The 72,089-nt window shown below is 35.2% G+C and overlaps 1 protein-coding gene across 1 annotated transcript; it reads right to left on the reverse strand.

The window, feature by feature from the left end:
• Positions 1-1,949: 1,949 nt before the first annotated feature.
• CUNH1orf185 (chromosome unknown C1orf185 homolog) lies at positions 1,950-34,161 on the reverse strand. Its single transcript, XM_027110680.1, has 5 exons — positions 34,146-34,161; positions 25,173-25,278; positions 14,126-14,255; positions 3,631-3,667; positions 1,950-2,425 (listed from the first exon to the last, which is right to left on the reverse strand). The coding sequence occupies exons 1-5, from the start codon at positions 34,159-34,161 to the stop codon at positions 2,031-2,033; spliced, it is 684 nt and encodes a 227-aa protein (XP_026966481.1). The 3' UTR covers positions 1,950-2,030.
• Positions 34,162-72,089: the final 37,928 nt, after the last annotated feature.

The following is a 72,089-nucleotide window of genomic DNA, read 5'->3' on the forward strand; positions in this document are numbered from 1 at the left end:
ACTTTGGCTATTGCTATTGCTATTGCTATGACTGTCCTTTGTCACTGACCTAAGAGACATGAAACTGTTGCAGGTTAACTTGTCAGCTGGTATGGATGGTGAAATCTCAGATCCTTCACAGTTCTTGAAAATAAGATTATTTTAGACTGGTGTAATTTCATATGAACTGCTCATTAGGCTTTTCAAATAGAACAATGTATATACCTATGATACAAAGTAACATTTTAATAAACAAGTAAATGTATTAGGTTTTGAAGAAATAAACTCAGTTTATTCTATCACTACAGTGTGACAATTACTTTAAGTGCATAGATCTCTTTATTTCTCATTTGTAATGACAAGAATTTGGTTAGGATGCTTTGGTTATAGTAACAGAAACAAAATTCTACTTTATGCAAAAAAGGTAATTTATTTAAAAATTACAAGGGTACCTTACCAAAGCTAAGAAAAACAGTTAAAAACAGGGCTCAGGGATGGCGGCTAGTAACAGAAATCAAATCTTGTTAGCTTAAGCAAAAAGGGGAATTTATAATTAGGATACAAGGTTGCCTTACTGAGCCAAGGGCGGGAAACACGAAGGGCTGGAACAAGGGAATGGAGCACCGTTAGAAAGCCAGGAATCACATTCTCCTCATCTCTCATTTCTATTCTTCACTTTGCAAATATTTCACTGCTCTCTCACTGCAGATTTCCTGTTTTTTTTCTTTCTAAACCACAGGGTGGGACATGGCAACTCATAGCTACCTAATTTATGTTTCCTCTATTCCAGAGATTAGTCAGACTAAGGCTAGAATCTCTTCTCTTCAACCCCAAATTCCTAGGGAAGCTTTAGAATCTTACCAGATTTAGAGATGACTTTCTTCTCTCAGACAGTAAGATAGAAGTTGGTAGAACACCAAGAGACAGAGACCAATTCAAAATACTTTTTACCACTCCTTACAAACCTTGAGCTAAAATAGCTTATTTTGATTTAGGGATGGATATAGAGAGATGTTCTCACAACCCATGAGATTTTCTCACAACTAAAACCAGTAGAAATGACCAGGTGCTTCAACAGAGAGAGGTGTTCTAATACTTTTTAATATTCCCCCTAGGAGGGAAGTGATCAGCCTGGATAATGCTACTACCATATTTGAGACAAGTTTCTTTTCATTTATTGTAATAGGCATGATTTATCTCTTGGGAAGATATGCACAGGTCCTGGTATGAGTATTTTAAGCACAAAAGGTAATATTATATTTTGTTAATTGTTTTTCCCAAGAGAAAGAAAAACAGAGACTAATTACATGAAGGGTATTTGTGAGAAAGAGATTAAAAGAGATCAATTACAGGGTGGGTGTCAGAAATCCCTCAGCGCCATAAATAGAAATTTGACCAAGGGTCTCTCAAATTAGAGAGGAATTCTGGTTCATCTAGCTTGAGTCACATGTCTATGAACATAGTTGCTCACATCTTCATCATAGTGGGGTAAGGGCTGGAGGGCTATTCTGAGAAACAGACATAGGAAAGGGCAAAGAAAATTATTTTCTGTATTCTTCACAGTGTTCCAGGCTCCTCTAGAGGAGCAAAGTTATATTGCTTACGAAAGTCATGGCTTAATAAGATTTAAATGGTAGGTGATTTATGTATTTAAAATTCAGAATAGCTGACGGAAGTATTCTGCCCAGCCTTACCCACATTGAAATAAAACTGAAAATGTCAAAGTATAAAGAAATGCTGCAAATGTTTTATTAAAAATGTATTTGTGCTGAAGATTTCTTAAAGTATTTCTCCTATGTGTTGAAATACATTCCTATTATTTATTATGCCCTTTGATGAGATACAAGGAGTTAAACTTAATGTTTATGATATTGCTCTAGTTCTTCCTGTAATTTTGTTTCTAGAAATAATTGGCAAGGGAAGTAGGACCACTCTATGGTAAAGATCAAGAAAAGCAATATTAGCATGGACATGTTAAGAGACTCAGAAGCTGGTAATTCAGTTTTAACTTTACATGATTTCAGTGTACACAAAGTTTCAAAAGAAAAAAGTCATTCAATATTATGTTGAAGGTTTTGTATTTCAACCTCTGTATTTCTTCGTGTAAATATTCCCTTAATGTTGTCATCTTTTTGACCATCATAAAGTGTCATATTTAGTACATTTCCAGTACATTCTTCTAATGGAATGGTTGACAAGTATGAAAATACTTTCTCCATTACAGGCTCCCTGAGAAAAGGCATTGGAGGGCTCTTTTTCACTAGGGAATCATCAGAAAACCAGTCATCAGTTACTTCTATACTTTGGCTGTAATAAGAATCAGATGGTAACGTTGATAAGCTTAAGGCAACACTGCCGGGATTTGTTGCCGAGCTAGTCTCTGAGGAGTCACAAATGACCATTTTTGTTGCAAGGCAGAATTCATCTTTAGAATAATCTTTAATTGCTGTAAAAAAAATTAGATTTACTATGAATATTACATATTTATGAGCCAAATCTTAATTATAAGGATAATGTTACTTTCTAAAATTCAAACTCTTCTTAGGGTTTTAATGAACAGGATGATGCAACAGTGAAAATGCTAAGTTGCTATCATCATCCATACAATGTTAAGTATGTAATGGGGAATCAGCAATATTTTCATGATAATCAAGAGTACAAAAATCTATTCTAAATAAAATCAACCTGTTTTAACAGGAGAAGATTCTAAACAGGCTAGAAAGCTCAGTTCTGGAATGTTCCTTAAAATTAGAGATGGCAGACAGTTTCTTAACTATTTATAGCTAAATATTGTCTTATTTAAAAAATAAATTTTAAAATGCCTCCTTAAGCAGGTAGATTACAAAATGTTTGATCCACAGTGGGAAGGGCCTATGAGTTGGCTTTATACCAAGTAAAGTAACAACTAACATTCATATAGTGCCTTACAATTTACAAAGCAGTTCAATATACTTCCAGATCTCATTTATCCTCTCAGTTATTCTTCAAGGTAGTTATTAGCCCTACTTCACAAAAGATATGACTGAGACTGAGACTTAAAGGAATGTCACCAAAATCAGATACAAAATGGACTTCAATCTAGATTTGTGTTACTCTAAGTCCCGTGCTTCTCCCACTACATTATTTATGCTGCACAGTTGTAAATGAAAAATGTTAAGTTTTAGAAAAGATCACATTTACACAATATCCTAAAATATCTTTTATAATATTTTACATGTTAATTTTTGATATGAATATATAACATTGTTAATGCTGTTTAAATACCTTATTACATTTTATATTCAGCATTTCTAAAATTATGTAGGAGGGTAATGATTTGAGGTACTAAGTCAATATCTAAAGGGTTACAAAACACTCATGTCTTTTAACTCTCCATCATTACTATATGGCATTGACTGTGATACCTTTGGATTTAAAGAAGGGACAAAAATTAAAATTTCACATTTTAATTTAAGACAAGACATTATAAATCTTGTTTTCTAAAAAATATATGCCCATTCATATACTAATAAAAGTTTCCCTTGAGTTTTTATGATTTAAAAAAATATTTAGATACTTAGGATATATTTAGGATAGCCTCTTGATTCTTTAAAATGTGAATTGCTGGAAGTTGATTACAATTTATTCTAATAAATTGTTGAGAGAAAGTACCTTTTTTATGTGCTCTTTCCTTTTTTCTTTGCTCCTCCTACATAAAAAAATGTTATTTGTGTTTTAAAAATTAATAGTTTTTAAACAATTTGATATATATTTATATAAGAATAATATATTTTAACATCATAATAAATTTTTGACAGAATCATATTTTCCACGATATGAATTTATTTTACCAAACTATATTGACAGGAAAGAAAAAGTGTTGAGGTATCATCTGAAAAGAATGTGAATTGGTTGAAGAAGGCAGTCTCCAGGATAGGGAATGAAGGGTGAAATAGAGTTCAACAGGATTATTTCTCTCCATTCTCACTAACTTAGAGTCACTTGGTTAAAACTAGAGAGGGCTAAAAAAGTAATTACAATTCCTAGACTTGCTCATTCTATTAACTAATAACAACAAGAAAGTGAATTCTGGCAGAAGGCTTTTATAAAAATGTGACTATTCTTTTGAAGCAAGTAAAACATTTGATCAAACAATACATTCCAGATGTGTTCTGGGAAGTGTGGTGGTGTAGTAGTTCTCAAACAGGGCATCAGAATCACCTGGTGTGTTTATTAAAATGCTGATTCTTGGACATAATATCAGACCCTACTAAAACAGATTTTCTGGCAGTAGGGTTTAGGAGTATGCAGTGTAACACACTCCTCAAGAAGTTCTGATTCAGTTTTTCCTTATATCACTAGATAAACAATGAGTTAGCGCATAGGGTGTTTGGTATGCAGTGGGTGAAGACAGAGAGATAATATTGTCTCGTGTTACAGGGGAAGAGTGTGGGTATTCTATGCTGATTTTCATTGTCTTGTTCACCGAAAAAGGCTTGTTTAGGATATACATATATATAGGGTATACATATATATAGGATAACACATAAGTACTTTTTTTTTTTACAACTTACTTTACTTTTTGGTCATATATATAGGATAACACATAAGTACTTTTTTTTTTTTACAACTTACTTTGTATATAGGATATATATATGTATATAGGATATATAGGATAACACATAAGTACTTTTTTTTTTACAACTTACTTTACTTTTTGGTCATTTTCAACTTTTATTAATATAAATGCCAGTATAGGCTCCTGACTTACCTTGCCTGGATTTAGGACCAATTCAATTTGTGACTCCTGTACAAATTATATTAGAACATTGCTTCTCACACTTTCACGTGCCTATGTATCACCTGGGGGAGCTTGTTAAAATGCATATTCTAACTCAATAGGTTTGGGATAGGGTCTGAGATTTTGCATTTCTAACAGGCTCCCAGGTAATGCTGATATTGTTGGTCTGGAAACCACAGAGTAAGGTCCTAGACTGATTAAAATTCTACCCCAACTAAGGGAATGACAAAATGGGCATTCTTATATATTGTTATATATAAATAGGTATAATTTTTCTGGAGGGCAATTTAACAAATCCATTTCTAGAAATTTATTATGCCAGGTAAATAATTTTGGATTTGTATAAATATTCAGTTACCAGAATGTTCATCACAACACTGTTTAGCATTTTTAAAACCTACAATTTAAAATTCTAAAAGTAAGGAAATCTTTAAATATGTTAGGATATGTGGATATTAATACAATGAGTATTCTTTCAAAATGATACTATAGTATCAGAAGTAAGTAAAGACTCAAAAAAATGATGGGGACGTATAAAAAAGAGGAATAATCTTAAACAAGTGGCTCACTGGTTAAATTTAGGAAAATTTGAGCATCAAAATAGTGATAGTAATGGATTATAATCTGCTGAATAAAATAGAAATCCATGAGTCTATATTAATAATAAATAAAATAAGGAAGAGGGTAGGGCTTCTTTCTCACAGTAGAAAGCCAAATGACAAATATGGATGGGAGTGGCAGAATTAGAAAATCATCATATTGTTACAGTTTTGTAAAGATTAGCTCAAGTAATAATAATTTATATAGCTAGTAAGTAGAGTTTGATGAAGAGGAGGATATTTACATGTTTTCAAAGTGTCACCACACAGCTTGTTTATTAACTGTAAGGGTAAAAACAGAAATAATTCAGTGAGGAAAGAACAGACATCATCTTGATTATGTGATCAACTAAAATCACCAGTGAAGAGCAGATGTACACTGTACGCCTTCAGATGTGATAAACTGCAAGGAAAAGTCACACTGAGGAACAGTCTATGATCTATAAAATAACTGGCTTGTATTCTTCAAAAATGTCAATATCATTGAAAGACAAAGAATGGAAATTTTAAAATATTTTGAACTAAATAATTATGAAAACAAAACATAAAATTTGTGAGATGCAACAAAAGAAGGCCTTAGAGGAAAATTTAAATATTAAATGTTTATATTATAAAAGAACAAAAGTCTAAGAATAATAAAGCATAAAACTCCAGGCAAGACTGATTTAGGAAAAGAGAAATATCAGGAATAAGAAGAGTACCATCACTAAAGATTCTATAGATTTTAGAAGCATAATAAGAAGAAACTACTAAAAACTTTCTGCCAATAAACTTAACAACTTAGGTACAATGGACAAATTTACTGAAAAAAATTTCTAAAACATACAAAATAGAAATATTTTATATGTTCCACATCTGTTAAAGGAGCTAAATTCATAGCCAAAAATTTTCTCGGACTTCCCTGGTAGTGCAGTGGTTGAGAGTCCACCTGCCGATGCAGGGGACATGGGTTCGTGCCCCAGTCCGGGGAGATCCCACATGCCACGGAGTGGCTGGGCCCGTGAGCCATGGCCGCTGAGCCTGTGCATCTGGAGCCTGTGCTCCGCAACGGGAGAGGCCACAACAGTGAGAGGCCCGTGTACCACCAAAAAAAAAATTTCTCTTGAAGAAAATTCCCGACCTTGATGACTTCATTGGTGAATTCTAGAAAAAAGTTTGAGAAGGCAATATAGCCAATTCTACACAAAAATTTTTCAGAAAGTAGAGGAGGAGGAACCATTTCCCTATTGTTTTGTGACGAGAATAAAACTGTGATACCGAAATCTAACCAGATATTACAAGATAAGAAAATTATAAAATAATATCCCTCGTTAACATAGATGCAAAAATTATTTAAAATATATTGGTAAATCAAATCCAGTGGGGTTTATTCCAGGAATACAGGGTTGATTTAACATCTGAAATTCAATGTAATTCACATTAACAAAATAAAAGAGAAAACTCATGTGAACAATTTTAAAAGGTGCAGGAAAAGCATTTGGCAATATCAGCAACCCTTCATGGCAAAACAAACAGACAAACCTCTCAGGAAAAAAGGAATAGAAGGGAATTTCCTCAATCTGACTATATGCATCTACAAAAAATCTATAGCTAATTTCCTATTTAATGATGAAAAGCTGAATGTATTCTAAGATCAGAATATAAAAAGGATATCTGTTCTCAGTACTTCTGTTCATCATTATACTGGAGGTCCCATCCAATGCAATAAGATGCGAAAATAAAATAAAAGCATAAACATTGGAAAAGAAATAAAACTGATGTTTTTTACAGATCTCATGCTTGTACATGAAGAAAACCTTTTGTGGTCCTCAAAAAAACTACTAGAAGTAATAAATAAATTTATTTATAAAGGTCATAGAACACAGGTCAACTGTAGTAAAGATGGCAATTCATTACAAACTAATGTATAAACTAAATGTAACTCTTGGGACTTCCCTGGCATTCCAGTGGTTAAGACTCCACACTTCCACTACAGGGGCCATGGGTTCGATCCTTGGTCGGGAAACTAAGACCCCCATGTGATGTGGGGTATGCTGCGTGGTGCAGCCAAGAAAGAAAAAAAAAAAAGGTAATTTTCATCATGACCTCAACAAGATTTTTTTCTAGCTAAAGTTCACCTTAAAATGTATATGGACATGCAAAAGAATAAGAAAACCTAAAACAATGTTGAAAAAGAAGAATGAAATTGGAGAAATCGTACTGCTCAATTTTATAATTTACTATACAGCTAGAGTGTCATATTGGTAGAGATAGACACACAGGTCAATAAACCAGATAGAGAATGCAGAAACAGACTAACACATATATGCCCAACAGATTTTTCACAAAATTTGCACAAACAATTCAATGGAAGAGGATAGCCTTTTCAAAAATTAGTGCTGGAATAATATGACATTAATAGCCCCCCAAAATGAACTTTGATTTAAACCTCACACTTTATACAAAAATTAACTAAAAATGGATCAGAGATAGAAATATAAAATGTAAAATGGTAATAGCCAAAACAATCTTGAAAAAGAAGAACAAAGTTGGAGAACTTACTAATATCAAAACTTACTACAAAGCTATAGCAATGAAGACAGTGTGGTATTGGTATAAGGACAGATATATAGATCAATGGAATAGAACTGAGATTCCAGAAATAAATGCTCATATTTACAATCAGTTGATTTTTGACACGAGTGCTAAGACAATTTCATAGGAAAATAATACTCTTTTCAACAAATGGTGTTGGGACAACTAGGTTTATACATGCAAATAAGTGAAGTTGGATCAATACCTCATACTATATACAAAAAACTAACTCAAAATGGATCAAACACTTAAATATAATAGCTAAAACTATTAAATTCTTAGAAGAAAACAGAGGTATAAATCTTTATGACCTCAATTAAGGAATGATTATAGATATGACACCAAAGACACAAGCAACAAAAGAAAAAATTAGGTAAACTGGACTCAAGAAAATTAAAAACATTGGTTCTTCAAACAACACCATAAGAAGAAAAGACAACCCATGAAATGGGAGAAAATTTTTACAAATCATATATCTGATATAGGATATGTATCTAGAATATATAAAGAATACTTAAAACTCAACAACAAAAAGACAAATAGCCCAAATTTTAAAAATGGACAAAGCTTTGAATAGATATTTCTCTAAAGAAGATATACAAATATCCAATAAGCACATGAAAGTATTTTCAACGTCATTAGGCTTTAAGGAAATGCATATCAAAACCATGACAAGATACCACTTGATGCCCACTAGGATAACTATAATAAAAAGACAGGTTAAAAACAAGGGTTAACAAGGGTGCCACAAAATATAATCTTCATATACTACCTGTGGGGATATAAAACGGTGCAGTCACTTTGGAAAAAAGTCTGGCAATTCTTCAAAAATTAAACATAGAGTTACCATATGACACAGCATTTCCATTCCTTGGTATATACCCAAGAGAAATGAAAACATATACCTGCACAAAAACTTGTATACGAATATACATAGTGACATTATTCATAATAGTCATGAAGTGGAAACAACTCAAATGTCCTTCAACTGATAAATGGATAAACAAAATGTGATATATCCACACACAATGGAATATTATTCAGCCACGAAAAAGAATAAAATATTGATATATGCAATAACACAGAGGGACCTTGAAAACATTATGCTAAATGAAAAGGCAGATACAAGAGACCTTATATTGTATGTATCTATTTATAAGAAATTCCAGAATAGGCAAATCTATAGGTACAGAAAGTATAGATTAGTGGTTGTCTAGGCCTAGGAGGATTGGAGGAAAATGGAGGGGCAGTGATTGCTAAAGGTACAGGGTTTCTTTTTGAGGTGATAAAGGTGTCCTAAACTGCTTGTGAAGATGGTTCTATAACTCTGTGAATATCTATCTAAAAACTACTGAATTAGACACTTTAAAAAGGCAAATTGTATGGTATGTGAACTATACCTCAATAAAGCTATTAAATATAAAACAAAGCAACCTAAAACTAAGAAACTTTTAGAAGAGAACTTAGAAACAAATCCTTGTGACCTAGGGTTAGACTAAGAGTTATTGGACATGACACTTAAAGTATGATTCAAAAAGGAAAAATATACAACTCAACAACAAGGAAGCAAACAACCCAATGAAAAATGGGCAGAAGGCCTAAACAGACATTTCTCCAAAGAAGAAATACAGATGGCTAATAGGAACATGAAAGATGCTCAACAGTGCTAATATTAGAGAAATGCAAATCAATTACATTGAGGTACCACCTCTCACCAGTCAGAATGGCCATCATTTAAAAGTCTACAAATAACAAATGCTGGAGAGCGTATGGAGAAAAGGGAACCTTCCTACACTGTTGGTGGGAATGTAAGTCGGTACAGCCACTATGGAGAACAGTATGGAGGTTCCTCAGAAAACTAAAAATAGAATTACCATATGATCCAGCAATCCCACTCCTGGGCATGTATCTGGGCAAAACTATGATTCAAAAAAATACATGCACCCCTATGTTCATAGCAGTACTATTCACAATAGCCAAGACATGGAAACAACCTAAATGTCCATTGACAGATGAATAGATAAAGAAAATGTGATATATATATATATATATATATATATATATATATATATATACACACAATGGAATACTACTCAGCCATAAAAAAGAACAAAATATAAAGCCATTTACAGCAACACGGATGCAACTATAGGTTATCATACTAAGTGAAGTAGTCAGAAAGAGAAAGACAAATACCATATGATATCACTTATATGTGGAATCTAAAATATGACACAAATGAACCTATCTATGAAACAGAAACAGAATCACAGACATAGAGAACAGACTAGTGGTTACCAAGGGGGAGGGGGTTGGGGGAGGGGGGAGTGAGAGGTTGAGGTTAGCAGATGTAAGCTTTCATATGCAGAATGGATTAACAACAAGGTCCTACTGTACAGCACAGAGAACTATATTCAATATGCTATGGTAAACTGTAACGGAAAAGAATATTAAAAAAATGTCTATATATGTATAAATGAATCAGTTTGCTGTACAGCAGATTAATACAACATTGTAACTCAACCATCTTCAATAAAAACAAAACAAAACAAAAAGGTAAAATGGATAAATTGGACTTCACCAAATTAAAACTTATGCTGTTTTTCATTTTGAGAGGATGAAAACACAAGTCATCAAATGGGAGAAAATAGTAGTAAATCACATATCTGACAAAAAGACTTGTATCCAGAATATACTCTCTAACTTAAACAGAAAGATAATCCAGTTAGAAAATGCACAAGAGACTTGAAGAGACTCTTCATCAAAGAAGATATATGGATGGCAGAAAATTAAAAATATGAAAAGCTGTTCAACATCACTACCCGTTAAAGAAATGTAAATTAAAATCACTAAACACATTTAAATGGCTAAACTTTAAAATGCTGCTAAGTACCAAATGATAAAGAGGATGCAAAAACATGATTATCTTATACGTTACTGGTGGATATGTAATATGGTACAATCTGGAAATCAATCTGGAAATTTCTTGAAAAATTAAACATATTTACCACATGATCCAGGAACTGCATTTCTGGGCATTTATTTTAGAGAAACTAAAACTAATGTTTTCCAAAAAGCCTATACACAAACGATCATGGCATCCTTATTTTGTAATAGCTCCTAAATGGAAACAACCCAAATACTCCTCAATGGATAAATGGTTAAACAAACTGTGATATCTCCACACAATGTTACACTACTAGCAATAAAAAAGGAAAAAACTATTGATAACATGCGATGATATGGAGGGATCTTACGGGCATTATGCTAAGTGAAAAAAGGCCAAGCTCAAAAGGCCATATGCTATAAGATTCCATTTATATAACATTCTAGAAATGAAGAAATTACAGTGATGGAGAAAAGATCAGTGGTTGCCAGAGGTTAGGGAAAGGGAGTGGGGGAGTGACTATAAAGGGTAGTATGAGGGAGTTCCTTTATGGTGATGGAACAATTCTTCTGTATGTTGATTGTCATGGTGGTTATACAAACCTATACATATGATAAAATGTCATAGAATTATATATAAAAACAACAAAAAGTGAGTACATGCATAAACTGGTAATCTTTGAGTTAGGTCTGTAGCCTAAATTTCCTGGTTCTGATAATGTATACTTATAATAAAGTATACTTTTCATAAAGTATACTTATATAAGATGTCATTGGGGGAAGTGGGTGATGGGTATACAGGACATCTTTGTAATTTTTCTGCAACTTTTTGGTCTGTAATTCAGAATAAGATAAGATAAATATATTGTATTTATATTTACTAACAACAAACAGTTGGGAAATAAAATTTTTAAATCAATACTATTTACCATAGCATAAAAATAACTATAAATAAAACTAAAACAAATGTGAAGGACTTCTACACTGAAAACCACGAACTAAAATAAAAGAACACCTCAACAAATTAAATTAATACATTTAAATTAAAGAAGTCAATAAAAGTAGAGTGGGACTTTCCTGGGGCACAGTGGTTAAGAATCTGCCTGCCAATGCAGGGGACACGGGTTTGATCCCTTGTCCGGGAAGATCCCACATGCTGTGGAGCAACTAAGCCTGTGTGCCACAACTACTGAGCCTGCGCTCTACAGCCTGCGAGCTGCAACTACTGAGTCCACGTGCCACAACTACTGAAGCCCGTGTGCTCTAGAGGCCACATGCCACAACTACTGAGCCCACACGCCTAGAGCCCGTGTTCCACAACAAGAGAAGCCCATGCACTGCAATGAAGCATAGTCCCCACTCGCTACAACTAGAGAAAGCCCGTGCGCAGCAATGAAGACCCAATGCAGCCAAAAAAAACTTTGACAGTTCGGCAACAGAATTAAACACCTCTTACCATTTGATCCAGCAATCATGCTGTTGGTAGTTACCCAAATGAGTTGAAAATATATGTCCACACAAAAACCTGCCCATGAATGTTTATAGCAGCTTTACTCATAATTGCCAAAACTTGAAAGCAACCAAGATGTCCTTCAGTAACTGAGTGGATAAATAAATTGAAGTAGATCCATACAATGGAATATTATTCAGCATCAAAAAGAAATGTGCTATCAAGCCATAAAAAGACAGAGAGAGCTTTAAATGCATATTAATAAGAGAAAGAAATCCAAAAAGGCTACATACTGTATGATTCCAACTATATGACATTCTGGAAAAGGCAAAACTATGGAAACAGCTGAACAATCACTGGCTGGAGGGAAGGATGAACAGGGATGGAACAAGAAGATTTTTAGGGTAGTAAAACTATTGTGTCTGATACTATGATGGTACATACATCTCTGTTTCTCTGTCTTTCTGTTTCTTTGTTCCTGTTTATCTCTGTGTGCATGTGTGTGTGTGCCTGTCTGTCTGTCTGTCTCTCTCTCTCTCTATATATATAGATATGTCAAAACCCATAGAATGTAGGATTCAAGAGTGAATACTAATGTAAACAATGGACTTTAGGTGATGTTGTGTCAGTGTAGGTTCATTAGTTGTAACAAATGTACCACTCTGGTGCACGATGTTGATAGTGGAGGAGGCTGCACTTGTATGGGGGCAAGGAGTATATGAGAACTCTATTTTTTTCTCAATTTTGTTGTGAACCTAAAACTTCTTGAAAAAATTAAGTCTATTAAGAAAAAACTACAGTGAGATACTATTACACATCCATCAGATTGTTAAAAATTTAGGAGCTTAAAAACATCAGTATTTGTTGATATGGAGCAATCCTAGCAATTATGCATGCCTGAGGGGAATGTATATTGACAAAACTACTTTGGAAAATAATTTGAAGTTATCTAATAATATTAAACATGCACAAACCCCATGAGTCAGTGATTCTACTGTTAGGTACATTCCCTGTGGAAATTTCCTTTAAAAAAACCAACTGAAAACAACTCAAATGTCCATAACATAAAATTTGATATATTAATACAATGGAATATGATATAACAATAAAAAATGACGAATGATGGGTATATGCACCAACCTGGATGAGTCTCAGAAATGTAATAGAAAAAGGGAAGACTATATTAGATGTGGAGTCCAAAATATATAAAATTTAATAATGCATTGATTAGCTATATCATAGTTTTAAATTTCTACTGGTGTCTCCCTTGTTTTACATTGTCCATACAACTATTTTGATGCCATATAACAGAAAGTTAATTATGTGTCTGCCTTTCCCACTTGTACTACACTAGCACTTTTAAGGTAGGGTTTGTATCTTACTATCCTCAATAGGTAGGGCCCAGAGCTCAGAATGTAATGAAGCCTTAATAAAGCCTTATTAATTTCAATTAGCATTTTGTATTTAATTTCAATTAGTTGGTTTGGTTAGGTTATTTGGTTATCTGAGTATCCTCTTATCTCCAAATCTCTTTCTTCTGATAGGCTTGGCAATTTTTGCTTTGTTTTTTTATGCCATTTATCTTCATCCCTGTAACAATTCCAATATGGGGAATACAGGTTCTCAGGCTAGAGATACAGAGAAGCAACTGTAGAAGGAGACATTTTCATTTAATCTTTCAGTTTCCTGTAATATAAACTCTAACTAGTTTGGGTAATTTAAATTTAGCTCCTTGTTATTGTACCTCAAATTTTAAAATAATAGTGGATAATTTAAATAATTTAAAGACAACAACGCTAATGACATGGTGTCAAAAGAAATTATTTGAAAACATTGCTATAAAATATTACACACTACCTGTAATTGGAAATTTCCAGTATGAAAATTTTGAGAAATAAAAACACACTGAGATTTAATCTTTGCCTTTGATGGTCTTTGTCTGCATCTCTCATCAATTGTTTTAAACTTGCAATCTTGAAATATTTCTCTGAAAAATATTTTATAGAGAATATTATTAAACATGAATTATAAAACAAAATTATTCTGTTTCCAACAGTTCTACATAAACGTTTTAAAATCAGAATATATTATATATTTATTTTTAAAAGCACAAATCAACTTATATATTCCCTTTTCATATGTTACTGATTTCATTACACCTATTTTGTCCATAGAACATAAATTAAGCTACTTCTTCGCAGGGTTAATATTTCCAGTTTGAAGATTAACCATCAGTTTTTGATAACCTTCTCTCTGGTTGTGAGATAATTAATCGATTTAATGTCAATTAGTCTTTTCATAGATTTGCCTTTAATGGCAAAGGAAATTAAATGAAATGGAACTCAGTGGCCAATTTTATATTTAATAATGTCTCTGGCAAAAGTAAGTAGAAGGAAACTGAATTGAAACTAATGACTTACAAGGGAAGAGTACCTGTGATCTTTATGCATGCAGTCACAAGAAATTTTGAGAGAAGGTTAGAAATAATGAAGCAGCAAGTAAACTGATCAAAGCGGATCAAAGATAGTTAAGTATAAAGGAATGTAGTTTCTAATAGTAATTCTAAACTTAACAATTTAAAAAATAATGCTGATTGCCTTTTCTTCTTTCCGAGGTACTAGAAATTTTCCAAATTAATTCAAGAGATCATATTATGTTACTTATTGCAGTATTAACAATTAAAATTCATTCATTTATTGAATTCAATTGACTTAACAAATATTTACCGAGTACTTACTATGCGCCATGCATTAAACTGGATGTTGTATATACAGTGGCAGGGGAAAAAAAGCACAGCCACTATACTCATGGAACTGTCATTGCTCTCATGGAGCTTAAACACTAGCAAGGAAGACAGGTATTAATAAAACAATCACAAGAAAATGAAAAATTACAACTGTGGAAAGTGTTATCAAGGAAAGCTACCTGCTACTCTATGAGTATATAAGAAAGGGAATTAACTTGGTTAGAGAGGTCAGGGAAGGCTTTTCTGAGGATGAGATGATTGAATTAGGCATCTGAAGAAATGGGAGTAGTTATTAGATAGAGTGTAGTGGAGGAGGGGAGTTGTAGGAGTAAGAATATTCTAGTCAGAGAGGATATCAAGTGCAAAGACCTAGTGGCCAGATTAGGACAGTGTAGCAGAAGCACAGAAAGCAAGAGGGAAAGGTGGAGATGAAACTGGAGAGTATGCATGGGCAGACATGCAGGGCCTTAAAAGTCATGTGACTTTGTCTTCATCCTAAAAGCAATAGCAAGTCCTTTATAATGTAGTGGGAATGGGGTGGAAGGGTGAGGTGACTTGATCAGATCTGCATTTGGAAAATATCTGGCTGAAGTGTGAAGAAGAGATTAAATGAGGAGTATAGTGAAGGTAAAGGGTCAGTTATAACTCTGTAGGACTATGTGGGGGATAATGATAAGTTGGATAAGGTAGTGTCAACGATAATGGAGAGAAATGGATAGATTTGGGCAATTAATGAAGTAAAATAAATAGAACTCGGTGATGGTTCGAATTTAGTAGGGGTGGGAAAGACAGAGGGAGATATCAAGCATGTCTACCATCTTTCAAGGGAAAAAAACCAAAACAAAACAATCCTTCCTTGACCTCACAGTTTCTTCCAGTTTCTGCCCCTTTCAGCAACTCCCCAACATCAAAAAAAAAAAAAAAAAAAAAAAGCTTCTTAAAAGGATGTATATACTTGTCTGAATTTTCTCTTGTACTTTACACAAAAGTCAGCTTCTGAACACATCACTCCACCAAAACTGTTCAAGGCTACCAATAACTTCCATGTCGCTATTCCAAAACTTATTTCTCTATCCTCATCTTTTTCAACCTTTTTTTTTTTTTTTTTGCGGTACGCGAGCCTCTCACCGTTGTGGACTCTCCCATTGCGGAGCACAGGCTCCGGACGCGCAGGCTCAGCGGCCATGGCTCACGGGCCCAGCCGCTCCACGGCACGTGGGATCTTTCCGGACCGGGGCACGAACCCGTGTCCCCTGCATCGGCAGGCGGACTCTCAACCACTGCGCCACCAGGGAAGCCCAAACATTTTCTAATTTTGACTTGCTTGACACCACACATCTTTCTGCTTTTCCTTTTCAGATGTTGTAGATTCTTCCTACTCTTTTTCTATATGTCTAATATTGGTGAGCTGAAGACCAGTCCTATGTTCTTCTCTTTAAACAATCACTCCCTGGTTAGTCTCATCCAGTTGTATGACTTTTTTTTTAATTGGAGTATAACTGCCTTACAATGTTGTGTTAGTTTCTGCTGTACAATGAAGTGAATCAGCTATATGTATACATATATCCCTTCCCTCTTGGACCTCCCTCCCACCACCATCCTACCCATCTAGGTCATCACAGAACACCGAGCTGAGCTTCCTGTGCTTTACAGCAGGTTCCCATTAGCTATCTATTTTACACATGGTAGTGTATATATGTCAATCCTTATCTGCCAGTTCATCCCACACTCCCCTTCCCCCCATGTCCACCCATCGGTTCTTGTGTCTGCATCTCTATTCTTGACCACAAATAGGTTCATCTGTACCATTTTTCTAGATTCTACATATATTAGTTAATATACAATGTTTGTTTTTCTCTTTCTGACCCACTTCACTCTGTGACAGACTCTAGGTCCATCCACACCTCTACAAATGACCCAATTTCGTTCCTTTTTATGTATGACTGAGTAATATTACATTGTATATATGTACCACGTCTTCTTTATCTATTCATCTGTCGATGGACATTTAGGTTGTTTCCATCTCCTGGCTATTGTAAATAGTGCTCCAATGAACATGTGTCCTTTTGAATTATGGTTTACTCAGGGTATGTCCCAGCAGTGGGATTGCTGGGTCATATGGTAGTTCTATTTTTAGTTTTTAAAGGAACCATCATACTGTTCTCCACAGTGGCTGTATCAATTTACATTCCCAACAACAGTACAAGAGGGTTCCCTTTTCCCCACACCCTCTCCAGCATTTATTGTTTGTAGATTTTTTGATGATGGTTATTCTGACCAGTGTGAGGTGATACCTCATTGTAGTTTTGACTTGCATTTCTCTAATAATTAGTGATGTTGAGCATCTTTTCATGTGCCTCTTGGCCATCTGTATGTCTTCTTTGGAGAGATGTCTATTTAGGTCTTCTGCCCATTTTTGATTGGGTTGTTTGTTTTTTTGATATTGAGCTGCATGAGCTGTTTGTATATTTTGGAGATTAATCCTTTGCCCATTGCTTCATTTACAAATATTTTCTCCCACTCTGAGGGTTGTCTTTTCGTCTCGTTTATGGTTTCCTTTGCTTTTAAGTTTAATTAAGTCACATTTGTTTATTTTTGTTTTTATTTTCATTACTCTAGGAGGTGGGTCAAAAAAGATCTTGCTGTGATTTTTGTCAAAGAGTGTTTTTCTTATGTTTCCCTCTAATAGTTTTAAAGTGTCCAATCTTACATTTAGGTGTTTAATCAATTTTGAGTTTATTTTTGTGTATGGTGTTAGGGAGTGTTATAATTTCATTCTTTTACATGTGGCTGTCCAGTTTTCCCAGCACCATTTATTGAAGAGACTGTCTTTTCTCCATTGTATACTCTTATCTCTTTTGTCATAGATTAGGTGACCACAGGTGCGTGGGTTATTCTCTGGGCTTCCTATCCTGTACATTTGATCTCTATTTCTGTTTTTGTGCCAGTACCGTACTGTTTTGATTACTGTAGCTCTGTAGTATAATTTGAAGTCAGGTAGCCTGATTCCTCCAGCTCCACTTTTCTTTCTCAAGATTTCTTTGCCTATTTGGGGTCTTTTGTGTTTCCATACAAACTGTAATTTTTTTGTTCTAATTCTGTGAAGAATGCCATTGGTAATTTGATAGGGATTGCATTGAATCTGTAGATTCCTTTGGGTAGTATAGTCATTTTCAAAATATTGATTCTTCCAATCCAAGAACATGGTATATTTCTCCATCTGTTTATATCATCTTTGATTTCTTTTATCAGTGTTTTATAGTTTTCTGTGTACAGGTCTTTTGCCTCCTTAGGTAGGTTTATCCCTAGGTATTTTATTGTTTTTATTGTGATGGTAAATGGGATTGTTTCCTTAAATTCTCTTTGTGATATTTTGTTGTTAGTGTAGAGGAACGGAAGAGATTCCTGTGCATTAATTTTGTATGCTGCTACTTTACCAAATTCATTGATTAGCTCTAGCAGCTTTCTGGTGGCATCTTTAGGATATTCTATGTATGGTATCATGTCATTTGCAAACAATGACAGTTTAACTTCTTTTTTTCCAATTTGTAGTCCTTTTATTTCTTTTCTGATTGCCATGTCTAAGACTTCCAAAACTATGTTGAATAAGAGTGGCGAGAGTGGACATCCTTGTCTTGTTCCTGATCTTCGAGGAAATGCTTTCAGTTTTTCACCATTGAGAATGATGTTTGCTGTGGGTTTGTCATATACAGCCTTTATTACTTTGAGATAGGTTCCCTCTATGTCAACTTTCTGGAGAGTTTTTATCATAAATCGGTGTTGAATTTTGTCAAAAGCTTTTTCTACATCTATTGAGATGATCATACGGTTTTTATTCTTTAATTTGTTAATATGGTGTATCATATTGGTTGATTTGCATATATTGAAGAATCCTTGCATCCCTGGGATAAATCCCACTTGAGAATGGTGTATGATCCTTTGAATGTGTTGTTGGATTCTGTTTGCTAATATTTTGTTGAGGAATTTTGCATCTATATTCATCAGTGATATTGGCCTGTAATTTTCTTTCTTTGTGATATTTTTAGTTTTGGTATTAGGGTGATGGTGGCCTCGTAGAATGAACTTGGGAGTGCTCCTCGTTCTGCAATTTTTTGGAAGAGTTTGAGAAGGATAGGTGTTAGCTCTTCTCTAAATGTTTGATAGAATTCACCTGTGAAGCCATCTGGTCCTGCACTTTTGTTTGTTGGAAGATCTTTAATTACAGTTTCAATTTCATTACTTGTGATTGGTCTGTTTATATTTTCTAATTCTTCCTGATTCAGTCTTGGAAAGTTGTACCTTTCCAAGAATTTGTCCATTTCTTTCAGGTTGTCCATTTTATTGGCATACAGTTGCTTGCAGTACTCTCTTATGATCCTTTGTATTTCTGTGGTGTCAGTTGTAATTTCTCCTTTTTCATTTGTAATTTTATTGAGTCCTCTCCCTTTTTTTTTTGATGAGTCTGGCTAAAGATTTATCAATTTTGTTTATCTTCTCAAAGAACCAGCTTTTAGTTTTGTTGATCTTTGCTACTGTTTTCTTTGTTAGTATGTCATTTATTTCTGCTCTGATCTTTATGATTTCTTTCCTTCTACTGACTTTGGTTTTGTTTGTCTGTTTGTTTGTTCTTTTTTCTCTAGTTGCTATAGGTGTAAGGTTAGATTATTTATTTGAGATTTTTCTTGTTTCTTGAGGTGAGATTGAATTGCTATAGACTTCCTCTTAGAACTGCTTTTTGTCATTGTCATCTGTTTCTATGTATTTTTTTATTTCCTCTTTGATTTCTTCAGTGATCTCTTGCTTATTTAGCAGTTCACTGATTAGCCTCCATGTATTTGTGTTTTTACAGTATTTTTCCCTGTAATTGATTTCTAATCTCATAGCATTGTGGTCAGAAAAGATGCTTGATATGATTTCAATTTTGTTAAATTTACTGAGGCTTGATTTGTGACCTTGGAAAATGTGATCTATCTGGAGAATGTTCCATGTGCACTTGAGACAAAAGTGTATTCTGCCACTTTCGTGTGGAATGTCCTATAAATTTCAATTAAATCTATCTGGTCTATTGTGTCATTTAAAACTTGTATTTCCTTATTTTCCATCTGGATGATCTGTCTTTTGGTTTAAGTGGGGTGTTAAAGTCCCACACTATTGTTGTGTTACTGTCAGTTTCCCCTTTTATGGCTGTTAGCATTTGCCTTATGTATTGAGGTGCTCCTATGTTGGGTGCATAAATATTTATAATTGTTATATCTTCTTCTTGGATTGATCCCTTTATCATTATGTAGTGTCCTTCCTTATTGCTTGTAACAGTCTTTATTTTAAAGTCTATTTTATCTTATATGAATATTGCTACTCCAGCTTTCTTGTGATTTCCTTTTGCATGGAATATCTTTTTCCATCCCGTCACTTTCAGTCTGTATGTGTCCCTAGGTGTGAAGTGAGTCTCTTGTAGACAGCATATAAATGGGTCTTGTTTTTGTATCCATGCAGCCAGTCTGTGTCTTTTGGTTGTATCATTTAATCCATTCACATTTAAGGTAATTATTGATATGTATGTTCCTATGACCATTTTCTTAATTGTTTTGGGTTTGTTTTTGTAGTTCCTTTTCTTCTCTTGTGTTTCCCACTTAGAGAAGTTCCTTTAGCATTTGTTATAAAGCTGGTTTGGTGGTGCTGAGCTCTCTTAGCTTTTGCTTGTCTAAAAAGGTTTTAATTTCTCCATCGAATCTGAATGAGATCCTTGTTGGGTAGAGTAATCTTGGTTGTAGGTTATTCCCTTTCATCACTTTAAATATATCGTGCCACTCCCTTCTGGCTTGTAGAGTTTCTGCTGAGAAATCAGCTGTTAACCTTTTGGGAGTTCCCTTGTATGTTATTTGTCATTTTTCCCTTGTTGCTTTTAATAATTTTTCTTTGTCTTTAATATTTGTTAATTTGATTACTATGTGTCTTGGCATGTTTCTCCTTGGGTATATCCTGCCTGGGACTCTCTGCACTTCCTGGGCTTGAGTGGCTAATTCCTTTTCCATGTTAGGGAAGTTTTTGAGTATAGTCTCTTCAAATGTTTTCTCAGACCTTTCTCTTTCTATTCTTCTTCTGGGACCCCTATAATTCGAATGTTGGTGCATTTAGTGTTGTCCCAGTGGTCTCTAAGATTGTCTTCAATTCTTTTCATTCTTTTTTCTTTATTCACTCCTTGGCAGTTATTTCCACCATTCTATTTTCCAGCTCACTTATTCGTTCTTCTGCCTCGGTTATTCAGCTATTGGTTCCTACTAGTGTATTTTTCATTTTAGTTATTGTGTCGTTCATCACTGTTTGTTCTTTAGTTCTTCTAGGTTTTTGTTAAACATTTCTTGTATTTTCTTGATCTTTGCCTCCATTCTATTTCCAACATTTTGGATCATGTTTATTATCATTACTCTGAATTCTTTTTCAGGTAGGTGCCTATTTCCTCTTCATTTGTTTGGCCTTTTAGGTTTTTACCTTGCTCCTCCATATGTAATATTTTTTTTTGTCTTATCATTTTTTTTTGATGTGTGGGACTGTGCTCCTGTCTTACTGGTTGTTTGGTCTGACACTTCCAACATTGGAGTTTGCAGACAGTTGGGTAGAGCTGGGTCTTGGCGGTGAGATGAGGACCCCTGGGAGACCTCACTCTGATTAATATTCCCTGGGGTCTGAGGTTCTCTGTTAGTCCAGTGGTTCAGACTTGGTGCTCCCACCACAGGAGCTCAGACCCGACCCCCCCAGCCCATGAACCAAGATCCTGGAAGCCACATGGTATGGCAAAAAAAAAAAAAAAAAAGAGAGAGAAGAACAATAAGAAGGAATAAAAATTAAATAAATTTAGAACACTAACAGATATATTAGAAAAAATAAAAATATAAATGAAACAACAACTGAAAGGTAAAACGGAACCACAATAGTAGGGAAAAAAAAAAAAGGGCCAGAAAAGACCTTGGCTGTGTGCGGCGAGGCTTAAGCAGGGGCAGGGTTTAGGCAGTGGGTGGTGTCTGGGCTCAGTACGCACATGGCTGGAAAAGGCCCTGGTGGGAATGGGGGGCGGGGCTCAGCATGGCTGGAGGGGGCTCAGATTGCCTCTGACCTCAGAGTGTGGAGGATCATGCCCGGGACCCCAGCAGGCTTGCAGGGTCCCGAGTGGTGGCAGGGAACACTAGTCCCATTCCCCCGATCTTCACATCCCCTAGGGTCCCTCCCTGTTCACCTCTACTCTTCCCCCTTCTCTTGTTCCCACGTCCCCAGGACCCATGTGGATGGAGGGTCCTCAGAAGGTGGAGGACCAGACCTGAGGCCCCAGCATGCTCCCCGGGGCCTGAGTGGGCAGGGGAAACGCTGGCCGCATTCCCCTCTGATCCTCCAAACCCCTGAGGGTCTCTCCCTGTCCCTGTTAATCTCCTTGTGGTGAATGGGTCTCTCCAGGCATGGGAACCCCTTCCCTCTCCCAGTCACCCCTCAGGGGTGCCAGTACCATCTCACCTCCACTTCTCTTCCTCCCTTGCTCCTTCCAACGTCCTACCTAGTCACTTGGGGGTTCCTCCCATCCCCTTGGGTGTCAAGGCCACCCACCAGCATCTGGCAGCTGCCCTAGTTGTGAGGAGATGCAAACTCCATGTCCTCCTACTCCACCATCTTGACTCCATGCCCCCCAGTTGTATGATTTTATATACCCTCTATACATTGATAACCTAAATCTTCAGCCCTGATTTCTCCCCTGAAATTCACACATGTATATCTGACTGTCTAACATTTTTACTTGGATGTTTCATAGGCTTTCAAACTTACATCCAAAATACAACTCCTAGTTTACCACCACTCCCTCAACTTGTTTCCCTCCCAATCACCTCCTCATCTCAGTAAATGGCATGATTAACTACTCAGTTGCTCATGATAAAAATGTAGGTATTAGCATTAACTCTGCCATTTCATTTATCTTTCCTTACCTCATCCAATCCATCAATAAGACCTGCTAACTTTACCTGCAAAACTACCCCAAGTCCAGCCCCTTCTCTTCATCTCCTCTACTTCCATATTAGTCTAAGACACAATCATCCTTAACATGGACTGTGCAGTAGCATCCTAACTTGCCTCTCCGCTTTTACTCTTGTTCCATTAACATACAGGATTCATAGACACATAAGAAAAATCTTTTAAAAATATGAATCAGGGCTTCCCTGGTGGAGCAGTGGTTGAGAGTCCGCCTGCCAATGCAGGGTACGTGGGTTCGTGCCCCGGTCCGGGAAGATCCCACATGCCGCGGAGCGGCTGGGCCCGTGAGCCATGGCTGCTGAGCCTGCGCGTCCGGAGCCTGTGCTCCGCAACGGGAGAGGCCACAACAGGGAGAGGCCCGTGTACCGCAAAAAAAAAAAAAAAAAAAAAAAAATGAATCAGAACTCTCCTACATTGCTGACGGGAACGTACATCCATCTTGGAAAACTGTTTAGCAGTTTCTTTTAAAGCTAATCATACTATCCACCAATTCTACTCTTACCCAAGGGGAGTGAAAGCACATGTACAAAAAGATTAGAATGTTCACAGCAGCCTTATTTCCTAAGGGCTAGATGTTGGAAATGACCTAAATGTCCATTAACAGAAAAATGGATAAACAAACTGAGGTAAATTCATACAATGTAATACTACTCATTAATCAAAAGAATGAACAGATAAATGCAACAGCATAAATGAATCTCAAAAATATTACATTAAGTGAAAAAAGCAGACATAAAAAGTCCATTTATATGAAGTTCAAGAATAGGCCAAATTAATCTGTGGTGATAAAAATCAGAATAATGACTGCCTCTGGGTAGGAGGTGGGGAGAAATTCCTGGAAAGCAGGATGAGGGATCCTTACAGGATGATGGAAAATTTCTATATCTTGACTGGGGTTGTGATTACATGGGAATATATTTGTTGAAATTCAACATCATATATTTAAAATCTGTATCTCAAATTTTTAAGTGTTATTAAAATGTAAATCATCTATAGGTGGCATTGTAGTCTTCAAAATGGGAATAATATTACTGCAACTTCATGGGGCAGTTATGAGGTCTAAATGAGATAACTACATATAAAGCACTTAGAACAGTATGCAGTAAACCCTTGATTTTAGCTATTATTATGATGATAATATCCTTCCCTTGCTTAAAACCTTCTGATGGCAGAAATAATAAAATCTAAATTCCATGTTTTAGCCTACAAATTCCTGTGTGATTTGACCCTTATCTCCCTCTTTAATCTCATCATTATTTCCGTCTCACTTCAGTCTACTCACACTGACTTTCTGTTTACTGAACAATACTAAGATCATTCCTACTTGGAGTTTCTGTACTTGCTATCACATTAGCTTAGAAAAAAGCTCTTCCACAGGGTCGTCACATGTCTGGCTTCTTTTTTTAATCTAAGTCTCAGATTAAATACTACCCACTTGAAGAGACATTCCCTGACCACTTTATTTGTTAATTATCTGTCTCCTCCCAGTGGCACTGCAAGTCTGTGAAAGAATGAATTAGTGAATAATTTCTGGTTTTCTGACTTGTGCAAGTGGATAGATAGTATGTATTCATTTGCTGAAATAGGGAATACTGGAAGAGTGTGTGGGAAGATCGTATTACAATTTAAATTTTTTAACATGAGCCAAAGCAAATACTGAACCAATTAAATAATAAAAAAACACCAAATTTTAGGGTTGAAAGGAACTGAGGTATCAAGTATCTTTTTTCCATCTCCGGCAAAAGACTACATTTAGACCATACCAGAGATTCTGTCAGCTCTCTTCTTAAATATCTCCTAAAGAAAGTCTTTTTCTCTCAGTAATGTTTTTAACCTCTAAATTAGTAGTCAAAATTTTAAAAGTTTTCTAGCCTTCTATTATAATTCAAACCCATGTCTTCTACAGAATAAAATAGATCTCGTTATTCCTTAAAATTTTAATGCATGAAGATTGCTATTATACTGCTCAGACTATTATACTACTAGGACTTCTCTTTTCAGGCTACTCTAAACATGTAAAGTTTTCTCTCCCCAATCAAATTACAGAATCAATATCATTATAGTTATTTAAATTTAATACCATTTGAGAAAATCTTTCACTGAATTTTTAAAAGAAAAAAAGTCAAATATTCTAATAAATCTTACCTTCGTTTGCAAATCAGGAACCACAAAGCTGATGCCAAAGCAAAGAAACCAATTCCCAAAATAACAGCACCAGCAGCCAGAAAATAGGTTAAGTGGTTAGAAAAACCTATACAAATAAATTATAAAAGATTATTTCAGGCATATACCTTCATTCTCTATGTAAAATTAAATGACATAATAGCTTAACACATAATGTAGTCTTAATAACACATAATGTGTGTTAATACACAGTAACACCCATAAAAACACACATAATGTGCATTAATAACACATAATGTAGTGTTTAAGACATTAATGAGGAGGTTGGGAGACCTGACTTCTGGTCCTTTGCAATTCTAATAAATTTCAAGATCCTGAGTTTGAGAATTACTTGGGGCCTCATCCTCATTAGGGCCCAGGGCACATTTCTTTGACCCTACCAAAATTTGAGACCTAGGTTTTGCTTGTTTTTATACAGCTGTCACCTCCTTTCTTCTTATCTAGTTGTCTCCCTTTCCAGACCAGCTGTGAATTTTTATGCTACTTTTCCAGTATCATTCTTTGCAGTCCTTCAACATAAGAGGATTTCCATTTTATGATTTTTATTATCAATCACTACAAGGAGGTAGGTGAGGGTTGTAAAGAACAAATATGAGGAATTTTTAAAGACCTTAGAAATCTTTAAACATTTTATCTCTACTTTTTCTCAGGAACAGTAAAAGATCATAGCCAAAAGCTAAATAAAAACAATGTAAATAATGATATATCACAGGTTTATAACTGGAAAAGCCTACAGGAATTATATGGTATAACTCCTTCATTTTCCAGATGATAAAACTGAGGCCCAGGTGAAAGCAGTAAGTGAAGTAAGGTCATGCAGCAAATTAAGGGCAGTCCTCTGTTTTTTTCTATTATCGTATCCCTGCTACCAAACATCTTAATACTGGTATGTATTAAAAAGAATTAAGAATAAAGAAAGCATGAGATATTTATAGTTAGGCTGGTCAAGTATTCATTAAGATTCTGAAATCTGCTACCTAAGCATAAAGAAAGCTGTAGAAAGCTTTCACAGAAGGCTGTATAGAATTTGAAGGGCCTTAAGACAACTTAGGAGTATATTATTTTGGGAAAAAGTGGTTTAAAAGTATAAATCTAATAGAAGATCTTTATGTGTGAACATATTGTAAGTTCCAGTAAGGGTATGAGGTGATAAAGACTTTGTTGTTCCCATACTTTTGTTGTTTTCTAAGTAATTTCCAACTTTCTAGACAGTGCTTCTCAAATCTTAGTTTTCTTTGGGTTCAGAAATATCTACATTTGGAAATTAATTAATGGTACAAAAAAGTTACATAAGGCTATTTATCAAAGTGAAACAATATGAAAAAACACCTCCAATTTTCATTTTTATATATGAAAAAATATAGATATTATGGACCAGATAATTTGTTGTGAGGGGCTGTCCTGTGCATTGTGCCAAAGGTATCTCCAGGCATTACCAAATGCATTCTGATGGGCAGAACTGCCCTCAGTTGAGGTTCACAGGCATAGTGGTATAAGGAAATATCAGATAGGATTAAATGATAAAAGCAAGATAGATAAAACATATATTTTTTAAAAATTTAAAGATATAGTTGTGCTCAAATATAAGATATATATTTCTATGGACGAAAGTAGAAAAGCAACACACAGAAATAAGTAGGAGCTAAAACCACAAGCATGCTAGGCACCGAGATCTGGAAGCAGGAATTAACTAGAAGCAGAGAATATCAGTGAGAGAATTCCCAGACAAAGCCATCCTCTGGCATGGTAAATGACCAACTCAAAAGAGGACCAAGGAGGAATCTTGGAAATTATAAATTAAAAAATTTTAAGATGGAGTACATGCTTCTTTAAATACAAAGAATTAATGAAATGAAAGATAATACTGAGAGATTCACCCAATTACATAAAAAAGTGAAAAATATGATAAATTATGAGACTTGGAAAAGATTAAGAGCATATAGCATAAAACTAATAGGGGTCCCAAAAGAGAGAATAGAGAAGTAGCAGAGAAGCAATATTAAGAGATACAGCCTAAAAAGGTTTTTTCTTTTCCTTTTTTAAAATTAATTAATTTATTTTTGGCTGCGTTGGGTCTTCCTTGCTGCATGCGGGCTTTCTCTAGTTGCAGTGAGTGGGGGCTACTCTTTGTTGCGGTGCACGGGCTTATTGCAGTGGCTTCTCTTGTTGCGAAACACGGGTTCTAGGCACGCAGGCTTCAGTAGTTGTAGCACGCAGGCTCAGTAGTTGTGGCGCATGGGCTTAGTTGCTCTGCAGCATGTGGGATCTTCCCGGACCAGAGATTGAACCCATGTCCCCTGCATTGACAGGTAGATTCTTAACCACTGCACCACCAGGGAAGCCCAGAAGGTTTTTTCTTTAAAAAACTTTTTTTCAATTTACACATACTAAAATTCACTTGTGTGTGTGTGTGTGCAGTTCTGTAACTTTTGACAAATATAAAAAGTATTTAATCACCACCACAACCAAGTTACAGAAAACTTCCATCACCCCAAAACATTTCCTTGTACAGCCTCTTAGTAGTCAAGTACTAACTGCTGGCAACCACTGATTATTTTCCATTCCTATTCTCTATCCTTATATTTTTGCCTCTTCCAGAATTTCGTATAAATAGAATAATACAGCATGTTGTCTTTTGAGTCTGGCTTTTTTAACTTAGCATAATGCATTTGAGATTCAGCCATGTTGTTGCATGTATCAGTAGTTTGTTTCTTTTTATTGCTGAGTAACATTCCACTTTATAGACGGACCACAGTTTATTCCCCAGCTAAGAGACGTTTGGTTGTTTCCAGTTTGGGGTTGTTAGGAATAAGGCATACTATACATTTGCATACAGTTGCTTATTTGAACATAAATTTTTATTTCAGTAGGCTCATATAACAAGTATATATTCAAATTTATAAGGAACTACCAAACTGCTTTCCAAAGTGGCTGTTCTGTCTTGCTTTCCCACCAGCAAATACAACAGTTTCAGTTGCTCTGTATCATGGCTACCACTTGATATTGTCAGTTTCATTTCAGCCATCCTAATGGATGCACAGTGGTATCTTACTGTGGAGATACAGTGGTATCTTCCTTTAAAAAAAGGAAAGGAAAAAACCCTTTTAAGCTGCATCTCTTAATATTGCTTCTCTGCTACTTCTCTATTCTCTCTTTTGGGACCCCTGTTTTAATTTACATTTCCTTAGTGAATAATTATGTTGAGTGTCTTTCCACATGCTTATTTGCCATCCATATATCTTATTCAGTGAAGTATTTGTTCAAATCTTTGCTGATTTTTTAGAATTCTTTATATATTCTGGATACAAATCCTTGGTCAGATACATGATTTGGAAATATTTTCTCCCATCTGTGGCTTGTCTTTTCAATTCTCTTAATAGTGTCTTTCACAGAGCAAAACTTTTTAATTTTAGTGATATCCAATTTATCAACTTTTTTCTTTTATGGTTTGTGCTATGGGCTGTATCTAAGAACTCTTTGCAGGTCACAAAGATTTTCTTCTATGTTTTCCTATAAAATATTTCTAGTTTTATGTTTTACATTTAATTCATGATTCATTTTGAATTAATTTTTGCATAAGGTGAGAGGTAGGGGTCAAGTTTTTTGGGTTTTTTTGTTTTGCGATATGTGTATTCAGTAGTTCCAACACTATTTGATGAAAAGACCATCCTTTCTTCATAGAGTTGCTGTTGCACCCTTGTCAAAAATCAATTAGCTATATTTGTGTCAGTCTATTTCTGGAATCTCTATTCTGTCCCCTTGGTATACTTTGTCTATTCTTTCACCAATAACAACACTAATAATAATCTAATATTTATACAGCAAATACTATATGCCAGGCACGTTCAAAGTGATTCACTCATTTAAATTCAAAGATGTTCACTCATTTAATTCTCACAACTGTATAAGCTAAGTATTATTATTTCCCCACTTTACAGATGAGGAAACAGATGAGGCAAAAATGAGGTTAAGTAACTTGCTCAAAGGCGTACAACCAATAAATGAGAGAACAATAGTAATTAAAAAATTGCTAAAGTCCTTCTTTACCTAGTATAGACAATGAATACCTTTAGATTTTGTTAGAAAAACAGCTAGGTATAAATGCTAAATATTTAAGGGTATCATAAAAGAGGATATCTAAATGGCCAATAAATATATGAAAACTTCATTAATAATCACAGAAATGCAAATTAAACCACAAAGAGTCAATACGACAACCCTGTACAATGCCTAAAATGAAAAAGATGGAAAATATCAAGCGCTGTCAAGGTGGCAGAGTAACATGAATTCTCACTCACTGTTGGTGGGAATGTAATTTTCTATAATACTTTGGAAAACTGTTTGGCACTATTAATAAAGCTGAACATATACATACCCTATGACCCAGCAACTCTTAGACATATACCAAACTGAAGTACATATATATTTTCTTAAAAATATACGCTAGAATGTTGATAGCATCACTTTTATGTGTGTATGTTGATAGAGACACAAACTGGAAACTACCCAAAGGCCCACTGATAGTTAAACAGATAAATTTTAAAAGTTTAATTGATTTAAGGAAGCAAAATGTTCTATAACAATGGGAAAGAATAGAGTACAACTATGCACAACAAAGTGGATAAATTTCATAAATAATGTTGGGCAAAAGAAGGCAAACAAAGACATCAGGGGGGAGTTCAGGGATGCTGGTAATTAACGTACTGTTTCTTGAACAGGGTGCTAGTTATAGAGATGTGTTCAGTGAAAATTCAAGCTTAACACTTATGACTTATGAATAAACTAGATCTATATGTATCATCATAAATAGAACTGAAAAACCTAGTGTTCAGTGAATAAAGCGATTTCCATAAATTTATATTCATTATTCTAATCACATACTGATTCCATTTATGCACAGTAAAAGAAAACACAAAATAATACTTTTTAAAAAACAATGTGACAGAAGTATTAAAATACACCATACTCATGATATTGGTTGTGTCTGGGGAGGAAATGAGGGGAATGGGACTATGGATTGAATATGAATTTAAGACTTTACCTGTAATGTTTTGTTTAAAAAATTAAAAATCTGAAGTTTATATGACCAAAAAATATTTATTTAGTAGAAGATTACATGAATGTTTGTTATTCTTTGTCCTTTTCTTTTTACTTTTCTGGTTTTCTCAAGTATAAAAAATATAAAAACAATAGGATCTCAATTTTGTAAAAAAAGAAAGAAAGAAAAGAAAAAGGGAGAAACATACTTTTATAAGGAAAATAATCAATATTGGCTACTCCTGGGGTAAGGGCTTAGTTATAATTTTCCACTCCAGACTTTTCTGTACATTCAGATTTTCTAGCATGAGAATCTTAGAAAAATCAGGAACAAAAATTTTTAATCTTAATATGTGATTCTTGACTCCTTTACTTAATAAAAGTCTCATTGCAGCAACTTCTCTATTGTTATCACTGTGTTTACAGCCTACTTAGCTTCCTCCTCCTTAAGATCTCTGCCCTCCTCTTTATCCTTTTTGTAATTCTCCATTAGGGAAGAAAATAGGTGTGACTAGTAAAACACCATTCTAGTCCCTGGTTTAAATGGGCCATTTATATCTCAGGGGAATTCCAGTGAGCTATAGAGAATATGAAAGTTCCCAAACCACTTTACCAAGAGAAAGACAAATTACATATTTTCTAATACCTCCAACAAATCACACTTTATCTATAAATCAATCTGTAAAATGAAAAGGCTTGACTCTATGATCATTAAGATCCCCTCTCACTTTGAAGATTTAGTCAATATATAAGTTAAAGAAACACTATATACAGAGGTAGGAGTTTTACTTTCTTGACTCTGCCCTTAAGTATGCTATCTAAAGTAATGACTCCTCACTTTCAACAGTCACTTTATTATATGACCCTGTTTCTTCGTCTTTAATAATTGCTATAACAAATAGTCTTTTTTACTTATTGGTTTACTGTCTATTGTCTGTCTTCTTCTACTAGAAGATAAATCTTTTTCACTCTGGTATTCTTAGAGTTTAGAATAATGACTGGTTACTCAAAAATGATTGACAATTCAATGAATAAACGATAGGCACTGTGCTAGATGTTAGTATTAGAAAAATGAATAATAAAGGTATGTGGGTTTTTCTTGTTTTTTTGTTTGTTTGTTTGTTTTTTGGCTGTGCCACTCAGCATGCAGGATCTTAGTTCCCCGACCAGAGATCAAATTTGCACCCCCAGCTGTAGAAGTGTGGAGTCTTAACCACTGGACTGCCAGGGAAGTCCCTAGGTATGTGGTTTAGTAGGAAGTTCATATATGTGGAAAAGAATAAGTGCAATTAAAAAGGTATTATAGGCATTATAATGGAAGAAATAAATACAAAATACAGATACAGGAAGATCTGTAGAAAGATAGGGGAAAAATTTTTTTTAATTCCATAGTCTAATTAAACATGGTTTGAGAACTTTCTATTGCCACACCCTTGTCAAGAATTGGTGACTGAGGACTTCTTTGGTGGCACAGTGTTTAAGAGTCCACCTGCCAATGCAGGGGACACAGGTTCGATCCCTGTTCCGGGAGGATACCACATGCTGCAGAGCAACTAAGCCCATGCGACACAACTACTGAGCCTGCGCTCTAGAGCCCATGAGCCACAACTACTGAGCCCATGCACCACAACTACTGAAGCCCACATGCCCTAGAGCCTGTGCTTTGCAACAAGAGAAGCCACTGCAATGAGAAGCCCGCACACCGTAACAAAGAGTAGTCCCTGCTCGTCACAACTAGAGAAAGCCCACATGCAGCAATGAAGACCCAACACAGCCAATAAATAAATAAATAAACGAACAAAAAAAAAAGAATTGGTGACTAAAAGATAAGTAACACATGGTCATAAATATAGTTTAAAATCTGGGGGGTACAACATTTAAACAGAATATTCATTACAATATTCTAATTATTATGATAATGACCTGTTGACAGCACTAAGACAACAGAGGCACTTTGACTAAGTGGAGGAACAGTTTCTTAGGGAACACCTAAGCTAAATCTTACAGAATGAGTAAGAGATAGCTAGCCAAAGATATTAAATCCTAAACCAGGGTATGACCCTTTCACCTTAAGATAAAACTTTCTCTCTATGCACAGTAACCTCCAGCTTACAGTTGATCCTTTTCTTACCATTTGCAGCCAAAACTCTTAAAATGAGAATTTCTACTTCACAACTTCTATTCCCAAGGTCATTAATAACTTCATTAACACTAAATTGAAAGGTCACTATTGACAATTCTCTCTCTCTCTTACCTTGGCATAAGTAAAATAAATTCATTTGGTTTTTCCCATTTCTCTGTCTATAATGTTATTGCCTTTATAGGTTCCTCTTCCCCAGTCTGTCTATCCTTTAACCTATCTATCTATAGCTGGATATATACATATCCTTTAACATATCTACATATGGATATATATAGATATATAAAGGATATAGATAAATATAGACACGGATATAGGTGTTACTTATCTGTATCTATGCCTATATCTTTAACCAGAATTACTATATATTTGTGTCAGGAGTAGTTTCAGATTGTCTTTTGTAGTGATTCCAGAACTGAATGTTCGGTTTTATTTTTTGAGTATTCAATACGTTTTTATTATACTCTCCTAGGGTTTTGCCAGATTTCGTCTCAGTTTTACTCCAGTTCAACAAATGCTTATTGAACACCAAATATGTGTGGGATACTGTTTGAGACACCAAGGGAGGGATAAAAGGCCATTGAAGTAAGAATGAATCCTTACCCTGAGGTTTAAAAATCTATAATAAAATATAAGCAGGGCTCATATGCAACTGGTATAAAAAGTTGACCACACTGATTTTTTTTTAGTTGTTGGCTGCTCTGATTGAATACAAAGCTAACTAGGAAGAACTTGTACTTGGAAGAGATACTTATTATGCTGGTTGGATTTTAATGTTATTATTTGAAAAATGGGACTCATATTACCTGTCTCATATAATTAGAATAAGGAATAAATAAGATAATGTTGCAAGGAATTACTAACATAGTAAAGAAGATGACATCTCAAACAGCATGCATATACCAGGCCATAAAGCAAGACTCAACAGTTTTATAGGATTATTACAGATACCACATTCTCTGACAATAATACAATTAATTTTAAATTAGTAACCTAATACATACTCTAGGAAAAGCTTCCATACTTGGAAATTTTTAATCACACTGTAAATAACTCTTGCATTAAAGAAGAAATCAATGGAAATTTGGAAATTACATAAAACTAATCAATAAAGAAGCACTATGTATAAATGCTTGCAGCAACAAAGCTGAAGACAAATTCAAGGGGAAAAAAAAAGCTGAAAATAAAATGAGCTTAGCATTCAAATTGCAAGTTGAAAAAGACAGGCAAATTGAGTCCAAATAATGTGGAGGAAGGAAATAAAAAAGAACAGAAATTAGTGAAAAAATATTAAGATTTTAGGTAAACACTAACAAGATTAACAAATCTCTAGTAAGAGTAACCAAATTTTAAAAAAGAAGGCACAGGTAAACAATTTCAAAGATGAAGAAAGAAAATTACAGTTACAGCAGATATTAAAATAAGAAAATACTTCCAACAAATTTATGCTAGTATATTCTAAAACTTATACTAAATTATATATACCTAAAAAGTGACTTACAAAAAGTGACTCAAGAATAGAAAACTTAAATGAACATGTATCCATTAAACTGAATCAACAGTTACAAAATTTCCCTCAAAGAAAGCAGCAGGCCCCAATAACTTTACAATTTCTACTGTATACCCATGATTCAAGTATTTCTTATCTTATACAAGCCCTTCCAGAGAATAGAAAGAGGTTTCTGGCTGTTTATCCAAATGTATTTTCCTCTTCTTCCCAGGCAAAAAGATAGACTACATGTCCCAGCTTCCCATACCATTAGGTGAAGCCATGCAACTGAGTTCTAACCAATGGAATTTAAATGGAAGTGATGTCATAAAAACCTCCTAAGCACCTTTCTCCATGTTCTTTCTCCCTTTAGGCTTGACTGGGATGGAGATGAACCTCAGGGAACTTTGGAAGCCATGTATCATCATGGATGTAACTGACATTTACAGAACACTCAACCTAAATGAAATGAAACACAACATATCAGGATTTGTGGGATGCCACCAAAGCAGTATGTAGGGGAAAATCAATACCAAAAAACTGCAGTATTAGGGAAAAAATGTGTGAATAACCTTAAAAACTAAAATAAGTAGAGCAAATTAAGTCCAAAGTAAAGAAAAGAAAAAAATCTAAAGACCAAGTGAAAACCAATGAAATAGAAAAGAGAAAAACAATAAAGAAAATCAATGAAACAAAAACCTGATTCTCTGATATCTATATAATTGATAAACTTCTAGCTAGATTGACCAATAAAAAGAAAAAAGGCACAAATTATCAATATCAGAAATGAGAGGGCTTCCGTGGTGGTGCAGTGGTTAAGAATCTGCCTGCCAATGCACGGGACATGGGTTTGAGCCCTGGTCCAGGAAGATCCCACATGCTGTAGAGCAACTAAGTCCATGCTCCACAACTACTGAGCCTGCACTCTAGAGCCCACAAGCCACAACTACTGAGCCTGCATGCCACAACCACTGAAGCCCACACGCCTAGAGCCTGTGTTCTGCAGCAAGAGAAGCCACTGCAATGAGAAGTCCATGCACCACAACGAACAGTAGCCCCTGCTTGCCACAACTAAAGAAAGCCCGAGCCCAGCAACAGAGACTCAATGCAGCCAAAAATAAATAAATAAATTTATTAAAAAAAAGAAATGAAAGATGTGACATTACTACAGATTTTACAGATATTAAAATAATAATAAGGCAATATTATGAACAATTTTATGCTAATAAATCTAACAACTTAGATGAAAGGGAAAATTCCTTAAAATATATAATTTTCAAAGTTCACTCAAGAAGGAATAGATAACATAGATATACACACATCTATTAAATAAATTGAAATTGTAGTTAAAATTCTTAAAAAGAAACTCCATGTCCAGGTGCTTCACTGCTAAATTCTACCAAACACTTTAAGGGAAAAAATAGTATTAATTCTATACAAATGCTTCCAAAAATTTGAAGACAAGAGAATTCTTTTTTGATTTATCCTATGAGGCTGACATTACCCTGATACCAAAGCCAGGGAAAAAAAGAGGGAGAGAGAAAGAGAGGAAATTACAAACTGAACAGATATGCAAAATGCATCTATGGACACAGACGCAAAATTCTAAACAATATTTTAGCAAATTAAGTCCAACATTATATTAAAAGGATAATACATCATGACCAAGTGGGGTTTATCACAAGAAAACAAGGTTGGTTTACCATGAAAAAAACAATCAATGCAATTCACCATATTAAGAAGTTAGAAAAGAAAATCCATGTGATCAATATGGATCTGTGTCAATAGACATGAAAAATTTTGTAACATCCATTCCTGATTTTTAAAAAAAAAAAGCTCTCAGAAACTAGGATAGAAGGGAATCTCTATCCTAGTTATCAGATTCCCCAACCTGAGAAAAGTCATTTATTGAAAACATCAGACTTAATGGTGAAAGATTGAATGCTTTCCTCCTAAAATCAGTAACAATACAGGGACATCCACTCTTACAACTTCTGTTCAACACTGCACTGAAGGGTCTAGCCAGTGCAACCAGGTATGAAAAAGAAATAAAAGACATCTAGAGTAAAATGGAAAAAATAAGAGTTATACTCTCAGTGCTTTTGTCTGAATGTTTCTGTGCCCCCCAAATTCATATGTTGAAATGCTAATGCCCAATGTGATGGTTTTAGGAAGTGGGGCCTTCAAGAAGTGGTTAGGTCATGAGAGTGGAGACCTTGTGAAAGGGATTAGTGCTCTTATGAAAAAGATCCCACAGAGCTCCCTAGCTCCTTCCACCACTTGAGAACACATCAAGAAGCAAGAAGAGGGCTCTTACCAGACACAAAACTTGATCATTTTGGCCTCCATATATCAGATTTAAAGCTTCCAGAACTGTGAGAAATAAATTTCTGTTGTTTATAATACATCCAGTTTGTGGTATTATGTTATAGCAGCTCGAATTGACTAAGACACACAGAGAACATGATCATCTATGTAGAAAATCCTGTGGCATTTTAAATAAACTAGTACAAAAATTAAGTGAGTTAAATAAGATTGCAGGATACAAGAACAATGTACAAAAAAAATTGTCTTCTGGTACTGTTAACTCCTAGAAGAAAACAGAAAAATTGTTTCATGACATTAGTCTTTGAAATTATTTCATGAATATGACACCAAAAGCATAGATTAAAAAAGCAAAAATAGACAAGTGGGGCTATATCAAACTAAAAACTTTCTGCACAGCAAAGGAAACAATCAACAGAGTGATAAGGCAACAAACAGAATGGAAAAAATATTTACAAACCATAAGAGGTCAATTTCCAAAATATAAAAGCTACAACTCAATGGCAAAAAAACTAATAACCCAACTTAAAAACTAATAACCCAACTTAAAAATGGGCTAAGACTTGAATAGACATTTCTCCAAAGAAAACACATAAATGGCCAATAGGCATATGAAAAGATGTTCAACATCTCTAACACTTAGGGAAATGTAAATCAAAACCATAATGAGATATAACCTCACACCAGTTAGAATGACTATTTTCAACAACACCACCACCACAAAAGAGGATACAGAGAAATTGGAACCCTTGTACAGTGTTGGTGGAAATGCAAAGTGGTGCAGCTCCTATGGAAAACAGTATTGAGATTCCTCAAAAAATTAAAATTAGAACTACCATATGATTCAGCAATCCCACTATGGGTATTTATCCAAAAGAAATAAAAACAAGATCTCAAAGACACGTTAGCACTCCAATGTTCAGTACAGCACTATTCACAATAGCTAAAATGTGTAAAAAAACTAAACATCCACCAGTGTATAAATGGATAAAGAAAATGTAGTATATACATACAGCCTTAAAAAAGAATGAAATCCTGCAAAATATGACAACATGGATGAACCTGAAGGGCATTATCCTAAGTGAAATAAGTCAGTCACATTAGGACAAATACTGTGTAATTCCCTTTATATGAGGCACAATCAAACTCATAGAAGCATAGAGTGGTGGTTGCCAGGGGCTGGAGGAAGGAAGGAAATGAAGAGTTGCTAATCAATGGGCATAAAGTCTTAACTATGCAAGATGGATAAGTTCTAGAGATCTGCTGTACAACACTGTGCCTATAGTTAACAGTACTGTATTACACACTTAAAAATTTATGAGGGTACATTTCATAATTTTTTAAGTGTTCTTATCACAATAAAATAAAAATTTTTAAAAAGACAAAACAAAAAGAAAAGTCTTTCTATATACTATCAAAAACAATTAGAAGGGCAGAAGTTGAGACACAGAGGTAGAGAACAAATGTATGGACACCAAGGGGGGAAAGCCGCAGGTGGGTGGGGATGGTGATGTGATGAATTGGGCAACTGGGATTGACATGTATACACTGATGTGTATAAAACTGATGACTAATAAGAACCTGCTGTATAAAAAACAAATAAAATAAAATTCAAAAAAAAGTGCCATAATGTTTGCCTTCCTTCTGTTTAGGATAAGAAAAAAACAAAAAAACAATTGGAAACTGAAATGTTCAAAAATTACCATTTGCAACAGCATAAAAATATGAAATACTTAGGGATAAATCTGATAAAAGATGTGAAAAGCCTGTACATAAGCAACTACAAATATTGCTAAGTGGAATTAGGGATGACCTAAATAAAAAGAGACACATACCTTGCTCATGGGTTGAGAGACATACTACTGTTCTGATATTAATTCTCCCTAAATTGATCTATAGTTTCAATGCAATCCCAATCAAAATTCCAGTAGGCTTTTTTATAAAAATTGACAAGGTGATTCTAAAATTCAGATGGAAATGCAAAAGACCAAGAATAGTTAAAACACCTCTAAAAAAAGAAGAAAAAGTTGGAGGGATAACTACATGATTTAAAGACTTATTATAATTAAAATAGTAATCAAAACAGCATGGTATTGACAACCAGGGCACCTACCAGGCACTGGTGGGGGACCTTGGAGACCTAAAGTGATGGGAGTAATCCCCATGCAACTGGGTGGGATGTTGGGGGAAGGAGGGGGGAAGGAAAAGTGGAGGCAGGATGGGACTGGTGCCACTGAGGGGCAGCTGGGGAAGAGGAGGGGTTCCAACTCACAGCAAGGGAATCAGCTGGGACAGAGAGAGACCTTTGGGAGATCGGGGGATTGGAGGGGAATGTGGTCAGCATTTCCCATGCCAGCTCAGGCCCCGGCCAGACTGCTGAGGTCCTGGGCCTGAACCTCTGCCCTCTGGGGACCCATCAACCCACACAGGTCCTGAGACTAAGCATGGCCACCCAAGGCCTTTTACAGCCATGCAGCTCCTGAGCCTAAGCCCGTGCCCACCAACTCCCCCCATCAAGGCTTTTTCTTTTTTTTTTCTGTTGTGGTTCTATTTTCCTTTGTTCTTGTTTGCTTTGTTGTTCATTCATTTTTATTTTTTCTAATATATTTTTTATTTCTCTAATTTAATTTATTTTTTATTCTATGTTATTTTTCTGCTCCTTTTTCTTTGTTACTTTTTTTTTTTTTGCAGTGCTGCATGACTTGTGGGTCTTGGTTCCCAGGCTGGGGGACAGGCCAGAGCTCCTCTGGTGGGAGCAAGAAGTCCAAACTGGTGGACTACAAAAAAAGTCAGACCCCAGGGAATATTAATTGGAATGAGGTCTCCTGGAGGTCCTCATCTCAGCACCAAGACGCAGCTCTATCCCACTGCCTGCAAACTCCAGTGCTGGACACCTCAGGCCAAACAACCAACAAGACAAGAACACAGCTCTACCCATCAAAACAAAAAAATATGTTACAGACAAAGGAGCAAGGTAAAAACCTACAAGATCAAATAAATGAAAAGGAAATAGGCAACCTACCTTAAACAGAATTCAGAGTAATGATAATAAAGACAATCCAAAATCTCAGAAATAGAATTGAGGCACAGATTGAGAAAATACAAGAGATGTTTAACAAGGAGTTAGAAGAACTAAAGAACAAACAAACAGTGATGAACAACACAATAATCGAAATGAAAAATACACTAGAAGGAATCAATAGCAGAATAACTGAAGCAGAAGAACGAAAAGTGAGCTGGAAGATAGAATGGTGGAAATAACTGCCAAGGAGCAGAATAAAGAAAAAAGAATGAAAAAAATTGAAGACAATCTCAGAGACCACTGGGACAACACAAAATGCACCAACGTTCGAATTATAGGGGTCCCAGAAGAGAAAGAGAAAGGGTCTGAGAAAACATATGAAGAGATTATAGTTGAAAACTTCCCTAACATGGGAAAGGAAATAGCTGCCCAAGTCCAGGAAACACAGAGAGTCCCATACAGGATAAACCACAGGAGACAAACCAAGATGCATATTAACCAAACTAACAAAAATTAAATTAAAAGAAAAAATATTAAAAGCAGCAAGCGAAAAGCAACGAATAACATAGAAGGGAATCCCCATAAGGTTATCAGCTGATTTTTCAGTAGGAACTCTGCAGGCCAGAAGGGAGTGGCAGGATATATTTAAAGTGATGAAAGGGGAAAAGCCACAACCAAGATTACTCTACCCAACAAGGATCTCATTCAAATTTGACAGAAAAATCAAAAGCTTTACAGACAAGCAAAAGCTAAGAAAATACAGCACCACCAAACCAGCTTTACAACAAACACTAAAGGAACTTCTCTAGGCAGGAAACACAAGAGAAGTAAAAGACCCTCAAAAACAAACCCAAAACAATTAAGGAAATGGTAATGGGAACATACATGTTGCTAATTACCTTAAATGTCAATGGATTAAATGCTCCAACCAAAAGGCACAGACTGGCTGAATGGATACAAAAACAAGACCCATATTTATGCAACATATAAGAGATCCACTTCAGCCCTAGGGACATATACAGACTGAAAGTGAGGGGATGGAAAAGATATTCAATGCAATGGAAATCACAAGAAAGCTAGAGTAGCAATACTCATATCAGATAAAATACACTTTAAAATAAAGACTGCTACAAGAGACAAGGAAGGACGCTACATAATGATCAAGGGATCAATCCAAGAAGATATAACAAGTATAAATATTTATGCACCCAACATAGGAGCACCTCAATACATAAGGCAAATGTGAACAGCCATAAAAGGGGAAATCAACAGTGGGGAACTTTAACACCCCACTTACACCAGTGGACAGATCATCCAGAAAGAAAATAAATAAGGAAACACAAGCTTTAAATGACACAATAGACCAGATAGATTTAATTGATATTTATAGGACATTCCACCTAAAAGTGGCAGAATACCTTTCTTCTCAAGTGCACATGGAACATTCTCCAGGATAGATCACATCTTGGGTCACAAATCAAGCCTTGGAAAATTTAAGAAAATTGAAATCATATCAAGCATCTGTTCCAACCAGAGTGCTATGAGATTAGAAATCGATTACAGGAAAAAAAACTGTAAAAACACAAACAAATGGAGGCTAAACAGTGCTAAATAAAAAAAAGAGCACTGAAGAAATCAGGAAATTTTACAAATACACAGACATGAATGATAACGAAAACATGATGACCCAAACCTATGGGACTCAGCAAAAGCAGTACTAAGTTTATAGTAATTCAATCTGTCCTCAAGAAACAAGAACAATCTCAAATAAAAAATATAACCTTACACCTAAAGAAACTAGAGAAAAAAGAACAAACATAAAACCCAAAGTCAGTAGAAGGAAAGATATCATAAAGATTAGAGTAGAAATAAATGAAATAGAAATGAAGAAAACAATAGCAAAGAACACTAAAACTAAAAGTTGGTTCTTTGAGAAGATAAAAAAACTGATAAATATTTAGCTAGACTCATCAAGAAAAAAAGGGAGAGGACTCATATCAATGAAATTAGAAATGAAAAAGGAGAAATTATACCTGACAGCACTGAAATACAAAGGATCATAACAGACTACTACAAGCAACTATATGCCAATACAATGGACACCCTGGAAGAAATGGACAAATTCTTGGAAAGGTACAACTTTCCAAGACTGAACCAGGAAGAATTAGAAAATATAAACAGACCAATCACAAGTAATGAAATTGAAACCATAATTAAAGATCTTCCAACAAACAAAAGTGCAGGACCAGATGGCTTCACAGGTGAATTCTATCAAACATTTAGAGAAGAGCTAACACCTATCCTTCTCAAATTCTTCCAAAAAATTGCAGAGGGTGGAGCACTCCCAAGTTCATTCTACAAGGCCACCATCACCCTGATACCAAAACCAGACAAAGATATCACAAAAAAATAAAATTACAGATCTATATCTCTGATGAACATAGACCTAAAAATCCTCAATAAAATATTAGCAAACAGAATCCAACAAAACATTCAAAGGACGATACACCATGCTCAAGTGGGATTTATCCCAGGGATGCAAGGATCCTTCAATATATGCAAATCAACCAATGTGATAACCATATTAACAAATTAAAGAATAAAAACAATATGATCATCTCAATAGATGCAGAAAAAGCTTTGGCAAAATTCAACACCCATTTATAATAAAAACTCTCCTGAAAGTGGGCATAGAGGGAACCATGTCAATGTTTTAAAGGCTGTTTACGACAAACCCACAGCAAACATCATTCTCAATGGTGAAGAACTGAAAGCATTTCCTCAAAGATCAGGAACAAGACAAGGATGTCCACTCTCACCGCTCTTATTCAACATAGTTTTGGAAGTCAGCCACGGCAATCAGAGAAGAAAAGAAATAAAAGGACTACAAATTGGAAAAGAAGAAGTAAGACTGTCACTGTTTGCAGATGACAATGATACTACACATAGAAAATCCTAAAGATTTCACCAGAAAACTACTAGAACTAATCAATGAATTTGGTAAGGTTGCAGGATACAAAATTAATGCACAGAAACCTCTTGCATTCCTATACACTAACAACAAAAGATCACAAAGAGAATTTAAGGAAGCAATCCCACTTATCATCGCAATAAAAAGAATAAAATACCTAGGAATAAACCTACCTAAGGAGTCAAAAGACCTGTATGCAGAAAACTATAAAACACTGATGAAAGAAATCAAAGATGACACAAGCGGGTGGAGAAATATACCATGTTCTTGGATTGGAAGAATCAATATTTTGAAAATGACTATACTACCCAAAGCAATCTACAGATTCAATGCAATCCCTATAAAATTACCAAGGGCATTCTTCACAGAATTAGAACAAAAAATATTACAATTTGTATGGAGACACAAAAGATCCTGAATAGCCAAAGCAATTTTGAGAAAGAAAAACAGAGCTGGAGGAATCAGGCTCCATGAATTCAGACTATACTACAAAGCTACAGTAATCAAGACAGTATAGTACTGGCACAAAAATAGAAATATAGATCAATGGTACAGGATAAAAGTCCAGAGGTAAACCCACGCACCTACGGTCACCTGATCTGTGACAAAGGAGAGAGGAATATACAATGGAGAAAAGACAGTCACTTCAATAAGTGGTGCTGGGAAAAATGGACAGGTACATGTAAAAGTATGAAATTAGAACACTCCCTAACACCATACACAAAAATAAACTCAAAATGGATTAAAAACACCTAAATGTAAGATTAGACACTATAAAACTCTTAGAGGAAAATATAGGAGAAACACACTTCGAAATAAATCACAGCAAGATCGTTTTTGAACCACCTCCTAGAGTAATAAAAATAAAAACACAAATAAATAAATGGGACCTAATTAAACTTAATAGCAAAGGAAACCATAAACAAGACGAAGAGACAACACTCAGAATGGGAGAAAACATTTGCAAATGAATCAATGGGCAAAGGATTAATCTCCAAAATATACAACAGCTCATGTAGCTCAATATCAAAAACACAAACAACTCAATCAAATACGGGCAGAAGACCTAAATAGACATCTCTCCAAAGAAGACATACAGATGGCCAAGGGGCACATGAAAAGATACTCAACATCACTAATTATTAGAGAAATGCAAATCAAAACTACAATGAGGTATCACCTTACACTGGTCAGAATGGCCATCATCAAAAAATCTACAAACAATAAATGTTGGAGAGGGCGTGGAGAAAAGGGAACCCTCTTGCACTGCTGGTGGGAATGTAAATTGATACAGCCACTGTGGAGAACAGTATGATGGTTCCTTTAAAAACTAAAAATAGAACTACCATATGACCCAGCAATCCCACTACTGGGACATACCCTGAGTAAACCATAATTCAAAAGGACACATGTACCCACGTGTTCATTGGAGCACTATTTACAATAGCCAGGAGATGGAAACAACCTAAATGTCCCTTGACAGATGAATGGATAAAGAAGATGTGGTACATATATACAATGTAATATTACTCAGTCATAAAAAGGAATGAAAGTGAGTCATTTGAAGAGGTGTGGAAGGACCTAGAGTCTGTCATACAGTGTGAAGTGGGTCAGAAAGAGAAAAAAGAAATATCGTATATTAACGCATGTGTGTTGAATCTAGAAAAATCGTATAGATGAACCTATTTTTAGGGCAGGAATAGAGATGCAGACACAGAGAAGAGACGGGTGGACACAGGGGGAAGGGGAACGTGGATGAAATGAGAGATTGGGATTGACATATATACACTACCATGTGTAAAATAGGTAGCTAGTGGCACCTGCTGTATAGCACAGGGAGCTCAGCTCGGTGCTCTGTGATGACCTAGAAGGGTGGGATGGTCAATGAGAGAGGGTATATCTGAATACATACAGCTGATTGACTTTGTTGTACAGCAGAATCTAACACAATATTGTAAAGCAATTATACTCCAATTTAAAAAACAAAACAACACGACAACAGCAACACAACAGCATGGTGTTGGCATGAAGATAGACAAATATATCAATGGTACAAAATAGAGATTGCAGAAATAAACCCACATATAAGAAGACAACTGAGTTTTGACCAAGTGTCAAAGACAATACTGTAGTGCTGGAACAACTGGATAACCATTTGCAAAAAATAAACTTAGAACTATATCTCACAAAAATCTCATATAAATTTTAACTCAAAATTAATCAAAACCTAAACATACCTAAAACTATAAATTTCTAGTAGAAAACATAGGGGAAATATCTTTGTGACATAGAGCTAGGTAAAGATTTCTTAGATATGACACCAAAAGCACAATTCAAAAAGAACAGATGGACAAATCAAATTTTAAAACATCTGCTCTTCACAAGACATTACTAAGAGAATGAAAAGACAATCCACAGACTGGGAGATAATCTTAGTAAAGCATATATCTGATTAAGAAGTTGCATCCATAATTGGGTGATTGGGATTAACATATACACACTACTATATATCAAATAGATAGCTAATAAGAACCTACTGTATAGCACAGGGATCTCTACTCAATACTCTGTAATGACCTATATGGGAAAAGAATCCAAAAAAGAGTGGATACATGTATATGTATAACTGATTCACTTTGCTGTACGGCAGAAACTAACACAACATTGTATATCAGGCATAAACCAATAAAAATTAAATTTAAAAAAGAATTTGCACCCAGAATATATAAAGAAATCTCAAAATTCAACAGTAAAAAAAAAGAAAAACTCAACAGTGACAAAATGAACAACCCAATAAAAATAAGCAAATTCTATGAACATACCCTTTACCAAACAAGATATATATATACAACAAATAAGTGTATGAGAAGATTCCCCACATAATTGGGACAGCTAAAATTAAGGATTGACCATACCAAAGATTGGAATGGAATTGGAACTCTCATACCTTGCTGGTGGGAATGTACAATGGTACAATCACTTTGGAAAACAGTTTGACAGTTTCATGAGAAGTTAAACATATGCCTACCATGTGACTCAGCCATTCTATTCCTATATATTTATCCAAGAGAAAAAGAAATATACATCCATACAATTTTCATAGCAGCTTTATTTGTAACAGTCAAAAACTGTGTGTTAGGCAGAATTCTAAGTTGGTACCAAGATTCCTGCATGTATTCCCCTGGTATACATGCACCTACCTTCTCCCAGTTATTAAAAAAGTACTAATCTAGGTACTACTTTGAAAAGATTGTGCAGATGTTATTAAGGTCCCAAATCAGTTGAGTTTAAGATAGGGAGATGGCCTGAGGGGCCTGACCTAATCACCTGAGCTCTCTGCTACTGGTTTGAAGATGGAGGGAGCCATGTGGCAAAGAATGAAGACAGCATCTAGCAGCTGAGAGAGACCCCTAACTGACAGCCAGCAAGAAAATGGGGACCACAGTTCTACAGCTAGAAGAAACTAAATTTAGTGAACAACATAAATGAGCTCGGAAGTGGCTTTTCCCCAGAGCCACAAAAAAGAAATGCAGCCTGGCAGACACCTTGATTTCAGCCTTATAATACCGTAAGCAGAGAAATTTGGCTACAGTGTGCCTGGACTTTTGCCCTACATAACTAAAAACCAATAAATGGGTGTTGTTTTAAGCAGCTAAGATTGTAGTAACTTGTTATGCAGCAATAGAAAACTACTACAAACTAGAAACAACTCAAGTGACAATCAACAGATAAATGAATAAACAAGTTGTAATACATTCATACAATGTAAAACTCTCATCAATAAAGAGAAATAAACTATTGATACAAGCAACATGAATAAATTTTAAAATTCTGCTGAGAGAAAAAAGCCAAAAAATGTCTACATATTATATGATACCATTTTCATAAAACTTTAAAAAATGCAAACTAATGTACAGTGACAGAAAGCAGATGAGAGATTGCTTGGAGATGGGGGACAGAGAAGGGTGGGAAGGGGGGATTACAAAAGGGTACACAGATACTTTTGGGGTAATGAATAGGCTCATTATCTTGATTGTGATGATGTATATTTATACATATGTCAAAACTTTGTCAAAAGTGTCAAAAATGTGTTTCAATTATTCCTCAAGAAGCAATTTTTTAAAGTAAAAATTAAATTATAATATTTTAAAAGAAGAGATGAAAGAAAATTTGAACACAATGAAAATGAAATTAAATGCTACATGTTAAAAAATAAATAAATAGAAGAGTCTCTGGGAACTTTCTTTTTGCTTGTTTTTAGAACCATTTAAATTCTACAATGAAAGACGGATCTGAAACCTTGCTAAAGTAATTATAGTGGATATTAATTATTTGTGGATTCTGTATTTGTGAATTCATTACACACTAACATTTATTTGTAATCCAAAAATCAACACTCACAGTGCTTTTGTGGTTGTTTACAGATGTGCGTATGGGCAGTGGTGAAAATTTTGAGTTGAAGTGCATGTTTTTAACTGAGCTCAAACAAGGCAACAGTCTGCCTTTTTGCTGCAGCTCTCATACTATAAACAATAGTTCTTTTTGTGATTTATTTAGTGCCATGGTTTTTGCATTTTTGCAATTTTTGTTGGTGAGTTCGCTGTTTAAAATGGTCCCCAAGCATAATGCAGAACACTGGCTAGTGTTCCTAAGTGCAAGATGGCTGTGATATGCCTTAAAGAGAAAATGTGTTGCTAGATAAATTTTGCTCAGCTATGAGTTATATTGGGGCTGTTGGCTGTGAGTTCAATGTTAATGAATCAGCACTATACCTTATGAAGTGTCTTTAAACAAAAGCACACACAGAATAATATAATACATTCATTGTTTGATGAAAATGTTGTAATCAGAGGCTTGCATGAACCTAACCCTGTATTTTCCCCTAGGAGTAATGTTTAAGTATTTGTTAATTCAGTTTTCACAGCAACTTTATAGAACTTAACTACCATGAATAGGAGAATTTTGTTTTCAATGAACTATAGATCTAGATCCTATAATCTAGGCTTATATGGGTAGTCACAGGCTTTAGAAATAATTATTTCTCTGATAACTTCTGCTTTGCCTACTTTTTATTTAAGTAAATTAAATACAATAAATTATATAGCTTTTTCCACTTATTCTCCACTGTAGATACTCTAATTTTCCTCCTTTACACTCAAGTTTTCAATCCTATCTACTATCCTTAATTTCAGATGACCTCTGTCCATTTTATGCTTTAAAACATGAATTTCCTCTTACTTAAAAGTATTTTAAAATGTTATAAACCTGCCTATGTTTTCCTCTAAGAGTTTGATAGTTTCTGGCATTACATTTAGGTCTTTAATCCATTTTGAGCTTATTTTTGTGTATGATGTTAGGGAGTGATCTAATCTCATACTTTTACATGTACCTGTCCAGTTTTCCCAGCACCACTTATTGAAGAGGCTGTCCTTTCTCCACTGTACATTCCTGCCTCCTTTATCAAAGATAAGGTGACCATATGTGTGTGGGTTTATCTCTGGGCTTTCTATCCTGTTCCATTCATCTATATTTCTGTTTTTGTGCCAGTACCATACTGTCTTGATTACTGTAGCTTTGTAGTATAGCCTGAATTCAGGGAGCCTGATTCCTCCAGCTCAGTTTTTCGTTCTCAAGATTGCTTTGGCTCTTCGGGGTCTTTTGTGTTTCCATACAAATTGTGAAATTTTTTGTTCTAGTTCTGTGAAAAATGCCAGTGGTAGTTTGATAGGGATTGCATTGAATCTGTAGATTGCTTTGGGTAGTAGAGTCATGACATAAATCACAGCAAGATCCTTTCTGACCCACCTCCTAGAGAAATGGAAATAAAAACAAAAATAAACAAATGGGACCTAATGAAACTGCAAAGCTTTTGCACAGCAAAGGAAACCATAAACAAGACCAAAAGACAACCCTCAGAATGGGAGAAAATATTTGCAAATGAAGCAACTGACAAAGGATTAATCTCCAAAATTTACAAGCAGCTCAATAATAAAAAAACAAACAACCCAATCCAAAAATGGGCAGAAGACCTAAATAGACATTTCTCCAAAGAAGATATACAGACTGCCAAGAAACATGAAAGAATGCTCAACGTCATTAATCATTAGAGAAATGCAAATCAAAACGACAATGAGATATCATCTCACACCAGTCAGAATGGCCATCATCAAAAAATCTAGAAACAATAAATGCTGGAGAGGGTGTGGAGAAAAGGGAACACTCTTGCACTGCTGGTGGGAATGTGAATTAGTACAGGCACTATGGAGAACAGTATGGAGGTTCCTTTAAAAAGTACAAATAGAACTACCATATGACCCAGCAATCCCACTACTGGGCATATACCCTGAGAAAACCATAATTCAAAAAGAGTCATGTACCAAAATGTTCATTGCAGCTCTATTTACAATAGCCAGGAGATGGAAACAACCTAAATTTGTCCATCATCGGATGAATGGATAAGGAAGATGTGGCACACATATACAATGGAATATTACTCAGCCATAAAAAGAAACGAAATTGAGCTATTTGTAATGAGGTGGATGGACCTAGAGTCTGTCATACAGAGTGAAGTAAGTCAGAAAGAGAAAGACAAATACCATATGCTTACACATATATATGGAATTTAAGAAAAAAAAAAGGTCATGAAGAACCTAGGGGTAAGATGGGAATAAAGACACAGACCTACGAGAGAATGGACTTGAGGATATGGGGAGGGGGACGGGTAAGCTGTGAGAAAGTGAGAGAGTGGCATCAACATATATACACTACCAAAGTAAAATAGATAGCTAGTGGGAAGCAGCCACATAGCACAGGGAGATCAGCTCGGTGCTTTGTGACCACCTAGAGTGGTGGGATAAGGAGGGTGGGAGGGAGGGAGACGCAAGAGGGAAGAGGTATGGGAACATATGTATATATATAACTGATTCACTTTGTTATAAAGCAGAAACTAACACACCATTGTAAAGCAATTATACTCCAATAAAGATGTAAAAAAAAGAGAGAAAATCTTTTTTTAAACATAAAAAAAGTTATAAACCTTATAGTTACAGGAATTGCATAAAACTCCTTCCTTATATAAAACAATATGATATTCCAACTTTCCTTCTTAAATTTACTTCTAAATAACTTGATTCAGTTTTTACATGAATTGACAAGAAACGTTATTGTATTTGTTATAAAATTTTTATTGGAGATGCATTTTGCCATATCCCCAAATAGACTCTTAATAAAAATCCTATGTGAGAAATAGGATTTTCAAAGGCAACAAAAGCAAAAATAAACAAGTGGGACTATATCAAACCAAAAAGCTTCTGCACAGCAAAGGAAACCATCAACAAAATGATAAGGCTTGTAAAAATTGGGAGAAAATATTTGCAAATACGATAAGGGGTTAATATCCAAAATATATAAAGAACTCATACAACTTAACAGCAAAACACCACAATTTGATCAAATAATGGGCAGATGATCTGAATGATGGCCACGTGAAAAGTGTTCAACATCACTAATCATCAAGGAAATGCAAATCAAAACCACAATGGGGATATCACCTCACACCTGTCAGAATGGCTATTATCAAAAAGACAAGAAATAACAAGTGTTGGTGAGGATGTGGAGAAAAGGGAACCCTTGTGCACAGTTTTGGGGAGTGTAAATTGGTGCAGCCAGTATGAAAAACAGTATGGAGTTTCCTCAAAAAATTAAAAATAGAACTGTCATATGATCTAGCTATTCCACTTCTGGGTATTATCCAAAGGAAACAAAAACAATAACTCAAAAACATATATGCACCTCTCTGCTCATTGCAGCATTATTTACAATAGCCAAGACATGGAAGTAACCTAAGTATCCATTAATGAATAAATGGATAAAGAAAATACTGCATACACACACACACACACACACACACACACGCACACGCACACGCACACACACACACACACAGTGGAATATTATTCAGCCATAAAAAGAAGGAAATCTTTCCATTTGTGACAACATGGACAGGACTTGAGGGTTGAGGGTATTATGTGAAGTGAGATAAGTCAAAGACAAATACCATATAATATCACTTACATGTAAAATCTAAACAAAACAAACAAAAGCAAAAACCAGAACTCATAGACACAGAGAACAGATTGGTGATTGCCAGAGGTGGGGGGTGGGGTGGAGGGTGGGTGAAATGGATGAAGGTGGTCATAAGGTACAAACTTCCAGTTATAAAATAAATAAGTCCTGGGGATGTAATATATAGCATGTTAACTATAGTTAATTATACTGTCTTGTATATTTGAAAGTTACTAAGAGAGTAAATCTTAAAAAGTTCTCATCATAAGAAAAAAATCTGTGCCTAAAAAAAATTATTTTTCTTTTTGTCAAGGAGAATAATATAGTTGACCATGTTTCCTTTTACAGTTTGCCTTCTAGGAAGCTCAGAGTTAAATTTTACGTTAAATATAGTTAATATGAAGACTTTTTATTTCAAAAAACTATTTTGCCAATTCTGAATCTTTACTCCTTATTTCTATTATGTTATTGAATGTGTTCTTGCTATAAGACCTTGTGGTAAGTTGTGTTGCATTCTTGACATAAAAGACCAGTACATGATTTTGGGCTTCCCTGGTGGCACAGTGGTTAAGAATCCACCTGTCACCACAGGGGACACTGGTTTGAGCCCTGGTCCAGGAAGATCTCACATGCCGTGGAACAACTAAACCCGTGTGCCACAACTACTGAGCCTGCGTTCTAGAGCCCGCGAGCCACAACAACTGAAGCCCGAGCGCCTAGGGCCTGTGATCTGCAACAAGAGAAGCCACCGCAATGAGAAGCCTGACACGGCAACAAAGAGTAGCCCCCACTCACCACAACTAGAGAAGGCCCACGAGCAGCAACAAAGACCCAGTGCAGCCAAAAATAAATAAATAAAATTTAAAAATTAAGAGAAATAAAAAGGCCAGTACATGACTTAAAGCTAATGCCCTAGCCTTACCATGACAAACCAGGAAGAACAGTTTAATATCAAATATGCCAAAATCAATATTTCTACTTAGGGAAAATGCTTTCCACTTTCCAATGGATAATACTAATTTTATTCATTAGATCTGTAACTTTTGCATTGGGTGGGTAAGTTTTACAGCTAGCTCATCCTGAAGGTTTATCTGGACATAATATTAAAAATCAGATGGGCAGAAATTATAAGCAAGTCTTTAATGACTGATGCCAATTATAACAACAATTCTTTCAGAAAAGAGTTCAGCCCAAAACAATCTATTCCATGTTCAATAACAAAACAACAGCAACAAGCAAACAAAAAATACAAATAAAAACCTCTTGATACTTAAATAAAGGAAGTGTAGTCATAATTGTAGATACTCTTGGGACTCATCTGTTTTTGAAGATGGGCTAGCCCTAGGGGGAAAAGTATCAGATTTCAAAGCAGAAATTCTGAGCTAAATTCTGATTCTGCTTCTTGATGTCTACTTTGGGTGGGGCTGGGGGAACGGTTGGAAAGATTAAATTAGCTAATAAAATTAAAAACATATTTTCGGACTTACTTCACTTCATTATGATATTCTCTAGGTCCATCCATGTTGTTGCAAGTGGCAATATTCTTTTTTATGTCTGAGTAATACTCCATTATGTATGTGTGTGTATATATATATATATATATATATATATATGTACCATTTCTACTTAAACCAATCATCTGCTGATGGGCACTTGGGTGGTTTCCATGTCTTGGCTATCGTATATAGTGCTGCTATGAGCATTCGGATGCATGTATCTTTTCGAACTAGAGTTTTCATCTTTTCACTCTGCTCAGGAGTGAAATTGCTGGATCTACTTTAGTTTTTTAAGGAAACTCCATACTGTTTTCCACAGTGGTTGCACCAATCTACATTCCCATCAACAGTATAGGAGCGTTCCCTTTTATCCATACCCTCTCCAGCTTACATCATTTGTAGACTTTTTGATGATAGGCATTCTGACAGATGGGAGGTGATACCTCATTGTGGTTTTGATTTTCATCTCTCTAATAATTAGTGATGTTGAGCATTTTTTCATGTGCCGTTGGCCATCTGTATGTCTTCTTTGGAGAGATGTCTATTTAGGTCTTCTACCTGTTTTTTACTTGGATAGTTTGTTTATTGAATTGAATGAGTTGTTTGTATATTTTGGATATTAACCCCCCTGTCTGTCACATCATTTGCAATTGATTTTTTCCCATTCTATAGGTTTTCTTTGTTTTGTTGATAGTTTCCTTTGCTGTGCAAAGGCTTTTAAGTTTCATTAGGTCCCATTTGTTTATTTTTGTTTTTATTTCTTTTGCCTTGGGACGCTGATGTAAGAAAATATTGCTATGGTTTATGTCAGAGAATGTTTTGCCCATGTTCTCTTCTAGAAGTTTAAAGGTGTCATGTCTTATATTTAAGTCTTTAAGCCACTTTGAGTTTATTTTTGTGTATGGTGTGAGGGAGTGTTCTAACTTCATTGATTTACATGTGGTTGTCCAGCTTTCCCAACACCACTTGCTGAAGAGACTGTCTTTTCTCCATTGTATATTTTTGCCTCCTTTGTCATAGACTGATTGACCTTAGGTGTGTGGGTTTATTTTGGGGCTTTCTATTCTGTTCCATTGAGCTGTATGTCTGTTTTTGTGCCAATAACAAGCTGTTTTGATTATGCAACTTTGTAGTATTAAGTGTGGAAGAGTTATGCCTCCAGCTTTGTTCTTTTTCCCCCAGGATTGCTTTGGCAATTCTGGGTCTTTTGTGGTTCCATATAAATTTTAGGATTATTTGTTCTAGTTCTGTGAAAAAATGTCATAGGTATTTTGATAGAGATCATGTTAAATCTGTAGATTGCTTTGGGAAGTCTTGCCATTTTAACAACATTGATTTTCTAATCCATAAGCATGGGATATCTTTCCATTTCTTTGAATCACCTTCAATTTCCTTATCATGTTTTTATAGTTTTCAGCATATAGATCTTTCACCTCCTTGATTAACTTTCTTCCTAGGTATTTTATTTTATTGATTTTTTTTTTTTTTTTTTTTGGCTGTATTGGGTCTTCCATTGCTGTGCGCGGGATTTCTCTAGTTGCAGTGAGCAGGGACTACTCTTCATTGCAGTGCGAGGGCTTCTTATTGCAGTGGCTTCTCTTGTTGCAGAGCATAGGCTCTAGGCGCACAGGCTTCAGTAGTTGTGGCACACAGGTTTCAGTAGTTATGGCTTGCAGGCTCTAGAGGGCAGGCTCAGCAGTTGTGGCTCACGGGCTTAGTTGCTCCACAGCATGTGGGATCGTCCCAGACCAGGGCTCGAACCCGTGTCCCCTGCATTAGCAGGCAGACTGTTAACCACTGCACTACCAGGGAAGCCCTTTGATGCAATTTTAAGTGGGGTTGGTTTTTTTGCTCTCTCCTTCTGATATTTCATTGTTAGTGTAAAGAAATGCCACAGATTTCTGTATATTATTATTGTAGCCTGCTACCTTGCTCAATTAATTTATTAGTTGTAATAGTTTTTGTGGGGAGAATTTAGGGTTCTCTCTATAGAGTATCATGTCATCTGCAAAGAGTGACAGTTTTACCTCTTCCCTTCCAATTTGGATACTTTATTTCTTTTTCTTGTCTGATTGCTGTGGCTAGGACTTCCAATACTATGTTGAATAGAATTCCTAAGAGTGGGCATCCTTGTCTTGCTCCTGATTTTAAAGGAAAGGCTTTCAGCTTTTTGCTGTTGAGTATTATGTTGCCTGTGGGTTTGTCATAAATGGCTTTTAATGTGTTGAGATATGTTCCCTTATGCCCACTTTGGTAAGAGTTTTTGTTTGTTTTTTGTAAAGACCCAAACTACCTCATGGCTTTCGGAGGAAGGGTTTTTATTATTTATTTATTTATTTATTTGGCTGCGTTGAGTCTTCATTGTTGCGTGCAGGCTTTCTCTAATTGCAGCGAGTGGGGGCTAATATTTGTTGTGGTGCATGGGCTTCTCATTGCAGTGCCTTCTCTTGTTGTGGAGCACAGGCTCTAGGCACACAGGCTTCAGTAGTTGTGGCATGTGGGCTCAGTAGTTGTGGTGCATGGGCTTAGTTGCTCTGTGGCATCTTCCTGGACCAGGGATCGAACCTGGTGTCCCCTGCATTGGCAGGTGAATTCTTAACAACTGCGCCACCAGGGAAGTCCCTTGGTAAAAGTTTTTATCATGAATGGATGTTGAATTTTGTCACCTTTTTTGTCTATTGAGATGATCTAGTGGTTTTTGTCTTTCCTTTTGTTAATGTGGCGTATCATACTGATTAATTTGTGTCATGTTGAACCATCCTTGAGACCCTGGAATGAATCCAACTTGATCATGGTGTATGATCCTTTTTGTGTATCATTGGATTCAGTTTGCTAACATTTTTTGGAAAACTTTTGCATCTATATTCATCAGAGATATTGGCTTGTAATTTCCTTTTTTGTAGTGTCTTTGTATGGTTTTGTTATCAGGGTGGTTGTGGCTTCATAGAATGAATTTGGGAGTGTTCCCTCCTCTTCAGTCTTTTGGAATAGTTTGAGAAGGTCAGGTATCAATTCTTTTTATGTTTGGTAGAATTCCCCAGTGAAGCCATCCAGTCCTGGACTTTGTTTTCAGGGAATTTTTGTTTTTTTACAGATTCTATTTCACTTCTAGTGTTTCTTCTTGACTCAATTTTGGCAGGCTGTATGTTTCTAGAAATTTGTCCATTTTTTCTAGGTTGCCCAATTTGTTGGCATATAATTGTTCATAGTACTCTCTTATGATTTTTTGTATTTCTGTGGTATTGGTTGTTATTTCTTCTCTTTCATTTCTTATTTTGTTTATTTGGGTCCTCTCTCTTCTTCTCTTTACTTCTTTTAGAATTCAATATCAAGAAACAGTCTTTTTAGACCAACTGACAATGTGTTCATTTGTCAGATATAAAAATTATATACCCAGTGTTTCCTTGCCTTGAGTACAAGAAAGTTCAAACTAAAAATTATGCCTGATTATGGGAATTATGTTAACTAAAATTTTAAAATTATGACTCTTCTATTTCTCCTTCCATTTTTAACTTTTATATCTTAATCAGTTCTACTATATAACTTTTACTGAAAGCTACTTTAAATCCTTTCTGAAAGTAAGAAAGTTATACATTTCTTAAAAATGTTGGAACTTTGTTAGTACTTCAAAGAAAAGGGCCCCATACTATTCACTTTTGTGTCCCTGGGCACTTTAAAATTTATCCTTAAATTTTGCTTGCAGCATAGTACACAACAGAGATTGAACTATGAATGGCTCATATTATCATTTGAAGAATTGCTACACAATGGGAATGGAATTCATTAATTCCATAATTATTTACTGAGCACCTACCATGTGCCAGACACCATTTTGAAGCCAATGATACGGTGATGAACAAGATGAGGGTCCTGAGACTCATATTTTAGTAGGAGAGGACAAATAATAAACACATAAGCAAATAAGCTACTTTCAGAGAGTAATAAAGGTCTTGAAGAAATCACCTGAGAACCTGGTGGAAGTTGGAAAGGATACCTCAAGATAATGTGTATTTTCATACTACCATACATGAAAAGATCTGAATTGTCAATTTGAAAGGGATACTGCCTGTATCACCAGTTCAATCTTTGGGGCACTTTTTTTTAAACAATGCTAAGGAGTCTCATTTAAGGATTTAGAAGTAGAAGATGTTGAACATTGTATCATTAGAGCATCAAAATAACACAAGCAATTATGTTATTTAAGCTCATTATACGAACAACAGAACAGTCTGTTGACTTTCACTAAGGTAGTCTTCTATTTTTATCTCTTAAGTTTCCTCTGCATTTTCCTAGGTTCTCTTCACTGTAACCTTTCTTCCAAAAGATGAGTGGATCATAAGCTGAAAGATAAACATGTAACACCGGCTAGGATAAGTACTTAAGTTTTAGTTTCCCTGATGTGAATTAGATAGGTATAATATCATTGAGGCCATTGTTTTCTCTTTTTCATGCAATTGCAGCATCCTCTGGTGGGCATTATTTTATTTAATAGCTTTTGAGAAAAGCTTTTACAGCTTTTGAGAAACAGCTTTTACAACATTTAGCACAGAAATAAAATATTATAGTGCTTCATTATTTTCACTAAGTTACCAACTTCACAAAGTATTATGTTAGTGCTTAGCATCAAATTTAAACAAGCATCTGAGAGATATGCAATTACATAAGTACAAATAATAATGACACTACCACAGATAAATGGTAATACATTATTCTGGAAAATCTTCAGTTGAATTTTGAGGGGAAAACAAAAATTTATCATGAGATTTAAATTCTCTAATTGTGCCCTATCCTTTTACATATTTTGACTTCTATCCCATGGTACATTTATTAGCTACTCAGAAAAACTAAAAAGCACAGCTGAAAAAGGTAAAATAAGTTATTTAATATAATTTTTTATCCAATGGGACAAAAATTTATTTGTTTCTAATGAGTAATACAAAATCAATGAAATAAAACAGCATAATTTATAAAACAAATAGCAAAGATTCTTAGTTTTTATAGAATGATTTACAACTCAATCTCATAAATAGGTACTGATAATCTATAATAGAACATATAAGAAAAGTTGGAGGTTAGTGCTTTTTCATTTCTGTAATCTATTTCCTTCTAGTTATAGATGTTGCTGCTTTCCAAGGAGAACCTGTAATAAGGAAAATGGTCTCAAGAGAACAAAGACAAAGTCATGATAGTGGGATTAGTTGGAAACCCATCCCAGAGACCTGAGATTCCAATATCAGAGATAGGGATAGAATGCCAGGAGAGTAAATTATGTGTGGCTAACATCATAAATGCTTATTATAACAAATAACTGAAGAGAAGGTGGGACTTAAGTCAGAACTTAATGGATGCATAAGCTAAGAGTAAGTATAAAAGAAAGAGGGACTCAAATGCTTATGAATCAAGAGGGGTGCTCTAGAGTTGCAAAATTCTAACCAGAGGTGCAATTACAGCTGCTGTCTGGGCACAGAGAACAAAACCACGAGTATAAGATAAGTAGTTAGCCAGCCTAGAAGAGTCACTAGGGCATTTTTATTTCTTTAATTGAAGTATAGTTGACATAGAATATCATGTTAGTCTCAGGTATACAACAGAGTGAGTCAACATTTATACAGTATGAATTTATCATCACAATAACTCTAGTATCCATCTGTCACCAAAGTTATTGCAATATTATTGACTATATTCCCTATGCTGTACATTACATCTCTGTGACTTATTTTATAACTAGAAGTTTGTACCTTTTTTTTTTTGTGGTACACGGACCTCTCACTGTTGTGGCCTCTCCCGTTGCGGAGCACAGACTCTGGACGCACAGGCTCAGCGGCCATGGCTCACGGGCCTAGCCGCTCCGCGGCATGTGGGATCTTCCCGGACCGGGGCACGAACCCGTGTCCGCTGCATTGGCAGGCAGACTCTCAACCACTGCGCCACCAGGGAAGCCCAGAAGTTTGTACCTCTTAATCCCCTTCACCTATTTCACCCAATCACCTCCCCCCAATCCCCTCTGGGGACCACCAGTTTGTTCTCTGTATTTATGTCTGTTTCTGTCTTGTTTTGTGTGTTCATTTCTTTTCTTTTTCAGATTCCACATATAAGTGAAATCATATGGTATTTGTCTTTCTATCTGACTTATATATATCACTTAGCATAATTCTCTAGATCCATCCATGTTGTTGCAAATGACAAGATTTCACCCTTTTTTATGGTTGAGTAATATTCCACTTTATATATATACATTCCACTTTATATATATACATATATAATATATATTATATATAATATATATAATATATAATATATATAATGTATTATACACACACACACACCACATCTTATCCATTCATTTATTAATGGGCTCTTAGGTTGCTTCCATATCTTGGCTATTATAAATAATGCTGCAATGAACATAGGGGTACATATATTTTTTGAACTGGGTTTTCTTAACCAGGGCATTCTTATGTTACTTTTAAGATCTCTAGAATGGCTGCTAGTGTTTGGCATTTTCAAGTTTATAAATCTCTGCTATCCTAAGCTGACACTTTATCTAAGATTGGTGCTCTGATTGCCACCTAAAATGTGACTGTTTACTTTCCTGAAGTTTCTATTCTAAACTGTTACTGAACTGACTGAACTCCACTTTCATAACTCCATGAAATTTTATCACTGAAAGTACTACTACTTTTTTCCCCCATTCTTTTCTAATCCTGATAAGAAACTCTGAAATAAAATAAGCATATATGTTAAGCTCATTATACATTATGAAATGATCAAATATATGACTATAAATTAATTTAACCTCCTCAAAACTGCAAAAGAATAAAAAGGAAAAAGTAAAGTAGACTAATCTTTTCTACAACAGAAACTTCCAAGCCTTAGAGAATCAGGTCAATACAATCAGCAAATCTTATTGCAAGCAACCTTATAGATATAACTGTTTATATTAAATATGTTTTATATAATTCCATTCATGAAAGTACGTATGTGAAAGATTTCCTTACAGTCACTGTTGTAATATAGTTTTTATAAAGACTATTTTAACTCAGTTTTGCAGCACTGGCTAGAGGCTGGTCAGTTCCCTTTCTTGAGGAGCCAATGAAATTCATACCCCCAACAACCTCCGTTACAGAGCTCTCACACTTCAAATCACTGTACACTCACCCTAACTGCTCCAGGGCCAGGTAACAGACAACCAAGAACAGCCCCTATGTTCCAAAGCCTATGAAATTATTCAAACCAGCCCACCTTAAGCCTTTTTACCCTGTCTCACCCTATTCCTTCTCACAGAAATCAAAACAGAGGCACTTGCCTACTGTCCCCGACTCTCCCTCTGCCTTGTGATCTACCCTGGTACTTCCCCTGAGTGGGCCTGTGTGGCATACTGCTGCTTTCTAGGGAGCTGTGAGTATAATAAACTGTAAAAGTCTTTCTGGTTTCTCTCTTTTGATCTGAATCTGGCCTCACATACCTCATTCAAGGTAATATGGCTAAAACAAGTGTCAATAGGGAATTCCCTGGCAGTCCAGTGGTTAGGACTTAGCGCTTTCACTGCTGGGCCTGGGTTCAACCCCTGGTCAGGGAACTAAGATTCCACAAGCCGGCTGCATGGCGTGGCCAAACAAACAAAAAACAAGTGTCAGTAATAGTTGTCAATAGGGTCTATAGCTCTATCATAGACAACTATGTCCTGTTACTTGGGAGCTGCCACAAATCAGCGAAAGTGACTGTATGTTACCCCAGTAACTACTGTTTTATTTTAGCACAGTTCCAGTGATGCATGTATTAACCTAATAATGCTGAACCTGAAACTTTACCATTTGATCTTTTATTATCAAAAATTCTATTCTTAAGGTTGATTTTTAAAATGACAATATTAATAAACAAAGAAAAATCTTTCAAACAATTTAAACTATCTTTTGAAGAAATTGTTACAAAGAAATAACCATGTTGGATAAGCAAGGCAACAAGGTAGAAGGACTAACCGAAATCTAACATAAAAGTAAGCACAAATGAAGAAAAACTTCCTACCATCCCTTGCACTGGAACAAAATCTTTTGGTATTGAGAGATGACTGTATAGACATTATGCAGAAATTGACCTATATGCAAGAAAACTTGAAACATTGCATACATCAAGCCAGGAAATGTTAAACTAAACCATTTAATAAATTGAACCGCCAGCATAGTTATAATACTTGATCTTTTTTTTTTTTCCAGTTGTCCTGTGATCCCCATCAGGAGATGTAATAGCTAATGAGCTGGGCTGCTAGAACTGAAGTTACTTTTTAAATATGCTATTTTCACAAGTATACTATTACATGTACTAGAAGTAAATCTAGGTGTAGAATAACAAAAACAGTCTGGGAAATACTAAGTAGGGTTGGTCACACACTCACTTAATGTATTTCACTTTGCTTTGTTGATGTTCTTCATCTCATCCCCAAAAAAGATCTCTAAAATAATTACAACTTGAAAGGGAAGAGACTTTAGCCATTATCTTTTTAGTATTCCTGTTAATAATATTCCAGTGCCATTCTACCTTATCTAGATGTAAAGTAAATCAAAGATTGACAGCAAATTGTGGTTTACTTCCTACTCAGAGTTGTAAGTGTCTACAACCAGACTAAGTTTTCATCATAAAATAGTTTTATGTCCATCAACAGAGGAATGGATAACGAAGATGTGGTACATATATACAATGGAATATTAGCCATAAAAAAGGAGCAAAATAGTGCCATTTGCAGAGACGTGGATAGACCTAGAGACTGTCATACAGAGTGAAGTAAGTCAGAAGGAGAAAAACAAATATCATATAATGTCGCTTATATGTGGAATCTAGAAAAATGGTACAGATGAACTTATTTGCAAAGCAGAATAGAGACACAGATGTAGAGAACAAACTTATGGACACCAAGCAGGGCAGGGTGGTGGAATGAATTGGGATACTGGGATTTACATATATACACTACTATGTATAAAATAGGTAACTAGTGAGAACCAACTGTATAGCACAGGGAACTCTATTCAGTGCTCTGTGGTGACTTAAATGGGAAGGAAATCTAAAAAAAGGGGGATATATGTATATATATAACTGATTCACTTTGCTGTACAGCAGAAACTAAACAAAATTGTAAAGGAACTATACTCCAATAAAAATTAATTTTTAAAATAAATAGTTTTAGAGAAAAGAAGAAAAAGCTTCTGCTTGCCGCACATACTTCTTTTTTTCCCCTCCCTTCACCAGTTTTTTAGGCATAGATAATTTTTTTCATTGACTTTGATCTATACTCCAAAGCCCCCAGCCTCATTCATTACATTCTGACTGTTAGTTTTTGTCACCTTATTAATTTCTTTCATTTTTGAAGTTTTCCAGATATAGAAATTAAATGCTGTTTCTTAAACATTATAAACTAAAGCCAATATTAAAACAAATAGATGTCTACCTTGTCTGAGAAAAGATAGAAATTATAGATAGCAAAAATTCTTAGTAACACTAAATTTTTAAAATTGTGTTAATTTGAAGGACTTAAAATTCAGTCAAAATGTTAAATCTCCCAGTTTTCTAGTTTTTTATACTTTAGTTATAAATTCCACTAAAATTCTTAGTTGTCCTGCCCAGAGCTGGGTGGGTTAAAAATAATGACCAATAATGTCCACAGATCATCAACTAAAAACTGCTAAAGATAATTAAATGGTTTAAGAAGTTTCCTACTTCTTGTACTACATCACAAAACTGCTATTTCATAAATTTAATCATGACTCTCACAGCTTACACTATGTATAATTGTGAATGACTTTCATCTTATTAAATATACTTTTACTTATCTTCTTCTAACTGATTAGAAGATTAGATTACATTCTGATTACATTCCTACCTTGAAGTTAAAATAAAGGACTTTATTGGCTGGGGGGTGATGCCAACAAAATGGTGAAATAAGAGTTTTCTACCATCTTCCCCTCAAAGAACACCAATTTTGACAACCACCCATGGATGAGAATGCCTTTGTGGAAGTCTGGAAGTCCAGTTGAGAAGTTCCAGCACGTTGTTGGAGGGAAAAAAAAAATCTGAGATTGGATTCATTGAAGAAGGTAAAAGGAACAGTTTTACTTTACCCCCAAGGCGGCACAGTTCAGTGCCAAGAGAGATCTTCTTGGTCCATGATTTCTCCCATGGGAAAAAGTGAGAGCATATGAGTAAGCACCCAGATTTCCCTAATTGTTCAGGATGCTGCCAAAGAGGCCCATTTCTCCCTTGAATACTGTCATGAACTGTACAATAGAGGGTCAGAGAGGGGCTGAAAGAATGGCACCCAGGGCTCAGAATACAACATAACAAAGGGACACAGATCCTACTAACCACTTCATGAACTCCATCAGGAAACCCACACACAATCCACTGGTGATGCCATTTCTGAGGATACAACAGCTGGCCCATGGACAGCCCAAACACTCTGCAGGCCTCATCCACACCCTGACACCCCAAAGCCGGTTCCCTGTGCATGCCCTCAGAAGTGAGAACAGGTCTTTGCAGATGGCTAGTGAGCACATGCAGAATGCTGGCCTGACTCTGGAGGATTGAAAGAAAGCACACAAACAAGCATTCAACATTGCCCTAAGGAAAGAAAATGGAAAGTTGTCAGTACCCGACCTGACTTTTCAGGAAAAAGAAAATACACACAGACTTAAGAATTCCCCACTAGAAGGGAAAAAGAAGTGTGGAACATAGAGAAGGACTGAGAAAGCCTCAGAATCCCTAATAGGTCAGACAGAAGGTATTTATCTCTTGAGGCCAGTCAGTTAAGACTAGAAGACGCAATTGTTTCTTCAAATGTTAAGACAGCAACACAAAACTTCCAGGAACAAGAAAAAATGAAGAAAACGTGACACCATCAAAAGAATGCAATAATTTCTAGTAACCAACCCAAAGAAATGGAGCTATGCAATTTGCATGAGAAAGGATCCAAAATTCTAACACCCACTTATACCAATGGACAGATCATACAGACAGAAAATAAATAAGGAAATAAAGCTTTAAATGACACAACAGATAAGATATTTTCATTGATATTTATAGGACATTCCATCCGAAAGTGGCAGAATACACTTTCTTCTCAAGTGCACGTGGAATATTCTCCAGGATACATCACATCTTGAGTCACAAATCAAGCCTTGGAAAATTTAAGAAAATTAAAATTGTATCAAGCATCTTTTCTGACCACAATGCTATGAGATTAAAAATCAAACGCAGGAAACAAACTGTAAAAACACAAACACATGGAGGCTAAGCAGTGCACTACTAAATAACCAAGAGATCACTGAAAAAATCAAAAAGGAACTCAGAAAATACACAGAAACAAATGACAATGAAAACACGATGACCCAAAACCTATGGGATGCAACGAAAGCAGTTGCGAGAGGGAAGTTTATAGCAATTCAATCTCACCTCAAGAAACAAGAAAAATCTCAAATAAACATCTAAACTTACACCTAAAGCAACAAGAGAAAGAAGAACTAAGAAAACCCAAAGTCAGTAGAAGGAAAGAAATCATAAAGATCAGATAAGAAATAAATGAAATAGAAATGAAGAAAACAATAGTGAAGATCAATAAAATTAAAAGTTATTTCTTCAAGAAAATAAACAAAATTGAAAAAAGTTTAGCCAGACTCATCAAGAAAAAAAGGGAGGGACACAAATCAATAAAATTAGAAAAGCAAAAGGAGAAATCACAACTGACACCACAGAAATACAAAGGATTATAAGAGACTACTACAAACAACTATATGCCAATAAAATGGACACCCTGGAAAAAATGGACAAGTTCTTGGAATGGTACAATTTTCCAAAACTGAACCAGGAAGAATTAGAAAACATAAACAGAGCAATCACAAGTAATGAAATTGAAACTGTAATTTAAAATCTTCCAACAAATAAATGTCCAGGACCAGATGGCTTCACAGGTGAATTCTATCAAACATTTACAGAAGAGCTAACACCCATCCTTCTCAGGCTCTTCCAAAAAACTGCAGAGGGAGGAACACTCCCAAATTCATTCTATGAGGCCACCATCACCCTGATACCAAAATCAAAGATATTAAAAAAAAAAAGAAAATTATAGATCAATATCACTGATGAACATAGATGCAAAAATCCTCAACAAATTACTAGCAAACAGAATCCAACAACACATTCAAAGGATCATACACCATGCTCAAGTGGGATTTATCCCAGGGGTGCAAGGGTTCTTCAATATATGCAAATCAATCAATGTGATACACCACTTAACAAATTAAAGAATAAAAACTATATCATCATCTCAATAGATGCAGAAAAAGCTTTTGAAAAATTCAACACCCATTTATAATAAAAACTCTCCTGAAAGTGGGCATAGAGGGAACCATGTCAATGTTTTAAAGGCTGTTTACGACAAACCCACAGCAAACATCATTCTCAATGGTGAAGAACTGAAAGCATTTCCTCTAAGATCAGGAACAAGACAAGGATGTCCACTCTCACCACTCTTACGCAACATAGTTTTGGAAGTTTTAGCCACGGCAATCAGAGAAGAAAAGAAATAAAAGGACTACAAATTGGAAAAGAAGAAGTAAAACTGTCACTGTTTGCAGATGACAATGATACTATACATAGAAAATCCTAAAGATGCCACCAGAAAAGTGCTAGAACTAATCAATGAATTTGGTGAGGTTGCAAGATACAAAATTAATGCACAGAAATTTCTTGCATTCCTATACACTAACAATGAAAGATCACAAGGAGAATTTAAGGAAGCAATCCTATTTACCACTGCAACAAAAAGAATAAAATACCTAGGAATAAACCTACTTAAGGAGTCAAAAGACCTGTATGCAGAAAATGATAAAACACTGATGAAAAAAATCAAAGAGGACAGAATCAGATGGAGAAATATACCATGTTCTTCGATTGGAAGAATCAATATTGTGAAAATGACTACCCAAAGCAATCTACAGATTCAGTGCAATCACTATCAAATTATCAATGGTGATCTTCACAGAATTAGGACAAAAAATATTACAATTTGTATGGAAACACAAAAGACCCTGAAGAGCCAAAGCAATTTTGAGAAAGAAAAACGGAGCTGGAGGAATCAGACTCCCTGACTTCAGACTGTACTACAAAGCTTTAGTAATCAAGACAGTATAGTACTGGCACAAAAACAGAAATATAGATCAATAGTACAGGATAGAAACCACAGAGATAAACCCACACACCTATGGTCACCTAATCTATGACAAAGGAGACAAGAATATACAATGGTGAAATGACAGCCTCTTCAATAAGTGGTGCTGGGAAAACAGGATGGCTACATGTAAAAAAATGAAATTAGAACACTACCTAACACCATACAAAAAAATAAACTCAAAATGGATTAAATACCTAAATGTAAGACCAACCAGACACTATAAAACTCTTAGAGGAAAACACAGGGAGAACACTCTTTGACATAAATTGCAACAATATTTTTTTGGATCTGTCTCCTAGAGTAATGGAAATAAAAACAAAAATACAAATGGGACCTCATTAAACTTAAAAGCTTTTGCACAGCAAAGAAAACTGTAAACATAATGAAAAGACAACCCACAGAATGGGAGAAAATATTTGCAAACAAAGCAATGGACAAAGGATTAATCTCCAAAATATACAAACAGCTCATGTAGCTCAATATCAAAAACACAAACAACCCAATCAAAAAATGGGCAGAAGACCTAAACAGACATTTCTCCAAAGAGGATGTACAGATGGCCAAGAGGCACATAGAAAGATGCTCAACATCACTAATTATTAGAGAAATGCAAATCAAAACTACAATGAGGTATCACCTCACACCAGTCAGAATGGCCACCATCAAAAAATCTAGAAACAATAAATGCTGGAGAGGGTGTGGAGAAAAGGGAACCCTCTTGCACTGTTGGTGGGAATGTAAACTGATACAGCTATTATGGAGAACAGTATGGAGCTTTCTTAAAAAACTAAAAATAGAACTACCACATGACCCAGCAATCCCACTACTGGGCATATATCCTGAGAAAACCATAATTCAAAAAGTTACATGTACCCCAATGTTCATTGCAGCACTATTTACAATAGCAGGGCATGGAAGCAGCCTAAATGTCCATTGACAGATGAATGGATAAAGAAGATGTGGCACATATATAATATGGAATATTACTCAGCCATAAAAAGGAATGAAATTGAGTTATTTGTAGTGAGGTGGATGGACTGTCATACAGTGTGAAGTAAGTCAGAAAAAGAAAAACAAATACTGTATGCTAATGCATATATATGGAATCTAAAAAAAAAAGAAAGAAAAAAAATGGTACTGATGAACCTAGTGGCAGGGCAGGAATAAAGATGCAGATATAAAGAACAGACTTGAGGACACGCAGTCTGTGTGTGGGGGAGGGGGAAGCTGGAACCAAGTGAGAGATTAGCATTGACATATATACACTAACAAATGTAAAATAGATAGCTAGTAGGAAGATGCTGCATAGCACAGGGGGATCAGCTCAATGCTTTGTGACGACCTAGAAGGGTGGGATAGGAAGGATGGGAGGGAGGCTCAAAGGGAGGGGATATGGGGATATATGTATACATATAGCTGATTCAGTTTGTTGTACAGCATAAACTAACACAACATTGTAAAGCAATTATACTCTAAAAAAGATGTAATAAAAAAGATGTGGTACATATATACAGTGGAATATTACCCAGCCATAACAAGGAACAAAATTGGGTCATTTGTAGAGATGTGGATGGACCTATAGTCTGTCATACAGAGTGAAGTAAGCCAGAAGGAGAAAAACAAATATTGTATTATAACACATATATGTGGAATCTAGAGAAATGGTACAGATGAACCTATTTGCAGGGCAGAAATCCAGATACAGACGTAGAGAACGGACATGTCAACACCAGGGGGGAAGGGGAGGGTGGGATGAATTGGAAGATTAGGGTGGAAATATATACACTACCATGCATAAAATAGACAGCTAGTGGGAACATGCTATAAAGCACAGGAAGCTCAGCTCCATGCTCTGTGACAACCTAGACAGGTGGGATGTGAGTCATGGGAGGGAGATCCAAAAGGTGGGGATATTGGTATATATATAGCTGATTTACTTCATTGTACAGCAGAAACTAACAGAATATTGTAAAGCAATTATACTTCAATAATAATAATAAAAAAACTAGAAGAGGCAATTGTTTCTTAAAATGCAAAAACAGCAACACAAAACTTCAAGGAACATGAAAGAATAAAGAAAACATGACACCATCAAAAGAACACAATAATTTCTAGTAACCACCCCAAAGAAATGGAGCTATGCGATTTGCATTATAAAGAATTCAAAATGTTGTTTTAAGGAAGTTCAATGAGTTACAAAAAACACAGAAAGACAATTCAATGAAATCAGGAAAACAATACATAAACAAAATGGGAAGTTTAACAGAGAGATAGAAATCATAAAACAAATCCAAGAAATCTGGAGTTGAAGAACACAATGAGTGAAATGCAAAATGCACTAGAGAACATTAAGGGCATACTTGATCAAGCAGAAGAAAGAATATATGAAGTAGAATACAGGTCATTTGAAATTATCCAGTCAGAAAAGAACAAAGAAAAAAAATGAAAAGGAGTGAAGGTAGCCTACATGAACTTGAGATACCATTAAGAGAAACAATCCATGAATTAGTGGATTCTCAGAAAGAGAAGATAGGGAAAAAGGGGTAGGAAACTTATTTAAAGAAATAATGGATGAGAGCTTCCCATATCTGGGGAGAGACTCAGATATCCAAGTTCATGAAGCTTATAGGTCCCAAACTGAAATCAACTCAACTCAAAAATATTTTCTCCAAGTCACATTATAATTAAACTGTCTGCAATCAAAAATAGGTGAGAGAATTTTAGAAGCAGCAAGAGAAAAAATTTCTCACCTACAAGGGCCCATAAAGCTATCAGTGAATTTCCCAGCAGAAACTTTGCAAGCTAGGAGAGAGTGGGATGATATATTCAAAGTACTGAAAGAAAAAACTACCTACCAAGAATAATTTACTTGACAAAACTGTCTTTCAGAAATAAAGAACAAATAAAACCTTTATCAGACAAACAAAAGCTGAGGGAATTCATCACCACTAGACCTGACTTACAAGTAATGCTGAAAGGAGTTCAAGCTGAAATGAAAGGACACTATAGAATAACATGAAAACATATGAATATATAAAACACAATGGTAAATGTAAGTATATAGTCACAATCAGAATATTCCAATACTGTAATATAGTGGTGTGTTAATCATTCAACTCTAGCATAAAGGTTAAAACAAAAGTACTAAAAATAATTAATAATGCTTAATGAAAACACAATATAAAAAGACATAAGTTGTGACAACAAGAACATAAAATGTGGGAGGGGGAGAAAAAGTGTAGAGTTGTTGTACACAACTGAAGTTAAGTTCATATCAACTTAAAATAAATTGTTATATCTTTAACATGTTTTATGTAAGTCACATGGTAACCACAAAGGAAAAACCTACAGTAGTAGCAAGAGAAGAAGAAAGGAACAAGGGAACTAAAAAATAGCCAGAAAACAATAAGATGACATTTGTAAATCCATACCAGTCAGTAATTACTTTAAAGTAAATGGATTAATTTCCCCATTCAAAAGGCAAAGCATGACTCAATGGATTAAAAAAAAAAAAGACCCAATTATATGCTACCTAAAAGAAACACTTCAGGACTTCCCTGGCAGTCCAGTGGTTGGGACTCCGCACTTCCAGTGGAGGGGGCACAGGTTTGATCCCTGGTCAGGGAACTAGGATCCTGCATGCCACATGGTGCAGCCAAAAAGAAAAAATAATAAGGAAAAAGAAACACTTCAGCTTCAATGACATTCATCAAAGTGAAGGGATAGAAAAATATATTCCAAGCAAATGGAAACCAAAAGAGATAACCCTTGCTCTCTTTTGCAAGCTACACTTACATCAGACAAAATAGACTTTAAGTCAAAAACTGTAACAAGAGACAAAATAAGTCATTATATAATGATAAAATGATCAGTTCATCAAGAGGATATAACAATTGTATACATGCATGCACTCAACATGGCAGCACCTAAATATATTAAGCAAATACTAAGGGAGAAATAACAATACAATAATAGTTAAGGGACATCAAAACTCCATTTCCAACAATGGATAGATCATCCAAACTAAAAAATAATTTCAAAAACGTGGAACATGAACTGTACATTAGACCAAATAAACCTGACAGACATAGAAATAACATTTCATCCAACTACAGCAAAAGACATATTTTTCCAAATAGCACATGGAACATTCTCCAGGATAAAAAATATATTAGGTCACAAACAGATCTTAATGAATTTGATATTAAAATCATACCAAGTATCTTATCCAACTATAAGAGCATGAAACTAGAAATCAGTAAGAGGAAGAAAACTGGAAAATTCACAAATACATGGAAATTAAACAGCACAAAGCTGAACAACAAATGGGTCAAAGAAGAAATAAAAAGGGGAAATAAAAAATATCTTGAAACAAATGAAATGGAAACACAACATATCAAAACTTATGGAATGCAGCAAAAGCAACTCTAAGAGGCAAGTTTATAGTGATAAATGACTACATTAAGAAAAAAAAAGAAAGACCTCAAATAAACAGCCTAAGTTTATAATGAATGGAACTAGAAAAAGAAGGAAAAACTAGAGCCAAAGTTAGCAGAAGGGAGGAGATAACAAAGATCAGAGCAGAAATAAATGAAATAAAGATGAGAAACACAATAGAAAAGACCAGAAAAACTAAGAACTGGATTATTTTAGGATAAATAAAATTAACAAACTTTTAGGTAGACTAAGAAAAAAAAGAGAAAGAGTACTCAAATAAAATCAGAAATGAAAAACAAGACACAGAAATACTAAGGATCATAAGAGACTACTATGAACAATTATACACCAAGAAATTAGATAGACAAGAAGAAATGGATAAGTTCCTAGACACATACAACCTACCAAGACTGAAACATGAAGAAACAGAAAATCTGAACAGACCAAGAATGAGTAAGGAGTTGAATCAGTAATCAAAACTCATCCAACAAAGAAAAGCCCAAGGACCAGATAATTTCCCTAGTGAGTTCCAACAAAGATTTACTGAAGAATTAATGCCAGTCCTTCTCAAACTCAAAAAAACACCCAAAAGGGAAGGAAACACTCCCAAACTCTCTTTATGAGACCAGCATTATTACCCTGATACCAAATCCAGATAAGGACCCTACAAGAAAAGAAAATTACAGGCCAATATATCAGATGAATGATTTTAAAATTCTCAATGAAATACCAGCAAACTGAATTCAGCATGTTAAAAGGATCATAAACCATAATCACGTGAGATTTACCCCTGGGATGCAAGGATGGCTCAAAATATGCAAGTCAATAAATGTGATACACCACATTAATAGAATGAAAGATAAAAATCATATGCTGGGTGAAGGAGGTCAAAAGGTTAAAAAAAGCAGAATTTCTCTCCTGCCATTTACAACAGCATGGATGGACCTAGAGGGTATTATGCTTAATGAAACAGAGAATGACAAATATTCTATTCTCTAACTTATATAGAGAATCTAAAAAATAAATGAATGAACATAACAAAACAGAAACAGACTTACAGATATAGAGAACAAACTAGTGGTTACCAGCAGAGAGAAAAAAAGAGGGAAGGGGCAAGATAGGAGTAGGAGATTAAGAGAAACAGACTACTATGTATAAAATAGATAAACAACAAGGATATATTATACAGCACAGGGAATTACAGCCATTATTTTGTAGTAACATTAAATGGAGTATAATGTATAAAAATATTAAAGCACTAAGCTATATACCTGAAACTAATATAATATTGTAAATCAACTATACTTCAATAAAGAAAAGAATACTGTCAAAAAAGTAGAATTTCTTATTAATTTTTAGATTGATTACATACTTTGGATACATTGGTTTAAATAAAACATATTACCTGTTTATTTAAGTAATAGAGTTAATTTCACCTAAAAAAAAATATGATCATCTCCATAGATGCAGAAAAAGCATTTGCCAAACTCAGTGTCTTTTCATGATAATAACTCTCAACAGATTGGTTATAGAAGAAATGAACCTCAACATAATAAAGACTATATATGACTAGCCCACAGTTAATATCTTACTCAGTGGTGTAAGGTTGAAAACTCTTCCTCTAAGACCAGAAACAAGACAAGGGTGCCCACTCTCATCACTCCTATTCAACATAGTACTGGAAGTTGTAGCAAGAGCAATTACGGAAGAAAAAGAAATAAAACACATCCAAATCTGAAAGGAAAAAGTAAAGTAGTCTCTGTGTGAAAATATTATCTTATTTGTTAGAAAGTGCTGAAGATTCCATGCCAAAAAACCCCGTTAGAAATAACACAAAAATTCAGTAAAGTTTCAGGATACAAAACATTTTGAATTTGATACACTAACAACAAACTTCCTGAAAAAAGAAATAAAGATAATAACCCCATTTACAATAGCATCAAAAACAATAAAATACTTATGAATAAATTTAACCAAGGAGATGAAAGATCTGTACACTGAAAAGTGCAAAACACTGATGAAAGAAACTGGATAAGACATAAATAAATGGAAAGATATTCTGTGTAAATTAGAAAAATTAATGTTAAAACTGTTCATACTCCACAAAATTAATGTAATACCTATCAAGATTCCAGAGGAATTTTTTACAGAAATAGAAAAAAAAATCCTAAAATTTGTGTGGAACCACAAGGACCCTGAATAATCTAAGTTATCCTGAAAAAGAGGACAAACCTGGAAGCATCACACATCCTGATGTCAAACTATACTACAAAACTATAGTATTAAAAACAGTATGGCAGGATCTGCCCACAGACCTGGCTCCCCCAGGCAGCTGACGCGAACCTGGTCTCCTCAGGACCCACAGGGGCTTTGGCTTCTGGAACACATGGGGCTGAGTCCATGCTGACAGCATAGGGGCTTTGGGACAACACAGGGTCAAGTCCATGCTAATGGGAGCCAAGTCTCCTCAGGAGTTGCTGAGGCTTCAGCTTTGGGACGTTGTGGAGTCCAGTTCACGCTGACGGGAGCCCCACCTCCTCAGGACTTGCTGGAAGGTGGTGTGGCTGATGGAAAAGAATGTCATATAAATGAGGTCATACAGTGTGTAGCACTTCACACTGGATTCTTTCACTTAGCAATGTAATCCACAGGACCTAAGACATGGTAGCTACTACTATACT

Source organism: Aethalodelphis obliquidens, unplaced genomic scaffold (assembly GCF_003676395.1).
Source record: "Aethalodelphis obliquidens isolate GAN/ISIS:26980383/991018 unplaced genomic scaffold, ASM367639v1 scaffold9, whole genome shotgun sequence".
NCBI lineage: Eukaryota > Metazoa > Chordata > Mammalia > Artiodactyla > Delphinidae > Aethalodelphis > Aethalodelphis obliquidens.

What these genes read in the sequence shown, in the direction of transcription:
- CUNH1orf185 (XM_027110680.1), bottom strand. An exon ending in TTCCTGATTTGCAAACGAAG is followed by an intron (nt 14,256 to 25,172) that starts GTAAGATTTATT and finishes AATATTTTTCAG; the next exon opens with AGAAATATTTCAAGATTGCA. An exon ending in GGAAAGAGCACATAAAAAAG is followed by an intron (nt 2,426 to 3,630) that starts GTACTTTCTCTC and finishes TTTTTTTTACAG; the next exon opens with CAATTAAAGATTATTCTAAA.